The sequence below is a fragment of the Amyelois transitella genome, chromosome 14, assembly GCF_032362555.1.
Source record: "Amyelois transitella isolate CPQ chromosome 14, ilAmyTran1.1, whole genome shotgun sequence".
Lineage (NCBI taxonomy): Eukaryota > Metazoa > Arthropoda > Insecta > Lepidoptera > Pyralidae > Amyelois > Amyelois transitella.
In genome coordinates, this window is record NC_083517.1 from 2,996,501 (window position 1) to 3,068,589 (window position 72,089).

Sequence of the window (72,089 nt, forward strand, 5' to 3'; positions counted from 1 at the left end):
TTGGAACTTGAAATTTTGTATTTTATGTATGTGTATATATCATAACTTAGATCATAGCTTACGGGATAACGAATGAATTCCTGTGTTCTGGTTTAATCCAGAGGTTCTCAAAAAGGGGCCTGAAAATATGGCGAAATGTTTCCAGTAAAGGATGGTACAACAGTGTTTCTTTAGCGCCGTGCCCCCAGATTTATTTGTTATACTTATTATAGCTTCCAAAATTTTCAGTTTATGTCCTGGTTTCTTGAAAAAGAGTTCTATCTCTATACATGCGCTTTTCCTGACACTATAACTAGGGTTCTTCTGTTAGGTCATGGGCTAGAAGTCTGTCACTATATAAATCTCAATTTTATAATCAAGTAGGTATACATGTCTAATTATAAATGAAAAAATAAAACCACAGTAACTACTTTTTGTGATGCTCGTTTATTTGAATAAAACAAAAATTTTGAAATAATAATAATAATACATCAAGGCCAAACGAAATTTGTTTATCATATATCGGTGTCCAATGTCCATATTCGTTGCGAAGTTTCGATTGAGAGACGGGTTTTCTGTAACTGGCTGCATCTAAAATTGCAAAAAAAGAAACAGAAAAATACATATTAAATACAATACAACCAATTTTAGGATAACAACCTTATTATAAGAATATAAAACTTAAAATTCAAAAACAAAATGTCTCCTGGTGTCTCTCTCATAATAGTAATACAATGGCGGACAGTTTAGTTCGTGATTTTAAATGCCGAGCTCTGATAGGCTGAAGCGCTCTAGATTTTCGCGCCATACTTATAACAATTCGACTTCTGCGCAGGAATAACGATGTAACTTATAAAAATGCTAATACTAGACTGAGAATTCAAAAAATCTATTTAAAAACTCCATGAGGCCGTCTGGCTGAAAAAACCTTTGGCTTGAGCTTGATAAAAATATTCTTTTGTCCACATTTTATTTCTAAATTCTTAGTAAGATTATTTCGAAGACGTCATTGAAGATGCTGCAGTGCAGTTTTTACCGCTTTGGCAACTGCACTGACGCTTTGGAAGCAGCACTTAACTTAGTTTTAAGTTATTAATTCGACGTTAACCAATATTGTGAAACCAAAATATAATATATTTTGGTTTATATTCGAAATGTCTACTGAAAATTTATAGGAAGGCAAATATGTAGGTATTAAACAAAGTTGTTTGTTTACTTACTTCTCACTTTTCTATCCGGCTGAAATAAAATTTAGAGTTATAAATTTAATTTAATTTGCAACGTACCACTTTTAATAAGACACTAGAGTCAAAAAGAAAAGCATAGGTAGTACGACAAATGACAAGTTTTCTTATTGGACAAACTGAAACATGAGAAACTATTTTTTTTTTTTGTGAAATTACCATTTTTGAATTAGGTACGAGTATATTTTATTTATTTCAAACTATACTGATCTACAAGTTTTACGAAGTAGATTCTAGACCATTCAAACCTTATAAACAAAGAAATTAGATTCATACCTTTACTAGTTTATTCATGAAAATATGAGTTGAAAAGACTTTCAGGAATAGTCTTTGAAATTATATTCTTGGGTGATTTCCCATTCTCAAAAATGTACCTATATTAAATCTTGAGCTACCTAATCCTGGATACTGATCAAAAGGCTCATCCCGGGCTCCTCTCCAGACAGGTTAGGATGTAACCGAGATACAAACATACATACATATGGTCACGTCTATATCCCTTGCAGGGTATGCAAATGCCGTGTGGTTCCCGGCACCAATACAAAGAAGAATACGACCACTCCATCTCTTTCCCATGGATGTCGTAAAAGGCAACTAAGGGATAGGCTTACAAACTTGGGATTCTTTTTTAGGCGATGGGTTAGCAACCTGTCAATATTTGAATCTCTGTTCTATCATTAAGCCAAATAGCTGAGCGTGGCCATTCAGTCTTTTCAGGACTGTTGGCATTGTCTACCCCGCAAGGGATATAGACGTGACCATATGTATATATGTATGTAGACAGAGCCAACAGTCTTGAAAAGACTGAATGGCCACGTTAACGTTGTAACCGAGATTAATACTAAAAAGAAGATCCATGGATCATTACCTTGTGCTGCGGCTGCTGCGTTGGCAGCCGCGGAAGCTTTTCCTCCGCTAGCTATAATAAGAATGAAAAATAAATTCAAAATTAAGATTAGATCCACTTCGACCTAAACATACCTGCTAAATGTTCCCGGCACCATTACAAAAAAGAATAGGACCCCTCCATCTCTTTCCCACGGATTTCGTAAAAGGCGACTAAGGGATAGGCTTATAAACTTGGGATTCCTCTTTTAGGCGATGGGCTAGCAACCTGTCACAATTTGAATCTCAATTCTATCACTAAGCCAAACAGCTGAGCTTGGCCTATCAGTCTTTACAAGACTGGTGGCTCTGTCTACCCCGCTAGGGATATAGACGTGATCATATGTATGTATGTACGTATGTTACTTGCAAGTTGAGATATTAATTTGTAAATTATTTTAAACTTTCACGTTTCAAGTTTCATATACTATATATGTATATGTTAATAATACAGATATTAAACGCTCACGAAATGTACCTTAAATTAAGCTCGGATATCAAAAATAAAGGTACGATATGTTATATTTTGTCAGACTACAGGCTCTTTGGTGCGTAGCGGGTCAAGTCGTTAAGGTGTCGGATTAAAATCGTGATGCACATATAGGCACGGGTTGAAATCCAACCACAGTACTGTACCAACGATTCCTTTCAGAGATATGTGAGTGTTGTTGATGTTCTTACGGTGAGGGAAAATAACATGAGGAAACTGGCACATTCAAGCAGCTGGATATGCACTGATAGGGTTAGGTTCCCCTGCTAGAAATCGTTTCGTATTAAAACCTAATCCAGGAAATTGATTGTAAGTTAATGAAACATCAACAGCTCTTGATAAATAGATTGATCATTGAGCTGAACGTGGCCTTTTAGTCTTTTCTCAAGACTGTTGGCTCTGTTTACCTCGTAAAAGATATAGACGTGACTATAATATGTATGTATGTCTGTATGGCTCTTATCTTTTAATTGGTCTATCGTTATTAGTTTCCGATTAAATAATTGTCTAATTTTGATCTCTGCCTACTTTTTGATGTTGTTATACATACATACATAAAATCACGCCTCTTTCCCGGAAAGGCAGGCAGAGACTACCTCTTTCCACTTGCCACGATCTCTGCATATTTCCTTCGCTTCATCCACATTCATAATGATGTTGTTAACTGTACTTTATTAGTCTATAAATGATGGGCTTAAAATTAGTTGGTATGAGTATTTTACCTGCGGCATTAGCGGCGGCAGCGGCATTTGCTGATGAGTTTGGACCATTTGCTGTAAATTTAATAATATTGTGAAGGGTTTCATACGAGTTCATAAAAAATAGTACAAGTGAATTGTATGATGTAAGACATTAACTAGTTTAAAAAAATTGAAAGCTAATTTATATATAACACAGTAATTTTAAAACCTTTTATTGAATCTTGATACCCCAATGTATTATTATATTTTATTGTTGTTCATTAATGAGCTTATATACTCCTTGATGACGTCCTTGGTTCTATCTATACATACATACATATGGGCACGTCTATATCCCTCGCGGGGTAGACAGAGCCAACAGTCTTGAAAAGACTGAATGGCCACGTTCAGCTATTTAGCTTAATGATATAATTGAGACTCAAATAGTGAAGGTTGCTACACCATCGCTTAAAAAGAATCCCAAGTTTGTAAGCCTATCCCTTAGTCGCCTTTTACGACATCCATGGGAAAGAGATGGAGTGATCCTATTCTTTTTTGTATTGGTGCCGGGAATCATCCGAAATAGCCTTAACATTAGAAGTAGGTATGTGTATCTTACCTGCGGCATTAGCGGCGGCAGTGGCATTTGCTGCTGCGTTTGGACCAGTCGCTGCAATGTATTATATAATACATATATTTATACTTGCATATAAACACGTCTTCTTATCTTACGAAGTAGACAGTGTACACAAACTTAAAAAGATTGGAAGGCCACGCTTAGCTTAAAGAGCATTTTAAATTGAAATAGACTGTAGTGTAAATACAGCATAGAGAATTATCTATCCTCGAATAGATTTCAAGTAATTATTTTGTTCATACTTACAAATATATAATCACGTCTGTATCCCTTGCAGGGTAGACAGAATCAACAGTCTCGAAAAGATTGAAAGGCCACGTTCAGCTGGCTATGGCTTAATGACGCGGAATTGGGATACAAATACTGACACGATTCTAGCGCAGGTACAAAAAGAATCTCAAGTTTATTAGACTTTCTCTTAGTCGCCGTTTACGATATCCGTGGCATTTTTTTTACATTCATCCAGCCAACTAATTAGGTAATGTTTTTATTACCAACGGCGTTGGCGGCAGCGGCGGCATTGGCTGATGTACTGGGAGCACTAGCTGTAAATATAATACACATGATTACATCTTTATCCCTTACGGGGTAAACAGAGCCGACAATCTTGAAAAGACTGAAAGGCCACGTTCAGCTTTATGGGTTAATGATGGAATTGAGATTCAAATAGTGATACGTTGCTTTTGTAGTTATAGCGGGAACGTAACTACAAAATTTGCGGAAAATTCAGCTTTGTAGTTATCATAGCTTATAAAAAATGGTAGGTAACAGACAGACGGACAAACAAATTACATATGTATTTCCGTGTCCGATCTAACAACAAATGCTTCAATTAAAAAATATATATTATATACAGTAAAATTACAGTTATTAATGGTAGACTTGGCCGGTATTTCATATTATTGTGCTCAAATCCTGAATGCAATACTCTGTAGTATTAAACTGTTGTTAAAGATTATGCAAAGGCCAAAAAACAAAATTGAAAAACAAAAAATATCTTACTAGACGTAGGTACTTATCAGAGCTGGTTAAAACCATAATAATAACCATTTTATGACTAAGTATACAAATTTAAGGAAACATAAAAGTAAGTGTAAAAAAAAAATAAGTAAACAGAATCTCACCAGATGATGACTCAGAGCTGGATGATGTGGTCGAAGCACTGGTGTTGCTTCCTGCAAGCGTTACGTAAATGTCAACACCTTCTTGTGACTACAAACGTTTTAGAAAACGCGAGAGCAGAACATTATAAACATAGGTAAACATGACTCTGCATGGTTTGTCACAACACTCCATGCACTTGTCGAGAGCACTCGAGCTTTTGATATCTTAACAAAATAACTAATGCAATACACATACGTTGACTAAAATGAAAACCTTGGAATCTAAAAGTTTAAGAAAAAAAGTAACCAGAATCTCACCAGTTGATGACTCAGAGCTGGATGATGTCGGCGGAGGACTGGTGATTGCTGCAATCATGACGTTGCTGTCAACATCTTGTTGTTACCATAATAAACTTTTCTGAAGCCTTATAGCATTTGAAATGATTAACGCTTGCCTACAAGGCCTTTATAACAATCTAACCGCTTGCTAACGGGGCCAACACAGCCAAGTGCTTGCTTCTGGAGCATTAATGGGCATGTCAATTTTTGCCTTTGGGGCAGCATCAAAGTTGTCCTTTCCTTTGTTAGCAATGTAATGTGTTAAAAAGCATTAAAAATTGTAAAAGAATAATCAAAGAATCTTAAAGAAGATTAATCGGAGACAAAAACCAATCTTACAAGATGTCGCAGGAGGAGTAGGTGGAGCACTGTTGCTGCTTCCTGCAAGCATAACGTAAATGTTTAAAACTTTCTTGTAACTTTCTTAACAAATATTTAAAAAAAACATGGAAATAAATTAGAACGCTAGACGAAACAGAGAGACAAAATTACTGTATTTTTATATGTATTTTGACTAAAATTAGAAACTCGGAATCTAAAATGAAAGTGTAAAAAAATATGATATGTAAGAAATATAAGAAAAGAAGTGTAAGTAACCAGAATCTCACCAGTTGATGACTCAGGGCTGGAAGATGTCGGCGAGGCATTGGTGCTTGCTGCAATCATTACGTAAATTTCAAAACCATTACAAAAAAGAATAGGACCCCTCCATCTCTTTCCCACGGATGTCGTAAAAGGCGACTAAGGGATAGGCTTATAAACTTGGGATTCCTCTTTTAGGCGATGGGCTAGCAACCTGTCACTATTTGAATCTCAATTCTATCACTAAGCCAAACAGCTGAGCTTGGCCTATCAGTCTTTTCAAGACTGGTGGCTCTGTCTACCCCGCTAGCGATATAGACGTGATCATATGTATGTATGTATGTATGTTACTTGCAAGTTGAGATATTAATTTGTAAATTATTTTAAACTTTCACGTTTCAAGTTTCATATACTATATATGTATATGTTAATGATACAGATATTAAACGCTCACGAAACGTACCTTAAATTAAGCTCGGATATCAAAAATAAAGGTACGTTATGTTATATTTTGTCAGACTACAGGCTCTTTGGTGCGTAGCGGGTCAAGTCGTTAAGGTGTCGGATTAAAATCGTGATGCACGTATAGGCACGGGTTGAAATCCAACCACAGTACTGTACCAACGATTCCTTTCAGAGATATGTGAGTGTTGTTGATGTTCTTACGGTGAGGGAAAATAACATGAGGAAACTGGCACATTCAAGCAGCTGGATATGCACTGATAGGGTTAGGTTCCCCTGCTAGAAATCGTTTCGTATTAAAACCTAATCCAGGAAATTGATTGTAAGTTAATGAAACATCAACAGCTCTTGATAAATAGATTGATCATTGAGCTGAACGTGGCCTTTTAGTCTTTTCTCAAGACTGTTGGCTCTGTTTACCTCGTAAAAGATATAGACGTGACTATAATATGTATGTATGTCTGTATGGCTCTTATCTTTTAATTGGTCTATCGTTATTAGTTTCCGATTAAATAATTGTCTAATTTTGATCTCTGCCTACTTTTTGATGTTGTTATACATACATACATAAAATCACGCCTCTTTCCCGGAAAGGCAGGCAGAGACTACCTCTTTCCACTTGCCACGATCTCTGCATATTTCCTTCGCTTCATCCACATTCATAATGATGTTGTTAACTGTACTTTATTAGACTATAAATGATGGGCTTAAAATTAGTTGGTATGAGTATTTTACCTGCGGCATTAGCGGCGGCAGCGGCATTTGCTGATGAGTTTGGACCATTTGCTGTAAATTTAATAATATTGTGAAGGGTTTCATACGAGTTCATAAAAAATAGTACAAGTGAATTGTATGATGTAAGACATTAACTAGTTTAAAAAAATTGAAAGCTAATTTATATATAACACAGTAATTTTAAAACCTTTTATTGAATCTTGATACCCCAATGTATTATTATATTTTATTGTTGTTCATTAATGAGCTTATATACTCCTTGATGACGTCCTTGGTTCTATCTATACATACATACATATGGGCACGTCTATATCCCTCGCGGGGTAGACAGAGCCAACAGTCTTGAAAAGACTGAATGGCCACGTTCAGCTATTTAGCTTAATGATATAATTGAGACTCAAATAGTGAAGGTTGCTAAACCATCGCTTAAAAAGAATCCCAAGTTTTTAAGCCTATCCCTTAGTCGCCTTTTACGACATCCATGGGAAAGAGATGGAGTGGTCCTATTCTTTTTTGTATTGGTGCCGGGAATCATCCGAAATAGCCTTAACATTAGAAGTAGGTATGTGTATCTTACCTGCGGCATTAGCGGCGGCAGCGGCATTTGCTGCTGCGTTTGGACCAGTCGCTGCAATGTATTATATAATACATATATTTATACATGCATATAAACACGTCTTCTTATCTTACGAAGTAGACAGTGTACACAAACTTAAAAAGATTGGAAGCCCACGCTCAGCTTAAAAAGCAGTTTAAACAGAAATGGACTGTAGTATAAACACTATAGAGAATTATCCATCCTCAAATAGATTTCAAGTGATTATTATGTACATACTTACAAATATATAATCACGTCTTTATCAACAGTCTCGAAAAGATTGAAAGGCCACGTTCAGCTGTATGGCTTAATGATGCGGAATTGGGATACAAATACTGACACGATACTAGCTTAGGTAGGTACAATAAGAATCCCAAGTTTATTAGACTTTCTCTTAGTCAATGTTTACGACATCCGTGGCATTTTTTTTACATTCATCCAGCCAACTAATTAGGTAATGTTTTTATTACCAACGGCGTTGGCGGCAGCGGCGGCATTGGCTGATGTACTGGGAGCACTAGCTGTAAATATAATACACATGATTACATCTTTATCCCTTACGGGGTAAACAGAGCCGACAATCTTGAAAAGACTGAAAGGCCACGTTCAGCTTTATGGGTTAATGATGGAATTGAGATTCATATAGTGATACGTTGCTTTTGTAGTTATAGCGGGAACGTAACTTTGCGGATAAAAATTTGCGGATAATTCAGCTTTGTAGTTATCACAGCTTATAAAAAATGGTAGGTAACAGACAGACAGACAAACAAATTATGTATTTCCGTGTCCGATCTAACAACAAATGCTTCAATTAAAAAATATACTATATATTATATACAGTAAAATTACAGTTATTAATGGTAGACTTGGCCGGTATTTCATATTATTGTGCTCAAATCCTAAATGCAATACTCTGTAGTATTAAACTGTTGTTAAAGACAATGCAAAGGCCAAAAAACAAAATTGACAAAACAAAAAATATCTTACTAGACGTAGGTACTTATCAGAGCTGGTTAAAACCATAATAATAACCATTTTATGACTAAGTATACAAATTTAAGGAAACATAAAAGTAAGTGTAAAAAAAAATAAGTAAACAGAATCTCACCAGATGATGACTCAGAGCTGGATGATGTGGTCGAAGCACTGGTGTTGCTTCCTGCAAGCGTTACGTAAATGTCAACACCTTCTTGTGACTACAAACGTTTTAGAAAACGCGAGAGCAGAACATTATAAACATAGGTAAACATGACTCTGCATGGTTTGTCACAACACTCCATCCACTTGTCGAGAGCACTCGAGCTTTTGATATCTTAACAAAATAACTAATGCAATACACATACGTTGACTAAAATGAAAACCTTGGAATCTAACAGTTTAAGAAAAAAAGTAACCAGAATCTCACCAGTTGATGACTCAGAGCTGGATGATGTCGGCGGAGGACTGGTGATTGCTGCAATCATGACGTTGCTGTCAACATCTTGTTGTTACCATAATAAACTTTTCTGAAGCCTTATAGCATTTGAAATGATTAACGCTTGCCTACAAGGCCTTTATAACAATCTAACCGCTTGCTAACGGGGCCAACACAGCCAAGTGCTTGCTTCTGGAGCATTAATGGGCATGTCAATTTTTGCCTTTGGGGCAGCATCAAAGTTGTCCTTGTCTTTGTTAGCAATGTAATGTGTTAAAAAGCATTAAATATTGTAAAAGAGTAATCAAAGAATCTTAAAGAAGATTAATCGGAGACAAAAAACAATCTTACAAGATGTCGCAGGAGGAGTAGGTGGAGCACTGTTGCTGCTTCCTGCAAGCATAACGTAAATGTTTAAAACTTTCTTGTAACTTTCTTAACAAATATTTAAAAAAACATGGAAATAAATTAGAACGCTAGACGAAACAGAGAGACAAAATTACTGTATTTTTATATGTATTTTGACTAAAATTAGAATCTCGGAATCTAAAATGAAAGTGTAAAAAAATATGATATGTAAGAAATATAAGAAAAGAAGTGTAAGTAACCAGAATCTCACCAGTTGATGACTCAGGGCTGGAAGATGTCGGCGAGGCATTGGTGCTTGCTGCAATCATTACGTAAATTTCAACACCATTACAAAAAAGAATAGGACCCCTCCATCTCTTTCCCACGGATGTCGTAAAAGGCGACTAAGGGATAGGCTTATAAACTTGGGATTCCTCTTTTAGGCGATGGGCTAGCAACCTGTCACTATTTGAATCTCAATTCTATCACTAAGCCAAACAGCTGAGCTTGGCCTATCAGTCTTTTCAAGACTGGTGGCTCTGTCTACCCCGCTAGCGATATAGACGTGATCATATGTATGTATGTATGTATGTTACTTGCAAGTTGAGATATTAATTTGTAAATTATTTTAAACTTTCACGTTTCAAGTTTCATATACTATATATGTATATGTTAATGATACAGATATTAAACGCTCACGAAACGTACCTTAAATTAAGCTCGGATATCAAAAATAAAGGTACGTTATGTTATATTTTGTCAGACTACAGGCTCTTTGGTGCGTAGCGGGTCAAGTCGTTAAGGTGTCGGATTAAAATCGTGATGCACGTATAGGCACGGGTTGAAATCCAACCACAGTACTGTACCAACGATTCCTTTCAGAGATATGTGAGTGTTGTTGATGTTCTTACGGTGAGGGAAAATAACATGAGGAAACTGGCACATTCAAGCAGCTGGATATGCACTGATAGGGTTAGGTTCCCCTGCTAGAAATCGTTTCGTATTAAAACCTAATCCAGGAAATTGATTGTAAGTTAATGAAACCTCAACAGCTCTTGATAAATAGATTGATCATTGAGCTGAACGTGGCCTTTTAGTCTTTTCTCAAGACTGTTGGCTCTGTTTACCTCGTAAAAGATATAGACGTGACTATAATATGTATGTATGTCTGTATGGCTCTTATCTTTTAATTGGTCTATCGTTATTAGTTTCCGATTAAATAATTGTCTAATTTTGATCTCTGCCTACTTTTTGATGTTGTTATACATACATACATAAAATCACGCCTCTTTCCCGGAAAGGCAGGCAGAGACTACCTCTTTCCACTTGCCACGATCTCTGCATATTTCCTTCGCTTCATCCACATTCATAATGATGTTGTTAACTGTACTTTATTAGACTATAAATGATGGGCTTAAAATTAGTTGGTATGAGTATTTTACCTGCGGCATTAGCGGCGGCAGCGGCATTTGCTGATGAGTTTGGACCATTTGCTGTAAATTTAATAATATTGTGAAGGGTTTCATACGAGTTCATAAAAAATAGTACAAGTGAATTGTATGATGTAAGACATTAACTAGTTTAAAAAAATTGAAAGCTAATTTATATATAACACAGTAATTTTAAAACCTTTTATTGAATCTTGATACCCCAATGTATTATTATATTTTATTGTTGTTCATTAATGAGCTTATATACTCCTTGATGACGTCCTTGGTTCTATCTATACATACATACATATGGGCACGTCTATATCCCTCGCGGGGTAGACAGAGCCAACAGTCTTGAAAAGACTGAATGGCCACGTTCAGCTATTTAGCTTAATGATATAATTGAGACTCAAATAGTGAAGGTTGCTAAACCATCGCTTAAAAAGAATCCCAAGTTTTTAAGCCTATCCCTTAGTCGCCTTTTACGACATCCATGGGAAAGAGATGGAGTGGTCCTATTCTTTTTTGTATTGGTGCCGGGAATCATCCGAAATAGCCTTAACATTAGAAGTAGGTATGTGTATCTTACCTGCGGCATTAGCGGCGGCAGCGGCATTTGCTGCTGCGTTTGGACCAGTCGCTGCAATGTATTATATAATACATATATTTATACATGCATATAAACACGTCTTCTTATCTTACGAAGTAGACAGTGTACACAAACTTAAAAAGATTGGAAGCCCACGCTCAGCTTAAAAAGCAGTTTAAACAGAAATGGACTGTAGTATAAACACTATAGAGAATTATCCATCCTCAAATAGATTTCAAGTGATTATTATGTACATACTTACAAATATATAATCACGTCTTTATCAACAGTCTCGAAAAGATTGAAAGGCCACGTTCAGCTGTATGGCTTAATGATGCGGAATTGGGATACAAATACTGACACGATACTAGCTTAGGTAGGTACAATAAGAATCCCAAGTTTATTAGACTTTCTCTTAGTCAATGTTTACGACATCCGTGGCATTTTTTTTACATTCATCCAGCCAACTAATTAGGTAATGTTTTTATTACCAACGGCGTTGGCGGCAGCGGCGGCATTGGCTGATGTACTGGGAGCACTAGCTGTAAATATAATACACATGATTACATCTTTATCCCTTACGGGGTAAACAGAGCCGACAATCTTGAAAAGACTGAAAGGCCACGTTCAGCTTTATGGGTTAATGATGGAATTGAGATTCATATAGTGATACGTTGCTTTTGTAGTTATAGCGGGAACGTAACTTTGCGGATAAAAATTTGCGGATAATTCAGCTTTGTAGTTATCACAGCTTATAAAAAATGGTAGGTAACAGACAGACAGACAAACAAATTATGTATTTCCGTGTCCGATATAACAACAAATGCTTCAATTAAAAAATATACTATATATTATATACAGTAAAATTACAGTTATTAATGGTAGACTTGGCCGGTATTTCATATTATTGTGCTCAAATCCTGAATGCAATACTCTGTAGTATTAAACTGTTGTTAAAGACAATGCAAAGGCCAAAAAACAAAATTGACAAAACAAAAAATATCTTACTAGACGTAGGTACTTATCAGAGCTGGTTAAAACCATAATAATAACCATTTTATGACTAAGTATACAAATTTAAGGAAACATAAAAGTAAGTGTAAAAAAAAATAAGTAAACAGAATCTCACCAGATGATGACTCAGAGCTGGATGATGTGGTCGAAGCACTGGTGTTGCTTCCTGCAAGCGTTACGTAAATGTCAACACCTTCTTGTGACTACAAACGTTTTAGAAAACGCGAGAGCAGAACATTATAAACATAGGTAAACATGACTCTGCATGGTTTGTCACAACACTCCATCCACTTGTCGAGAGCACTCGAGCTTTTGATATCTTAACAAAATAACTAATGCAATACACATACGTTGACTAAAATGAAAACCTTGGAATCTAACAGTTTAAGAAAAAAAGTAACCAGAATCTCACCAGTTGATGACTCAGAGCTGGATGATGTCGGCGGAGGACTGGTGATTGCTGCAATCATGACGTTGCTGTCAACATCTTGTTGTTACCATAATAAACTTTTCTGAAGCCTTATAGCATTTGAAATGATTAACGCTTGCCTACAAGGCCTTTATAACAATCTAACCGCTTGCTAACGGGGCCAACACAGCCAAGTGCTTGCTTCTGGAGCATTAATGGGCATGTCAATTTTTGCCTTTGGGGCAGCATCAAAGTTGTCCTTGTCTTTGTTAGCAATGTAATGTGTTAAAAAGCATTAAATATTGTAAAAGAGTAATCAAAGAATCTTAAAGAAGATTAATCGGAGACAAAAAACAATCTTACAAGATGTCGCAGGAGGAGTAGGTGGAGCACTGTTGCTGCTTCCTGCAAGCATAACGTAAATGTTTAAAACTTTCTTGTAACTTTCTTAACAAATATTTAAAAAAACATGGAAATAAATTAGAACGCTAGACGAAACAGAGAGACAAAATTACTGTATTTTTATATGTATTTTGACTAAAATTAGAATCTCGGAATCTAAAATGAAAGTGTAAAAAAATATGATATGTAAGAAATATAAGAAAAGAAGTGTAAGTAACCAGAATCTCACCAGTTGATGACTCAGGGCTGGAAGATGTCGGCGAGGCATTGGTGCTTGCTGCAATCATTACGTAAATTTCAACACCATTACAAAAAAGAATAGGACCCCTCCATCTCTTTCCCACGGATGTCGTAAAAGGCGACTAAGGGATAGGCTTATAAACTTGGGATTCCTCTTTTAGGCGATGGGCTAGCAACCTGTCACTATTTGAATCTCAATTCTATCACTAAGCCAAACAGCTGAGCTTGGCCTATCAGTCTTTTCAAGACTGGTGGCTCTGTCTACCCCGCTAGCGATATAGACGTGATCATATGTATGTATGTATGTATGTTACTTGCAAGTTGAGATATTAATTTGTAAATTATTTTAAACTTTCACGTTTCAAGTTTCATATACTATATATGTATATGTTAATGATACAGATATTAAACGCTCACGAAACGTACCTTAAATTAAGCTCGGATATCAAAAATAAAGGTACGTTATGTTATATTTTGTCAGACTACAGGCTCTTTGGTGCGTAGCGGGTCAAGTCGTTAAGGTGTCGGATTAAAATCGTGATGCACGTATAGGCACGGGTTGAAATCCAACCACAGTACTGTACCAACGATTCCTTTCAGAGATATGTGAGTGTTGTTGATGTTCTTACGGTGAGGGAAAATAACATGAGGAAACTGGCACATTCAAGCAGCTGGATATGCACTGATAGGGTTAGGTTCCCCTGCTAGAAATCGTTTCGTATTAAAACCTAATCCAGGAAATTGATTGTAAGTTAATGAAACATCAACAGCTCTTGATAAATAGATTGATCATTGAGCTGAACGTGGCCTTTTAGTCTTTTCTCAAGACTGTTGGCTCTGTTTACCTCGTAAAAGATATAGACGTGACTATAATATGTATGTATGTCTGTATGGCTCTTATCTTTTAATTGGTCTATCGTTATTAGTTTCCGATTAAATAATTGTCTAATTTTGATCTCTGCCTACTTTTTGATGTTGTTATACATACATACATAAAATCACGCCTCTTTCCCGGAAAGGCAGGCAGAGACTACCTCTTTCCACTTGCCACGATCTCTGCATATTTCCTTCGCTTCATCCACATTCATAATGATGTTGTTAACTGTACTTTATTAGACTATAAATGATGGGCTTAAAATTAGTTGGTATGAGTATTTTACCTGCGGCATTAGCGGCGGCAGCGGCATTTGCTGATGAGTTTGGACCATTTGCTGTAAATTTAATAATATTGTGAAGGGTTTCATACGAGTTCATAAAAAATAGTACAAGTGAATTGTATGATGTAAGACATTAACTAGTTTAAAAAAATTGAAAGCTAATTTATATATAACACAGTAATTTTAAAACCTTTTATTGAATCTTGATACCCCAATGTATTATTATATTTTATTGTTGTTCATTAATGAGCTTATATACTCCTTGATGACGTCCTTGGTTCTATCTATACATACATACATATGGGCACGTCTATATCCCTCGCGGGGTAGACAGAGCCAACAGTCTTGAAAAGACTGAATGGCCACGTTCAGCTATTTAGCTTAATGATATAATTGAGACTCAAATAGTGAAGGTTGCTAAACCATCGCTTAAAAAGAATCCCAAGTTTTTAAGCCTATCCCTTAGTCGCCTTTTACGACATCCATGGGAAAGAGATGGAGTGGTCCTATTCTTTTTTGTATTGGTGCCGGGAATCATCCGAAATAGCCTTAACATTAGAAGTAGGTATGTGTATCTTACCTGCGGCATTAGCGGCGGCAGCGGCATTTGCTGCTGCGTTTGGACCAGTCGCTGCAATGTATTATATAATACATATATTTATACATGCATATAAACACGTCTTCTTATCTTACGAAGTAGACAGTGTACACAAACTTAAAAAGATTGGAAGCCCACGCTCAGCTTAAAAAGCAGTTTAAACAGAAATGGACTGTAGTATAAACACTATAGAGAATTATCCATCCTCAAATAGATTTCAAGTGATTATTATGTACATACTTACAAATATATAATCACGTCTTTATCAACAGTCTCGAAAAGATTGAAAGGCCACGTTCAGCTGTATGGCTTAATGATGCGGAATTGGGATACAAATACTGACACGATACTAGCTTAGGTAGGTACAATAAGAATCCCAAGTTTATTAGACTTTCTCTTAGTCAATGTTTACGACATCCGTGGCATTTTTTTTACATTCATCCAGCCAACTAATTAGGTAATGTTTTTATTACCAACGGCGTTGGCGGCAGCGGCGGCATTGGCTGATGTACTGGGAGCACTAGCTGTAAATATAATACACATGATTACATCTTTATCCCTTACGGGGTAAACAGAGCCGACAATCTTGAAAAGACTGAAAGGCCACGTTCAGCTTTATGGGTTAATGATGGAATTGAGATTCATATAGTGATACGTTGCTTTTGTAGTTATAGCGGGAACGTAACTTTGCGGATAAAAATTTGCGGATAATTCAGCTTTGTAGTTATCACAGCTTATAAAAAATGGTAGGTAACAGACAGACAGACAAACAAATTATGTATTTCCGTGTCCGATCTAACAACAAATGCTTCAATTAAAAAATATACTATATATTATATACAGTAAAATTACAGTTATTAATGGTAGACTTGGCCGGTATTTCATATTATTGTGCTCAAATCCTGAATGCAATACTCTGTAGTATTAAACTGTTGTTAAAGACAATGCAAAGGCCAAAAAACAAAATTGACAAAACAAAAAATATCTTACTAGACGTAGGTACTTATCAGAGCTGGTTAAAACCATAATAATAACCATTTTATGACTAAGTATACAAATTTAAGGAAACATAAAAGTAAGTGTAAAAAAAAATAAGTAAACAGAATCTCACCAGATGATGACTCAGAGCTGGATGATGTGGTCGAAGCACTGGTGTTGCTTCCTGCAAGCGTTACGTAAATGTCAACACCTTCTTGTGACTACAAACGTTTTAGAAAACGCGAGAGCAGAACATTATAAACATAGGTAAACATGACTCTGCATGGTTTGTCACAACACTCCATCCACTTGTCGAGAGCACTCGAGCTTTTGATATCTTAACAAAATAACTAATGCAATACACATACGTTGACTAAAATGAAAACCTTGGAATCTAACAGTTTAAGAAAAAAAGTAACCAGAATCTCACCAGTTGATGACTCAGAGCTGGATGATGTCGGCGGAGGACTGGTGATTGCTGCAATCATGACGTTGCTGTCAACATCTTGTTGTTACCATAATAAACTTTTCTGAAGCCTTATAGCATTTGAAATGATTAACGCTTGCCTACAAGGCCTTTATAACAATCTAACCGCTTGCTAACGGGGCCAACACAGCCAAGTGCTTGCTTCTGGAGCATTAATGGGCATGTCAATTTTTGCCTTTGGGGCAGCATCAAAGTTGTCCTTTCCTTTGTTAGCAATGTAATGTGTTAAAAAGCATTAAAAATTGTAAAAGAATAATCAAAGAATCTTAAAGAAGATTAATCGGAGACAAAAAACAATCTTACAAGATGTCGCAGGAGGAGTAGGTGGAGCACTGTTGCTGCTTCCTGCAAGCATAACGTAAATGTTTAAAACTTTCTTGTAACTTTCTTAACAAATATTTAAAAAAAACATGGAAATAAATTAGAACGCTAGACGAAACAGAGAGACAAAATTACTGTATTTTTATATGTATTTTGACTAAAATTAGAATCTCGGAATCTAAAATGAAAGTGTAAAAAAATATGATATGTAAGAAATATAAGAAAAGAAGTGTAAGTAACCAGAATCTCACCAGTTGATGACTCAGGGCTGGAAGATGTCGGCGAGGCATTGGTGCTTGCTGCAATCATTACGTAAATTTCAAAACCATTACAAAAAAGAATAGGACCCCTCCATCTCTTTCCCACGGATGTCGTAAAAGGCGACTAAGGGATAGGCTTATAAACTTGGGATTCCTCTTTTAGGCGATGGGCTAGCAACCTGTCACTATTTGAATCTCAATTCTATCACTAAGCCACACAGCTGAGCTTGGCCTATCAGTCTTTTCAAGACTGGTGGCTCTGTCTACCCCGTTAGCGATATAGACGTGATCATATGTATGTATGTATGTATGTTACTTGCAAGTTGAGATATTAATTTGTAAATTATTTTAAACTTTCACGTTTCAAGTTTCATATATACTATATATATATATGTTAACTAGCTGTTGCCCGCGACTTCGTCCGCGTAACCCACACTAAAAATGACGAAGTTTCATACAAACTTGCAACCCCTATTTCACCCCCTTAGGAATAGAATTTGCAAAAATCCTTTCTTAGTGGATCCCTCCTAATTAAAATCTACCTTCCTGCCAAATTTCATCATTATTGGCTCAGTAGATTTCGAAATTTCGTGATTCCTAAGTGAGTGTTTTTCGCTTTTATATATATAGATAATACAGATATTAAACGCTCACGAAACGTACCTTAAATTAAGCTCGGATATCAAAAATAAAGGTACGTTATGTTATATTTTGTCAGACTACAGGCTCTTTGGTGCGTAGCGGGTCAAGTCGTTAAGGTGTCGGATTAAAATCGTGATGCATATAGGCACGGGTTGAAATCCTACCACAGTCCTGTACCAACGATTCCTTTCAGAGATATGTGAGTGTTGTTGATGTTCTTACGGTGAGGTGAGTAAAATAACATGAGGAAACTGGCACATTCAAGCAACTTTATATGTACTGATAGGGTTAGGTTCCCCTGCTAGAAATCGTTTCGTATTAAAACCTAATCCAGGAAATTGATTGTAAGTTAATGAAACATCAACAGCTCTTGATAAATAGATTGTTCATTGAGCTGAACGTCGCCTTTAGTCTTTTCAAGACTGTTGGCTCTGTTTACCTCGTAAAAGATATAGACGTTACTATATGTATGTATGTCTTTATAGCTCTTATCCGTTAATTGTTCTATCGTTATTAGTTTCGGATTAAATAATTGTCTAATTTTGATCTCTGCCTACTTTTTGATGTTGTTATACATACATACATACATAAAATCACGCTTCTTTCCCGGAGAGGTAGGCAGAGACTACCTCTTTCCACTTGCCACGATCTCTGCATATTTCCTTCGCTTCATCCACATTCATAACTCTCTTCATGCAGGCTCGGCGGTTTCGGGTTGATGTTGTTAACTGTACTTTATTAGACTATAAATGATGGGCTTAAAATTAGTTGGTATGAGTATTTTACCTGCGGCATTAGCGGCGGCAGCAGCATTTGCTGATGAGTTTGGACCATTTGCTGTAAATTTAATAATATTGTGAAGGGTTTCATACGAGTTCATAAAAAATAGTACAAGTGAATTGTATGATGTAAGACATTAACTAGTTTAAAAAAATTGAAAGCTAATTTATATATAACACAGTAATTTTAAAACCTTTTATTGAATCTTGATACCCCAATGTACGTTTCTTTACGACGATACTTTTTATTGTTGTTCATTAATGAGCTTATATACTCCTTGATGGCGTCCTTGGTTCTATCTATACATACATACATTTTGTCACGTCTATATCCCTTGCTGGGTAGACAGAGCCAACAGTCTTGAAAAGACTGAATGGCGACGTTCAGCTATTTAGCTTAATGATATAATTGAATTGTAATTTTAAAACCTTTCACTTGAGATCCAATATTCTCGATACCGGAATAAGCGTTATTTTACGATTTTATTTCTAATTATTGTTGATGAAAAGAGTTCAAAAGATTGAATTGATTTTTAAGCTCAAGCCCATATGACGAATAGCAAAAAGTCCGTGCGGCCGACTCGCCAGTTACGTACACGGTTTGCACGCCTACGAGATTATAGCGGCAAAACTCTGCTACGCGCTACGAACTACGCAGTACGAGCTATGGCTGTAGTATTACCCGTAACTTGAGTGTAAAATTAGGGCTTATCGATTTAGGGCTGGGCATGTAGGGTTAGAAATTAGGCTCTACACGAGATCTAATTACTTTTTGACAGTGCGAGCTATATGGTCTCGTATTGGCAACTTTTAACATGAAATGTTTGTGGGATTACATTTCTTTTTGTAGGTTGCTTACACTTTTATCCCGTAATGCAAGGGTTTAAGAGATGTTTAAAAAAAACTGAATAATATTTTCATTTGATGAAAAGTCTGTGTTCTCTGTACTTGTGTATTATTTTCATGTCTCAAACAGAAAATTAAGTTTCCCTATTTCAGATTCTCCTTTTTTTAGCCCCCTCAACTTAACATGATCCCGTAATAAACAGAATTCTTCAACGTGCTGTTATTTCTGAGGTACAGGGGTGAGGAAGGGAAAGTTGGGAGGGGAGGGGGGTTTTTCGTACACACTGCAGCACTTTTTATACGACTCTATCAAAAGATTTACCTCTCCGAGACCGCATTCAGACCTCCAGCGCCAAAACTTGCGGAAGTCTCAAACAAACTTTCACCCCCTAGTTTAAGGGTTGGGGGGTAAAAGTTCCAAGTTTTATGATTTTTTTGTTGTTTGGGTACTAATACTAGCTTACATACCAAATTTCAGTTTTCTAGGACTTCAGGAAGTACCTTAAGAATTTTGATGATCATCAGTGAGTGAGTGACGAAATCGGGGTATTTTATAATATCAATAAAATCTAAAGTATAAGAGCTATGCAATTGAAACTTTAGAGGTTTATTAAGTCTATCATTGACATCATATCTCGAAAATTTTGTTTATCTGGTATAACCCAAACTCAAGTTATGAAGGTTCAAAAATACGACGAACCACTTCGAGAAAAGGTAGGTAGTGCCCTTGCGCTTCGCTTGGCTCGTATTGGCGGGGGCACTACCATGCCCCCAGATAATAATATTAGAAGTAGGTATGTGTATTTCACCTGCGGCATTAGCGGCGGCAGCGGCATTTGCTGCTGCGTTGGGACCAGTTGCTGCAATGTAGATAATATGTAAATAATATAGTAAATACATTTATACATACATACCTATAAACACGTCCTCATTTCTTACGTAGTAGACAGAGCTCAAAATCTTAAAAAGATTGGAAGCCCACGCTCAGCTTAAAAAACAGTTTAAACAGAAATGGACTGTAGTGTAAACACTATAGAGAATTATCCATCCTCAAATAGATTTCAAGTGATTATTATGTACATACTTACAAATATATAATCACGTCTTTATCAACAGTCTCGAAAAGATTGAAAGGCCACGTTCAGCTGTATGGCTTAATGATGCGGAATTGGGATACAAATACTGACACGATACTAGCTTAGGTAGGTACAATAAGAATCCCAAGTTTATTAGACTTTCTCTTAGTCGCCGTTTACGACATCCGTGACATTTTTTTACATTCATCCAGCCAACTAATTAGGTAATGTTTTTATTACCAACGGCGTTGGCGGCAGCGGCGGCATTGGCTGATGTACTGGGAGCACTAGCTGTAAATATAATACACATGATTACATCTTTATCCCTTACGGGGTAAACAGAGCCGACAATCTTGAAAAGACTGAAAGGCCACGTTCAGCTTTATGGGTTAATGATGGAATTGAGATTCATATAGTGATACGTTGCTTTTGTAGTTATAGCGGGAACGTAACTTTGCGGATAAAAATTTGCGGATAATTCAGCTTTGTAGTTATCACAGCTTATAAAAAATGGTAGGTAACAGACAGACAGACAAACAAATTATGTATTTCCGTGTCCGATCTAACAACAAATGCTTCAATTAAAAAATATACTATATATTATATACAGTAAAATTACAGTTATTAATGGTAGACTTGGCCGGTATTTCATATTATTGTGCTCAAATCCTGAATGCAATACTCTGTAGTATTAAACTGTTGTTAAAGACTATGCAAAGGCCAAAAAACAAAATTGACAAAACAAAAAATATCTTACTAGACGTAGGTACTTATCAGAGCTGGTTAAAACCATAATAATAACCATTTTATGACTAAGTATACAAATTTAAGGAAACATAAAAGTAAGTGTAAAAAAAAATAAGTAAACAGAATCTCACCAGATGATGACTCAGAGCTGGATGATGTGGTCGAAGCACTGGTGTTGCTTCCTGCAAGCGTTACGTAAATGTCAACACCTTCTTGTGACTACAAACGTTTTAGAAAACGCGAGAGCAGAACATTATAAACATAGGTAAACATGACTCTGCATGGTTTGTCACAACACTCCATGCACTTGTCGAGAGCACTCGAGCTTTTGATATCTTAACAAAATAACTAATGCAATACACATACGTTGACTAAAATGAAAACCTTGGAATCTAACAGTTTAAGAAAAAAAGTAACCAGAATCTCACCAGTTGATGACTCAGAGCTGGATGATGTCGGCGGAGGACTGGTGATTGCTGCAATCATGACGTTGCTGTCAACATCTTGTTGTTACCATAATAAACTTTTCTGAAGCCTTATAGCATTTGAAATGATTAACGCTTGCCTACAAGGCCTTTATAACAATCTAACCGCTTGCTAACGGGGCCAACACAGCCAAGTGCTTGCTTCTGGAGCATTAATGGGCATGTCAATTTTTGCCTTTGGGGCAGCATCAAAGTTGTCCTTGTCTTTGTTAGCAATGTAATGTGTTAAAAAGCATTAAATATTGTAAAAGAGTAATCAAAGAATCTTAAAGAAGATTAATCGGAGACAAAAAACAATCTTACAAGATGTCGCAGGAGGAGTAGGTGGAGCACTGTTGCTGCTTCCTGCAAGCATAACGTAAATGTTTAAAACTTTCTTGTAACTTTCTTAACAAATATTTAAAAAAACATGGAAATAAATTAGAACGCTAGACGAAACAGAGAGACAAAATTACTGTATTTTTATATGTATTTTGACTAAAATTAGAATCTCGGAATCTAAAATGAAAGTGTAAAAAAATATGATATGTAAGAAATATAAGAAAAGAAGTGTAAGTAACCAGAATCTCACCAGTTGATGACTCAGGGCTGGAAGATGTCGGCGAGGCATTGGTGCTTGCTGCAATCATTACGTAAATTTCAACACCATTACAAAAAAGAATAGGACCCCTCCATCTCTTTCCCACGGATGTCGTAAAAGGCGACTAAGGGATAGGCTTATAAACTTGGGATTCCTCTTTTAGGCGATGGGCTAGCAACCTGTCACTATTTGAATCTCAATTCTATCACTAAGCCAAACAGCTGAGCTTGGCCTATCAGTCTTTTCAAGACTGGTGGCTCTGTCTACCCCGCTAGCGATATAGACGTGATCATATGTATGTATGTATGTATGTTACTTGCAAGTTGAGATATTAATTTGTAAATTATTTTAAACTTTCACGTTTCAAGTTTCATATACTATATATGTATATGTTAATGATACAGATATTAAACGCTCACGAAACGTACCTTAAATTAAGCTCGGATATCAAAAATAAAGGTACGTTATGTTATATTTTGTCAGACTACAGGCTCTTTGGTGCGTAGCGGGTCAAGTCGTTAAGGTGTCGGATTAAAATCGTGATGCACGTATAGGCACGGGTTGAAATCCAACCACAGTACTGTACCAACGATTCCTTTCAGAGATATGTGAGTGTTGTTGATGTTCTTACGGTGAGGGAAAATAACATGAGGAAACTGGCACATTCAAGCAGCTGGATATGCACTGATAGGGTTAGGTTCCCCTGCTAGAAATCGTTTCGTATTAAAACCTAATCCAGGAAATTGATTGTAAGTTAATGAAACATCAACAGCTCTTGATAAATAGATTGATCATTGAGCTGAACGTGGCCTTTTAGTCTTTTCTCAAGACTGTTGGCTCTGTTTACCTCGTAAAAGATATAGACGTGACTATAATATGTATGTATGTCTGTATGGCTCTTATCTTTTAATTGGTCTATCGTTATTAGTTTCCGATTAAATAATTGTCTAATTTTGATCTCTGCCTACTTTTTGATGTTGTTATACATACATACATAAAATCACGCCTCTTTCCCGGAAAGGCAGGCAGAGACTACCTCTTTCCACTTGCCACGATCTCTGCATATTTCCTTCGCTTCATCCACATTCATAATGATGTTGTTAACTGTACTTTATTAGACTATAAATGATGGGCTTAAAATTAGTTGGTATGAGTATTTTACCTGCGGCATTAGCGGCGGCAGCGGCATTTGCTGATGAGTTTGGACCATTTGCTGTAAATTTAATAATATTGTGAAGGGTTTCATACGAGTTCATAAAAAATAGTACAAGTGAATTGTATGATGTAAGACATTAACTAGTTTAAAAAAATTGAAAGCTAATTTATATATAACACAGTAATTTTAAAACCTTTTATTGAATCTTGATACCCCAATGTATTATTATATTTTATTGTTGTTCATTAATGAGCTTATATACTCCTTGATGACGTCCTTGGTTCTATCTATACATACATACATATGGGCACGTCTATATCCCTCGCGGGGTAGACAGAGCCAACAGTCTTGAAAAGACTGAATGGCCACGTTCAGCTATTTAGCTTAATGATATAATTGAGACTCAAATAGTGAAGGTTGCTAAACCATCGCTTAAAAAGAATCCCAAGTTTTTAAGCCTATCCCTTAGTCGCCTTTTACGACATCCATGGGAAAGAGATGGAGTGGTCCTATTCTTTTTTGTATTGGTGCCGGGAATCATCCGAAATAGCCTTAACATTAGAAGTAGGTATGTGTATCTTACCTGCGGCATTAGCGGCGGCAGCGGCATTTGCTGCTGCGTTTGGACCAGTCGCTGCAATGTATTATATAATACATATATTTATACATGCATATAAACACGTCTTCTTATCTTACGAAGTAGACAGTGTACACAAACTTAAAAAGATTGGAAGCCCACGCTCAGCTTAAAAAGCAGTTTAAACAGAAATGGACTGTAGTATAAACACTATAGAGAATTATCCATCCTCAAATAGATTTCAAGTGATTATTATGTACATACTTACAAATATATAATCACGTCTTTATCAACAGTCTCGAAAAGATTGAAAGGCCACGTTCAGCTGTATGGCTTAATGATGCGGAATTGGGATACAAATACTGACACGATACTAGCTTAGGTAGGTACAATAAGAATCCCAAGTTTATTAGACTTTCTCTTAGTCAATGTTTACGACATCCGTGGCATTTTTTTTACATTCATCCAGCCAACTAATTAGGTAATGTTTTTATTACCAACGGCGTTGGCGGCAGCGGCGGCATTGGCTGATGTACTGGGAGCACTAGCTGTAAATATAATACACATGATTACATCTTTATCCCTTACGGGGTAAACAGAGCCGACAATCTTGAAAAGACTGAAAGGCCACGTTCAGCTTTATGGGTTAATGATGGAATTGAGATTCATATAGTAATACGTTGCTTTTGTAGTTATAGCGGGAACGTAACTTTGCGGATAAAAATTTGCGGATAATTCAGCTTTGTAGTTATCACAGCTTATAAAAAATGGTAGGTAACAGACAGACAGACAAACAAATTATGTATTTCCGTGTCCGATCTAACAACAAATGCTTCAATTAAAAAATATACTATATATTATATACAGTAAAATTACAGTTATTAATGGTAGACTTGGCCGGTATTTCATATTATTGTGCTCAAATCCTGAATGCAATACTCTGTAGTATTAAACTGTTGTTAAAGACAATGCAAAGGCCAAAAAACAAAATTGACAAAACAAAAAATATCTTACTAGACGTAGGTACTTATCAGAGCTGGTTAAAACCATAATAATAACCATTTTATGACTAAGTATACAAATTTAAGGAAACATAAAAGTAAGTGTAAAAAAAAATAAGTAAACAGAATCTCACCAGATGATGACTCAGAGCTGGATGATGTGGTCGAAGCACTGGTGTTGCTTCCTGCAAGCGTTACGTAAATGTCAACACCTTCTTGTGACTACAAACGTTTTAGAAAACGCGAGAGCAGAACATTATAAACATAGGTAAACATGACTCTGCATGGTTTGTCACAACACTCCATCCACTTGTCGAGAGCACTCGAGCTTTTGATATCTTAACAAAATAACTAATGCAATACACATACGTTGACTAAAATGAAAACCTTGGAATCTAACAGTTTAAGAAAAAAAGTAACCAGAATCTCACCAGTTGATGACTCAGAGCTGGATGATGTCGGCGGAGGACTGGTGATTGCTGCAATCATGACGTTGCTGTCAACATCTTGTTGTTACCATAATAAACTTTTCTGAAGCCTTATAGCATTTGAAATGATTAACGCTTGCCTACAAGGCCTTTATAACAATCTAACCGCTTGCTAACGGGGCCAACACAGCCAAGTGCTTGCTTCTGGAGCATTAATGGGCATGTCAATTTTTGCCTTTGGGGCAGCATCAAAGTTGTCCTTGTCTTTGTTAGCAATGTAATGTGTTAAAAAGCATTAAATATTGTAAAAGAGTAATCAAAGAATCTTAAAGAAGATTAATCGAAGACAAAAAACAATCTTACAAGATGTCGCAGGAGGAGTAGGTGGAGCACTGTTGCTGCTTCCTGCAAGCATAACGTAAATGTTTAAAACTTTCTTGTAACTTTCTTAACAAATATTTAAAAAAACATGGAAATAAATTAGAACGCTAGACGAAACAGAGAGACAAAATTACTGTATTTTTATATGTATTTTGACTAAAATTAGAATCTCGGAATCTAAAATGAAAGTGTAAAAAAATATGATATGTAAGAAATATAAGAAAAGAAGTGTAAGTAACCAGAATCTCACCAGTTGATGACTCAGGGCTGGAAGATGTCGGCGAGGCATTGGTGCTTGCTGCAATCATTACGTAAATTTCAACACCATTACAAAAAAGAATAGGACCCTTCCATCTCTTTCCCACGGACGTCGTAAAAGGCGACTAAGGGATAGGCTTATTAACTTGGGATTCCTCTTTTAGGCGATGGGCTAGCAACCTGTCACTATTTGAATCTCAATTCTATCACTAAGCCAAACAGCTGAGCTTGGCCTATCAGTCTTTTCAAGACTGGTGGCTCTGTCTACCCCGCTAGCGATATAGACGTGATCATATGTATGTATGTATGTATGTTACTTGCAAGTTGAGATATTAATTTGTAAATTATTTTAAACTTTCACGTTTCAAGTTTCATATACTATATATGTATATGTTAATAATACAGATATTAAACGCTCACGAAACGTACCTTAAATTAAGCTCGGATATCAAAAATAAAGGTACGTTATGTTATATTTTGTCAGACTACAGGCTCTTTGGTGCGTAGCGGGTCAAGTCGTTAAGGTGTCGGATTAAAATCGTGATGCACGTATAGGCACGGGTTGAAATCCAACCACAGTACTGTACCAACGATTCCTTTCAGAGATATGTGAGTGTTGTTGATGTTCTTACGGTGAGGGAAAATAACATGAGGAAACTGGCACATTCAAGCAGCTGGATATGCACTGATAGGGTTAGGTTCCCCTGCTAGAAATCGTTTCGTATTAAAACCTAATCCAGGAAATTGATTGTAAGTTAATGAAACATCAACAGCTCTTGATAAATAGATTGATCATTGAGCTGAACGTGGCCTTTTAGTCTTTTCTCAAGACTGTTGGCTCTGTTTACCTCGTAAAAGATATAGACGTGACTATAATATGTATGTATGTCTGTATGGCTCTTATCTTTTAATTGGTCTATCGTTATTAGTTTCCGATTAAATAATTGTCTAATTTTGATCTCTGCCTACTTTTTGATGTTGTTATACATACATACATAAAATCACGCCTCTTTCCCGGAAAGGCAGGCAGAGACTACCTCTTTCCACTTGCCACGATCTCTGCATATTTCCTTCGCTTCATCCACATTCATAATGATGTTGTTAACTGTACTTTATTAGACTATAAATGATGGGCTTAAAATTAGTTGGTATGAGTATTTTACCTGCGGCATTAGCGGCGGCAGCGGCATTTGCTGATGAGTTTGGACCATTTGCTGTAAATTTAATAATATTGTGAAGGGTTTCATACGAGTTCATAAAAAATAGTACAAGTGAATTGTATGATGTAAGACATTAACTAGTTTAAAAAAATTGAAAGCTAATTTATATATAACACAGTAATTTTAAAACCTTTTATTGAATCTTGATACCCCAATGTACGTTTCTTTACGACGACGATACTTTTTATTGTTGTTCATTAATGAGCTTATATACTCCTTGATGACGTCCTTGGTTCTATCTATACATACATATGGGCACGTCTATATCCCTCGCGGGGTAGACAGAGCCAACAGTCTTGAAAAGACTGAATGGCCACGTTCAGCTATTTAGCTTAATGATATAATTGAGACTCAAATAGTGAAGGTTGCTAAACCATCGCTTAAAAAGAATCCCAAGTTTGTAAGCCTATCCCTTAGTCGCCTGTTACGACATCCATGGGAAAGAGATGGAGTGGTCCTATTCTTTTTTGTATTGGTGCCGGGAATCATCCGAAATAGCCTTAACATTAGAAGTAGGTATGTGTATCTTACCTGCGGCATTAGCGGCGGCAGCGGCATTTGCTGCTGCGTTTGGACCAGTCGCTGCAATGTATTATATAATACATATATTTATACATGCATATAAACACGTCTTCTTATCTTACGAAGTAGACAGTGTACACAAACTTAAAAAGATTGGAAGGCCACGCTTAGCTTAAAGAGCATTTTAAATTGAAATAGACTGTAGTGTAAATACAGCATAGAGAATTATCTATCCTCGAATAGATTTCAAGTAATTATTTTGTTCATACTTACAAATATATAATCACGTCTGTATCCCTTGCAGGGTAGACAGAATCAACAGTCTCGAAAAGATTGAAAGGCCACGTTCAGCTGGCTATGGCTTAATGACGCGGAATTGGGATACAAATACTGACACGATTCTAGCGCAGGTACAAAAAGAATCTCAAGTTTATTAGACTTTCTCTTAGTCGCCGTTTACGACATCCGTGGCATTTTTTTTACATTCATCCAGCCAACTAATTAGGTAATGTTTTTATTACCAACGGCGTTGGCGGCAGCGGCGGCATTGGCTGATGTACTGGGAGCACTAGCTGTAAATATAATACACATGATTACATCTTTATCCCTTACGGGGTAAACAGAGCCGACAATCTTGAAAAGACTGAAAGGCCACGTTCAGCTTTATGGGTTAATGATGGAATTGAGATTCAAATAGTGATACGTTGCTTTTGTAGTTATAGCGGGAACGTAACTACAAAATTTGCGGAAAATTCAGCTTTGTAGTTATCATAGCTTATAAAAAATGGTAGGTAACAGACAGACGGACAAACAAATTACATATGTATTTCCGTGTCCGATCTAACAACAAATGCTTCAATTAAAAAATATATATTATATACAGTAAAATTACAGTTATTAATGGTAGACTTGGCCGGTATTTCATATTATTGTGCTCAAATCCTGAATGCAATACTCTGTAGTATTAAACTGTTGTTAAAGATTATGCAAAGGCCAAAAAACAAAATTGACAAAACAAAAAATATCTTACTAGACGTAGGTACTTATCAGAGCTGGTTAAAACCATAATAATAAAAATTTTATGACTAAGTATACAAATTTAAGGAAACATAAAAGTAAGTGTAAAAAAAAATAAGTAAACAGAATCTCACCAGATGATGACTCAGAGCTGGATGATGTGGTCGAAGCACTGGTGTTGCTTCCTGCAAGCGTTACGTAAATGTCAACACCTTCTTGTGACTACAAACGTTTTAGAAAACGCGAGAGCAGAACATTATAAACATAGGTAAACATGACTCTGCATGGTTTGTCACAACACTCCATCCACTTGTCGAGAGCACTCGAGCTTTTGATATCTTAACAAAATAACTAATGCAATACACATACGTTGACTAAAATGAAAACCTTGGAATCTAAAAGTTTAAGAAAAAAAGTAACCAGAATCTCACCAGCTGATGACTCAGAGCTGGATGATGTCGGCGGAGGACTGGTGATTGCTGCAATCATGACGTTGCTGTCAACATCTTGTTGTTACCATAATAAACTTTTCTGAAGCCTTATAGCATTTGAAATGATTAACGCTTGCCTACAAGGCCTTTATAACAATCTAACCGCTTGCTAACGGGGCCAACACAGCCAAGTGCTTGCTTCTGGAGCATTAATGGGCTTGTCAATTTTTGCCTTTGGGGCAGCATCAAAGTTGTCCTAGTCTTTGTTAGCAATGTAATGTGTTAAAAAGCATTAAATATTGTAAAAGAGTAATCAAAGAATCTTAAAGAAGATTAATCGAAGACAAAAAACAATCTTACAAGATGTCGCAGGAGAAGTAGGTGGAGCACTGTTGCTGCTTCCTGCAAGCATAACGTAAATGTTTAAAACTTTCTTGTAACTTTCTTAACAAATATTTAAAAAAACATGGAAATAAATTAGAACGCTAGACGAAACAGAGAGACAAAATTACTGTATTTTTATATGTATTTTGACTAAAATTAGAATCTCGGAATATAAAATGAAAGTGTAAAAAAATATGATATGTAAGAAATATAAGAAAAGAAGTGTAAGTAACCAGAATCTCACCAGTTGATGACTCAGGGCTGGAAGATGTCGGCGAGGCATTGGTGCTTGCTGCAATCATTACGTAAATTTCAAAACCATTACAAAAAAGAATAGGACCCCTCCATCTCTTTCCCACGGATGTCGTAAAAGGCGACTAAGGGATAGGCTTATAAACTTGGGATTCCTCTTTTAGGCGATGGGCTAGCAACCTGTCACTATTTGAATCTCAATTCTATCACTAAGCCAAACAGCTGAGCTTGGCCTATCAGTCTTTTCAAGACTGGTGGCTCTGTCTACCCCGCTAGCGATATAGACGTGATCATATGTATGTATGTATGTATGTTACTTGCAAGTTGAGATATTAATTTGTAAATTATTTTAAACTTTCACGTTTCAAGTTTCATATACTATATATGTATATGTTAATAATACAGATATTAAACGCTCACGAAACGTACCTTAAATTAAGCTCGGATATCAAAAATAAAGGTACGTTATGTTATATTTTGTCAGACTACAGGCTCTTTGGTGCGTAGCGGGTCAAGTCGTTAAGGTGTCGGATTAAAATCGTGATGCAAGTATAGGCACGGGTTGAAATCCAACCACAGTACTGTACCAACGATTCCTTTCAGAGATATGTGAGTGTTGTTGATGTTCTTACGGTGAGGGAAAATAACATGAGGAAACTGGCACATTCAAGCAGCTGGATATGCACTGATAGGGTTAGGTTCCCCTGCTAGAAATCGTTTCGTATTAAAACCTAATCCAGGAAATTGATTGTAAGTTAATGAAACATCAACAGCTCTTGATAAATAGATTGATCATTGAGCTGAACGTGGCCTTTTAGTCTTTTCTCAAGACTGTTGGCTCTGTTTACCTCGTAAAAGATATGGACGTGACTATAATATGTATGTATGTCTGTATGGCTCTTTTCTTTTAATTGGTCTATCGTTATTAGTTTCCGATTAAATAATTGTCTAATTTTGATCTCTGCCTACTTTTTGATGTTGTTATACATACATACATAAAATCACGCCTCTTTCCCGGAAAGGCAGGCAGAGACTACCTCTTTCCACTTGCCACGATCTCTGCATATTTCCTTCGCTTCATCCACATTCATAATGATGTTGTTAACTGTACTTTATTAGACTATAAATGATGGGCTTTAAATTAGTTGGTATGAGTATTTTACCTGCGGCATTAGCGGCGGCAGCGGCATTTGCTGATGAGTTTGGACCATTTGCTGTAAATTTAATAATATTGTGAAGGGTTTCATACGAGTTCATAAAAAATAGTACAAGTGAATTGTATGATGTAAGACATTAACTAGTTTAAAAAAATTGAAAGCTAATTTATATATAACACAGTAATTTTAAAACCTTTTATTGAATCTTGATACCCCAATGTACGTTTCTTTACGACGATACTTTTTATTGTTGTTCATTAATGAGCTTATATACTCCTTGATGACGTCCTTGGTTCTATCTATACATACATACATATGGGCACGTCTATATCCCTCGCGGGGTAGACAGAGCCAACAGTCTTGAAAAGACTGAATGGCCACGTTCAGCTATTTAGCTTAATGATATAATTGAGACTCAAATAGTGAAGGTTGCTAAACCATCGCTTAAAAAGAATCCCAAGTTTTTAAGCCTATCCCTTAGTCGCCTTTTACGACATCCATGGGAAAGAGATGGAGTGGTCCTATTCTTTTTTGTATTGGTGCCGGGAATCATCCGAAATAGCCTTAACATTAGAAGTAGGTATGTGTATCTTACCTGCGGCATTAGCGGCGGCAGCGGCATTTGCTGCTGCGTTTGGACCAGTCGCTGCAATGTATTATATAATACATATATTTATACATGCATATAAACACGTCTTCTTATCTTACGAAGTAGACAGTGTACACAAACTTAAAAAGATTGGAAGCCCACGCTCAGCTTAAAAAGCAGTTTAAACAGAAATGGACTGTAGTATAAACACTATAGAGAATTATCCATCCTCAAATAAATTTCAAGTGATTATTATGTACATACTTACAAATATATAATCACGTCTGTATCCCTTGCAGGGTAGACAGAATCAACAGTCTCGAAAAGATTGAAAGGCCACGTTCAGCTGGCTATGGCTTAATGACGCGGAATTGGGATACAAATACTGACACGATTCTAGCGTAGGTACAAAAAGAATCTCAAGTTCATTAGACTTTCTCTTAGTCGCCGTTTACGACATCCGTGGCATTTTTTTTACATTCATCCAGCCAACTAATTAGGTAATGTTTTTATTACCAACGGCGTTGGCGGCAGCGGCGGCATTGGCTGATGTACTGGGAGCACTAGCTGTAAATATAATACACATGAATGAATTGGTATTTGCATCATGCTCAAATTTCTGAATAAATTCAGTTCTGTGGCAATAAATTTGTTTTTAAAGAATAATCAAAGACCAAGCAATGACAAAAATAAAATCTCACTGGATGATTTAGGAGGAGTAGGTGGAGCACTGGTACTGCTTCTTGTAAGCATAACATAATGTTAACACCTTCTTGTGTCTACACACATTTTAATAAAGCATTTAAGTATATTACATATATGTATAAAACTTGAGAAGAAAAAGAGAATTATAAAAATAGGTATACACAACTTTGCTTGGCTTGACACAGCACTGGTTCTACTTGTCTAAAGAATTCAGCTTCGGTTTCGATCTAAGAATTGGGCTATTTAAAATAACCTTATGAAATAACTAATATAATACACATACTTGGAATAAAATAAATAACTCTGCATTTAAAATGAAAATGAAAGAAATACATAAGTAAACAAAGTCTCACTAGTTGATGACTCAGGGCTGGACGATGTCGGCGGAGCACTGGTGTTTGCTGCAATCATGACGTTAATGTCAACATCTTGTTGTTATCAAAACATCTTAGTTGTTATCATAACAAGTTTAAGTATTGGCATTCCCGATGCATAAGTTTGACAGCAGAGGAACAATTAAATCATTATATATTTTGATTGCCGAAGGGGCTTCAGAAAATATCTACTCTACTATTTCACGCTTGCCTACGGGGCCTTCACGGGGAAGTGCTTGATTTCGGAGCCTTGCAGCATTAATGAGCATGATTAACATTTACTGCTGGGGCCTGGCAGCATCAAATCTGTCCTTGTCTTTGTTAGAAATGTTATGTGTTTAAATGCATTAAAATGTTGTAGAAGATTGATCAAAGAGCAATAAAGTATAAAAACAATCTTACAAGATGTCTCAGGAGGGGTAGGTGGAGTACTGGTGCTGCTTCCTGCAAGCGTAACGTCAATGTGAACACCTTCTTGTGACTACACACATTTTAGAAAACATGATACTTTCAATTAAAACATGAAAGAAAGATGGCATTATAAACATGACACGACGAGAATTAATTTAGGTTTCTCACCTAGACTAACTTGACTTTTTGATATTTAAACAAACTAACTTATGTAATACATGACCTACTTTACTTAAATTTGGGATCAAAAATTGAGGTGTAAGTAAAGAAAATAAGTAAACAGAATCTCACCAGTTGATGACTTAGGGCTGGATGATGTGGGCGGAGCCGTGGTGCTTGCTGGAATCATATGACAGTAATGTCAATACCTTTTTGTTACAATAATTAAAAAATAAATTTAAAAAAAGTGAAATTAGTATTGTAAATAATAGTTCGTAATTTCTTATGAGTTTTTTGTAATAGTTGTGAAAGATAAAAATATCTAACGAGATGTTTCTTCGGTGGATGAGCACAGCACTAGCGACAGTGCTCCCAGAAGGATTTTTCACAACGCATTTTGCGATTTGAAAAAAGTTGTCTGCTTTAACTTAATTATTAAAATATAATATGAGTTATCGTATGCTAAGTAAATGAGAAATGGGAAGCTTACATGATGACTCAGAGCTAGAAGATGGCGTAGTAGGCGTTGTACTACTGCCCGCTGCAAGCATAAAGTTATCAATATTGTTTGAGTACTTACGCATTTATAATTGAAAAAATAATACGAGTCATCATTGTAAAAAGTTGAATGAATTGTTAAAACTTACCACCTGCTACAGCTGTTAAAAAAAACGAAAAAATATAATATTGAAATGTCACTTATAATAGTTTGAAGTAGGGGTAGGACTTATGGTCCCGAAAATTTGTGGCGGATGGTGCAACTGAGAACTCGGCTAAATGATAGAGTGAAAATTCGTTTTCACGAGGTTTAGTAATATCATACATTGTATTTTTTAACTAGGGATTCCCTTTTAAAGATTGAATTCTTTCATCGGTTACTGAATAGAAATATAGGTCAATGACCGTAGTAATGATAGCGGTCACTGTTAGAGCAATGCGGGCTTCGTTTCAATTTTTCAACAAAGGTAAAGGTTCAGATGTGATTTCTCACTACGATCGGGTCGGTGTTAACGATCTTGTCCAATAATTCTTGTTCTTGGTTAGTTGGGATCTATTATTTTTTAGGATTATACCTTTTTAATATTTAACAATACATACCAATAGCGGCTGCGTTCCCGTTGCTTCCTGTAATGTTTTTAATGAAAAATAATAATAATTAAAAATAACGCATACCTACAATTATTCGATCCAACATTTAGACCTGTCAATTTAATTACTAGAATTTTTACTTTTATTTATTATTATACCTTTAATTTTATCAGCTGCTCCCAATCAAAATATATATGTAATATTCTCTTTTTTCTGAAAAATTGCATGAATTTTTTGCGTGTTGCTAATTTAAACTTATAAACAGGCAGAAATTCTACAATTCACATTTTTGTCGTATACATGTACATTTTTGGCTTCTGTTGGTCATATATACACACATATATATATCGATTATTTTTTGTAAATATGTCATTTCAAGTCCAGACATCGGTCAATTATAATAAATGTATGGATAATCAGTATAAAGTAATAAATGAGTACCATTTGCGCTCGATAACGCCGCTGCATTCGCATTTCCTCCAGATGCTAGAAAATAAAACAAAAATAAAGTATTTTTTACAACAGCTCATAAAATTAACTGATTTCATTATTTATTTAGCCAAATAACGGGGAAACATAAACCTAAGCAAAGAAAAATCTTTTTTTATAATAGTTAAAATTTTATTTAGACAGTCATTTATTTTACATCATTCGAAATAACATTGACACTTTGATCAAATCGCTGAAGTTCTGGCGAGAGATCAAGTCAAAGTGGCCAAAACCGACGAGCTTGTATGTAGGGGGTTATGAAGACGTAGTGTCTGAATACGGGATTCCAGGAAAAAAGGCATTATTTATATGTAGGTACGTGTAATTATGTTTTTGCTAAAGAACACGTCTGAATAAAAAAAAAAACAACCATCGACATATTTGCATTCTATACAAGTTGAGCAAACACAAATTAAAAATTTAAAATAAAATAAAATAAATCTTTTTTGGTTACCATTAGCAACCGACAATGCCGCAGCATTCGCTTTTCCTCCCGATGCTGAAAAAAAAAGTAAAATGAATTCGAAACCTGAATTTTTTTGAAAATTGAATTAAAAAAAAATCGTATTAGAATGACGTCCAGTTTGCTGGGTCAAGACACTGAACTGTTTGGTATGTAGGTCCCTTATGCGGTATAGGGGTGCACTAACAGAGGATTCCTGAAAGTCCTGGCACGATATTTAACGGGATTTTTCGTTTCATCCTATTCTTAATATAAAACTGATTTACTGACATTATTACAGCCGTAATCCAAACCGATGGGTCTAGAGATTTGAAATTTGACATGTAGGTTGGTTATGTGGTCTTTTTATAGTTGTTTTCCATTTTTTCCATGGGACGGAGTCGGCCTTTGTGGCGCAACGGTAATACGCTTGTCTGTGACACCGGAGGACCCAGGTTCGAATCTCGGTCAGGGCATGATGAGAAACTTTCTCTGATTGGTCTGGGTCTTGGAAAAAAAAATTTGTTATTTAAGTCACCCAGTTTTCTCAATAAATAAATAAATAATCACTTACCGTTCGCTTGAGATAAAGCTGAGGCAGAACTGTTTCCTGATGCTGATATGGAAAAAAAATTAAACATTCTTAAAATAAAAAACTACAATTCATATTCATATGTAAGAATCAAATACTTATAGGTAGAGAAATCAATTCATATTCAAAAGTAACTTATTTCTATATTTAAATTTTATTAATAACTAGAGGCCGCCCGCGACTTCGTCCGCATGGAAACCCTATCAATCCCGCGGGAACTCTGGGATAAAAAGTAGCCTATGTGTTATTCTGGGTCTTCAGCTACCTACATACCAAATTTCATGGTAATCGGTTCAGTAGTTTTTGCGTGAAAGAGTAACAAACATCCATACATCCATACAAACTTTCGCCTTTATAATAGTAGTAGGATTAAAATACTAACATAAAATAAAATTTTAACGAAACTGATAATACTCATAACTTATACTTATTTACAAATATGCCTGTCTAAACAAGATTGTAAAAATTCTAAATTCCATCATAAGGCCATACAGCCGTGGCCTTTCAGTCATTTCAAGATTGCTGGCTCTGTATACCCCGCAAAGGATAAAGTCTAAATGCAGATTGTAAGAGACTGATATCTTAACTAAGTCGGGGGTATTTTGTAAAATTAAAAGTATATTATTACACTAGACTCCAATGAACTTAAAGGAAAAATTGAAAGTAAATAACATACCTTGGGCTGTTTTTGTTTATGGAAAGACAAAAATAATAAAATTTATTAATGCACTTACTTACGCTTGACACACTGATTTTGGTATATTCAGAAATTGTAGTTACAAAATTGATTCATTGTTTTTGGGCATTATTAGCCTAAACACCTCATAATGCAATTGGATATTTACGTAGTAAAATTTTCTATACTCTGCATCTCACCCTTGAATGGCGTAAAAGACGACTAAAGGATAAGGGATATACTTGAGATTCTTTTTGTAGGCGATGGACTAGCAACCTATTACTATTTTAATCTCGATTCCATTGTTAAGCCATACAGTTCCATGTGGCCTTTTAGTCTTTCAAGCCTGTCGGCTCTGTCTACCCCGTAAGGGATAAAGACGTGACTATATGAACATTCATATAGTCAAGCTCATTCCATTTACATAGCTATGTAAATGATATGCGCTAGCAACCTGCACTTACACTTAAACGATTCTAACGACTACCGGCTCTGTCTCCACCGCAAAATATAATGATGTGATATTTATATTATACAATTAATACGTAAAATTAGTACATACCGACAGATTGAGCTATGCTGGTTGCTGGAAAATAAAACGAAAATCATCTGTTTAAAACAAAATGAAAAGTCTTTTTTGTAAATCTCGTAAGAAAAGATAATTAAAGTAAGGAGTTTGTCTCTTTGTCATCATTGTCATTAATCTTCATAGACATAAGTTTGCAAATGTATGTAACTAAATCTGGAAAAGGGCTAGACCGATTTTAGTTTCGAAATGTTTTCCGTTGTCCAAGGGAGGTAGATATGAAATATGATGAGTTATCTCTTTGGTTAATGATGTAGGTACGTATGTAATGTGCCGTGTGGTTCCCGGCACCAATAAAAAAAAGAATAGGACCACTCCATTTCGTTCCCATGGATGCCGTAAAAGGCGACTAAGGGATAGGCTTATAAACTTCGGATTCTTCTTTGAGGCGATGGGCTAGCAACCTGTCACTACTTGAATCTCAATTCCATCAATAAGCCAAACAGCTGAACGTGGCCTATCAGTCTTTTCGGGGCTGATGGCTCTGTCTACCCCGCGGGAAATATAGATGTGATTATATGTATGTATGTAATATTACCTGAGTTTGAACCTCCGAAGAAAGGGAAGTTGAATGCTGAAAATTGAAAAACACAAACATTTTTATATTGCACGTAAAACATCTTCATACAATGTTGACGCTTTAATTTGCAAATGATACAATACCATGAAACGACATTTTCGATTTTTTTTTCAAACCATACTTTTATCTGTTTAGTTTCTTGTTTGATTATTTTTTGTACAACTCATTGATCATGTTATTTAGTGTTTGCAACACTGAGTTAACCTGGTTACACCCACGATGACTCCACTACTTCAAAACGATGATCTTTGCTATTGCTGTGGCTGTTGAGATGAGAACATGCTGTTGAACGGCCTCTGTGGCGCAGCGGTAGTACGCTTGTCTGTGACACCGGAGGTCTCGGGTTCGAATCCCGGCCAGGGCATGATAAGAAAAGAACTATTTCTGATTCGCCTGAGTCTTGGATATTTATCTATATAAGTATTTATTATAAAATATAGTATCGTTGAGTTAGTATCTCGTAACACAAGTCTCGAACTTACTTCGAGGCTAACTCAATCTGTGTAATTTGTCCCGTATATATATATATATATATCTATAACTTCCATCGGTCGAGGAATACATGTAATTGTTGTATAATGTAGCTTCTCTTATTAACTGACTAATAACTGTAAAATAATATTAGTGCCGTGCGGTTCCCGGCACCAATACAAAAAAGAATAGGACCACTCCATCTCTTTCCCATGGCTGTCGTAAAAGGCGACTAAGGGATAGGCTTACATACTTGGGATTCTTTTTTAGGAGATGGTTTAGATACCTGTCCCTATTTGAATCTCAATTCTATCATTAAGCCAAATAGCTGAACGTGGCCATTCAGTATTTTCAAGACTGTTGGCTATATCTGCCCCGCAAGGGACAACGTGATCATATGTATGTATATGTAATATTAATATTCTAATATCTTGCTAGAGGTCTGATACTTGACATACATGGCTAAAGAACAAAGCATGGTGGGAAGACTGTAGATGGAGATACAACATAATTTATCCACAATTTATGTGAGCTGAGATATATACATAAAAATAACCAAACTGTACGAGAAAAGGTAAGTCGCTTAGCTCGTCTTGGTGTAGCACATTTTGTTTGCTAAACCAATCTTCAACTTGTAAACCTTTGCTAACATTAGTAGGTACTTCGAGTATTTTCACCAACCTGGTCTATTGATGTTAGGTGTTAAGGTCTGGTATCGAGGTAGCTCGATGCTTCCCGACGGCCTCCGAATCCGCAGTCGTAAGTATCGACAACGTGCGTTTGGATTTGTGAAAACACTCAAGCTTTTCAAGTACATAATCTCACATGGATTGTTCTTCAAATAGTCAGGAAGAAGGAAGAAGGCTGAGGAAATTTTTGATAATGACTCATGTGAGGGTTCTTAGATTTTTTAAACTCAGAACTATTTAGTGTTCTTGGAAAGTGACACGAGAAATACGTATTTAACAAAAACCCAACGATAAATTAATCAATACTTAGAACACAACTGGCCCGTTTAAAAGGTGCTTTAACAGAAGAATATTTTTCAGATCATGCCTCGCCAGGTATGGTTTATTTAAGGCGCAATTGATCGATCGATGAACAATTACAAAACGAAGAACCTAAACAAAGGAACAGCTGTGCAATAATAACATATTGCTAATAAGACACCCAATGAACTTTTCGTCCAATAAGCGATCAATGAAAGACAATTTAAACGTAATGATGAAGACAAAGAATTTCTTTGGAAGGTAGAAGGGGAAACCATGGGTCCCGGTAGCCACCTGGCGGACGTCAATACCATGTCAGAGGCAAATGATAACTCTCATTACAGGTGTCTTTGATTGTGGTGAGAATCAACATGCAAGCATCAGGTCTCATAGGTCATGGTTGTCATGCTCATAATATTATTTAATACAATAGAATTGAATTCAATATTTTGCCTAAAGGCGCTACAAAAGCTTAGCCTGGCTAATTTGGGGTTCTAAATATACTTAATCTTACGGAAGATATAGTGAATGAAATTCATGTAACCAATGATTTGCCTATCGAAACCATAACATTTTGAAAAAGTTTTAAAAATTTGTTTTAATAAAACACTGATTGTATTTAAAGTGAAGTACTGGCCATAAAAGGATCAGCTTCGAGTGTAAAACAAATTCTCATAGAAGAAAAAACTTTAGAGAAAAGAACTATCAATGCAAGTAGATCTAAATAAAAATTCATGGAAGAAAGATGTATCTCAAGGAGATTAAGAAGAATACGACTTGAATCAGAAATATTTCGAGTCAAACAAAAAATTGTATTTATATTTTTTTAAGTTGATAAAATATTGTGACATTATTAAAAGATTTTTGTCTACAAATTCTAACAAAGTATATGACTGAAGAACAAAATTGACATATGATTAAAGACTATGCGCTAATAAACATTTTTCGGTCTAATAAACAAAAAAAATCTGCTCAAGAACCATTTGATATAAAAAAGAATAAAAGTTTCTCAGTCGAAATTTTAAATAAACGATATACCTATATGTAATGATAAATATTTTTTTCTCTTAGAAAAGATGCAAATGAATAAGATAACTTACGGAATTGAGCATTTGACCCGCCAGGTTGGGCTACTAACAACCATATTATGGGCACCAGAAATTTTAATAGAGCCATGTTTGTGCTGAGAGCCCAAGACTGCTGTGCCACAGAAACACCAAGCAATTTATATATAAACAAAAAAGGTAATAAAATTTTAAATATCCATTTCGAACTATTTTGTCAGTTTTTCGTGGTCATGATTTCTACTTACCGTAAATAATTGCCATAATTAATTGTCCAAAAAATATAATACTTCTTGCTTTGCTTTAAGGATAAATTATTTTTTTATATCAATATCTATTTTATTTATATGTTTAGTTATTATTTCTCATCAGTTGGTTTATTAAAACATTTACATTTTATTTATACTGTTATATTAATAATAATACAGTATTAATTTAATATAGTATAATAATTTGTTATTCAAACATACCAATTCTCACTTCATTACTTACAAAGAAATTGATGTAACAACCAAATTGTCCCCTGCAATAAGGTTCGGAATGATTATATTGACTACACCGCTACCGCTATATGCTTTCAATACCTTCCTTTTTACTCACAGTCTCTAAGAAAAAAATATAAGACGCCATGAGCATTTATATAAGCTACGAATTTATACATACGGATAAATGTATAATGTTATCTGTAATGGAATAGACTTGACTGTCAAAGCAATATTGCATAAATTAATTTAATCATAATTCCATTTAAAGTTGCTCTTAATCTGTATGATTTGTCTCGTTCGTGAAGGTTCATTATCATTGAATTATTCTTACTTCTGTTTTCTGTACTTCCATTCAACTTAATGCAGGCTTTTTATCCCTTGTGGGGTAGACAGAGCGAATAGTCCTTATAATTTAAATACTGTTCGCCACACTTATCTGTCTACCTTACAAGGGATATTTTTTTTTAATTCTTATAAGGTTTAAATGAATTAAAGTCCACTTTCAGCTGTATGGCTTAATAAAAGTCAAATTATTGGATCTATTTCACCAAAGAAAGGATATGTGTCGCTGATTTTTTATTAAACTCGTTGTAAATTACAATTATACAAAAATTATACGATTCAAACAGAAATAATAATTTTATTTTTTCAGCTCAAATAATTCCACAAAAATTCACTATGCTATCAGTTTTTCCTTATTTATTTCATCTGAAATATGACAATAAAATTATAATTCTGCAAAAAATAAGAATTAATTCAATTCAATTCAATTTATTTTATTTATTGCATCCATAAAATTAATATGATTAAATTAAATTTCCGAAAACAACACATTATTAAAATCTATCATAAATTAAAATAAATCAAATTAGAAGAATAATAACGTTCTTCAATTTAAATTGTATGCCCGAAAAACCCCAGAAATCAGTTTTTACTTTTTCATTACATCTGAACTCCCAATATGAATGTAGACATCTTGGTTTTATGGCTCCAAGTGGAGTGAACGATTTCAATATTCGTGCCTATTGTCATTCGCATTTCCATTTCGCGATCGCAGCACGCCATAATTCCGCCATTTTCCATCTACAGATAAAAGAGGTATATTTTCTAGTGGTTTGAATATCTGTAGCACTCATGCTTTATTTTTTTTTTCATTATTTCCATATATTATTGCAATATATAAATGACTTAACTTAACTTATATAATAGATTAATTATTTAATATTAAAACAAAATAACAAACATTTCCGTTTGTTAGTAGATGAGTTTACATATCCAGTTAACAATAATTATGATGTTTATTCGTGATCAAGTAACAAGTTTGACGTGATTAAAGTACAAAGTATTCACTACAGAATAGAAAAATGTATGTGAAAAATCCAAATTTTAAGTATTTCTGCAAACATATATTTCTAATTCTTCTTGGCGTGTCGACATCCTCCCAGCGTTAATGAAATTTTTTTTATGGGATTAACGTCGTAAGGATGATGTTGTTTTTATTTATTTCATTAATACTGTGCAATTAATTATATTTTCTCCTACCTTTTTTGTTGCATTGGTTATCATTTCATCAATATATAAAACTCTTCCGTTACAGAATGACAAAAAGTAGGTCGTAGGAAGCTGAAATTAGGCATGTGGGTTTTCTTAGGAGTGTAGATCAGCGCTAAGAGAAGATTTCCCGAAATAACTTAAGTGTCATCTACTAAGTATACATACATTCATAAATGATGCCTTTTTCCCGGAGGGATAGGCAGAGACTACATCTTCCCAGTTGCCACGATCTCTGCACACTTCTATCGTTTCATCCACATTTCGGCGGTTTCGGGTACTCTGGACCTGACCGTTTGCCAGGATGTCCTTAATTTGAACAAGGAACATTTGTCTGGTCTTCCCACTCCTTCCTATTTATCCACCCTTACCTTATTTATTAGCTTACTAATTATGTTCTTCATAATTGTGTTTTTTAACATACCTACTTAAATATCACATAAGACAAATCTGCTACGTGTACAAAAGTAAAGCTAAGGTTACAAGAATAGTATTTTTACTTATTTTTCTCATACACTTGTCGTATGAGGTTAAACAGTTGAAAGGAATGACTGCAAATCTGAAAATAAATAGTTTTAATAAAAATATGACATGAGAAATATACACGCGTCTAGCTCTTATAGGGAAGACAAGTCAGTTTTCAGAAGACTTACCGCACTGAATGTATCCAAATTCATGCTCAAAAACCCTTTGGCTGTGTATTGAAAAGGTTTCTGCGTTCGAACCATGAGTATAATCAAATTTATCTTAGTGTTTCTATCAGCATACGGCCAGTCAGCAAAATAAATGGAACGTGCAAGATTTTCACTCTATAAAAATAGTAATAAGTACAAAAATATGTCAAAAGTTGGGTAAAGAAAGCTGTACGTACAAATACAAAGGCTTAGAGAGATGAGTTTGTTATAAAGTAGGTAGGTACTCATATAAAATAAATAGATATAAAAAAATATATAAGGGAGTAAGGGGGAACGGAACTAACAACTTATCCGACCCAATAGTCAACCTCACCTGCTCGCGTCTGGTGGTTCGTATGAATAACTGGGCGGCGGCCCTCATCCGAGTGTCGCGGTGCTCCCTGCTAGACAACAGACGAGGCTCTGGCGACCGAGTTAATGGCGGTATAACCATTCACCCAGTCGGCTAGCCGACTGGAAGAGGGCACAGCGACCTAGACGTAATAAATAACGTCTAAAATGCCTGGTGCAGAAGGCAACGGGAAACCACTGCACTATTTTCCCAAGAAAGTCGTTATGAAGGGTAAAATAATGAAAGTAACGTGGCCTGACGACCCGCTTGGCAACCGGCGCCGTACTGCGTCCGGGGCAGACGGTGAGAAATTGGCTACCGGCCGTGCTGATGTGGTGAACCAGGCATCACATGGAAAATATGCGACTGGTAAACCCATAAAAATGGCGCATATCCAAAAGATTGGTACGTGGAATGTGCAAGGTTTGCTCCAACCCGGGAAACTAAAAATTGTAGAGGAAGAAATTAAAAGGTGTTCTCTTAACATCTGCGGCCTTAGCGAAACCCATTGGAAGGGTAACGGTCACTTTCTCACAGAGAGTCATGCAGTCTACTTCTCAGGAAATGAAACCAGCAGTAGAAATGGTGTAGCGTGTCTCATTCCAAAAAACCTAAGGAATACTGTGATAGGATACGAGGCTGTCAGCGATCGAGTTTTAAGTATTAAGCTCAGATCAACGCCAGTGAACCTAAATATCATCCAAACTTATGCCCCAACCAGTACCTCTAGCGACGCGGATATAGAAAGCTTAGGATAAAGAAACAGAGAGTTGCTGTTGATTCTTGGCGATTTTAACGCAAAAATTGGTGCGAATGCCCATCAGCTTAGTGATTGTGTCGGGAAATTTGGACTTGGACAGCGCAACGAGAGAGGAGAGCGCTTGATACAGTTTGCGGCGGAAAATAACATGGTAATATCGAACAGCTTCTTTCAGAACCATCGCCGAAGGCTATACACCTGGACCTCGCCTGATGGTAATTACCGAAACCAAATTGACTACATCATGGTGAAAGCGCGATGGAAAACGATGGTACGATCAACACATACCCTTCCCGGGGCCGACTGCGGTTCTGATCACCAACTGCTTATTGCTAAAATTCGGCTGAAACTAAGAGCGACCAGGAAATTGGAACGCAAAAGAAGACTGGAAACAACGGACCCTTCGAGGGTTTTGGCTGCATTGGAGCAAAACTGGATGCAATGGGCAAATGTAGACGCTGGCATAGAAACCCCGGATCAGCTATGGGAACGATCACGTGAGCTGATAGAAACATCTGTTTAAACATCCGAAACTGATGCTCAGACAACTCGCAAACGCCAACATTGGATGAGCGGTAATACATTGGCACTTGTGGAGGAGAGACGAAAACTAAAATCCTTGGGAGTGGACGTAAGGACACTAAACGTAAAATCGGCCCAAATTCAAGCAGCCTGCCGCCGAGATATGAATCGTCACCTCAAAAGTGTTTGCGAGGAAGTGGAAGCTCATGCAGACAAGCATGAAGCTAGAGATCTGTATCAGAAAATTTAAGCGATCACGAAATCATTTACCTCTAAAACCTGGGCAATCGAGAATTCTCGTGGAGGGGTTGATACGGAAATTGATGCGATAACCGAAACTTGGAAGGAGTACTGTCAATCCTTATATCTAGATCCGCAGTCGCACTGTTTTGTGAATACAGAACCTATGGAAACTGAACTAGAACCAAGTATTCTAAAAGACGAAGTCAGGTCTGCAATCAAACACCTCAAGAATAGAAAGGCGACGGGAAGAGACCTTCTACCAATCGAAATAATTAAAGCTACTGGTGAATATGGCGTTCAGATCTTCCATGTACTGTGCAACAAAGTATGGCAAACGGGAATGTGGCCTAAGGAATGGTGTCACACTGTTTTTATTCCGCTTCACAAGAAGGGGTCTACAAAGAGATGTAGTAATTACCGACTCATTGCACTCATTTCGCATGCAAGTAAAATCCTGTTGCATATATTGAATGAGCGTCTCAAGGCGTACCTATCTAATGAAATTGCCCCCGAACAGGCTGGTTTTGTCAAAGGTAAGGGCACTCGGGAACAGATCTTGATAGTACGCCAAATCGTAGAAAAGGCCCGAGAATTCAATAAACCGGTTTACGTATGTTTTGTTGACTTTTCAAAGGCGTTTGATTCTGTGAAATGGCCGAAACTTTGGGAGACTCTTTTAAAGATGGGCACCTCAAAGCATCTTGTACATCTCTTGAGGCGCCTTTATGAAGATGGGACAGCCTCCGTTAGAACCGATGAAGTGATGTCTAGCAGCTTCCATCCTGCTGCGGGAGTGCGACAAGGGTGTATTATCTCTCCGCTTCTGTTCAACATCTACACGGAATTAATAATGAGAATCACCCTGGAAGACTGGAAGGACGGTGTTTCGATTGGAGGCCGGCAAATATCGAATTTGCGGTATGCGGACGACACCACCTTGTTTGCTACTAGTGCCGGACATATCGAAACATTCCTGCATAAAATGGAGTCGGTTAGTAAGGAGTTTGGGCTAAAGATCAACCGGTCGAAGACTAAGGTGATGATTGTGGACGGTGTCAATAACAACCAGCCAGAAGTCACTAGTATTGCGGGTTGTGAGGTTGTTCATTCATACATATATCTGGGAGCGTTGATCACCAACAATGGAGGATGCGACGAGGAGATAAAGAGACGCATGGCCATGTCAAGATCTGCCACGGATAGGATGAGGAAGATCTGGAAGAGCCGGAAAATCACAAAAGCGACCAAAGTACGGCTTGTACGTGCATTGATCTTCCCAATTTTCCTTTACGCAGCGGAAACGTGGACCCTACGAGACACTGAGAGAAAACGCATAGATGCCCTGGAGATGTGGTGCTGGAGAAGAATGCTTGGAGTAGTATGGACAGACTTTCGCACCAACCAGTCCATTCTCCAGGAACTCAGAATCAAGCATCGCTTATCTTCCTTAGTGCAGGCTCGAATTCTCACTTTCTTCGGGCACGTGTCGCGTCGTAACGAGGCATCCATTGAACGACTGGTGGTGCAGGGGCGAGTTGAGGGTACTCGACCACGAGGCAGGTCCCCCATGAGGTGGACAGATCAAATAAAATCAGCACTAGGTGACCCTCTCTGTGAATGCTCCAGAAAGGCAGCGATGCGCGACGAGTGGCGAAGGATTGTAAAGCGAGCCACTAACCCTTCTGTACGACCACGACCACTCTGACAAGAGTGTAACGCATAAGAAGAAGATAAGGGACATATTACACAGAACGAGTTAGCCTTGAAGTAAGTTCGAGACTTGTGTTACGAGATACTAATTCAGCGATACTATATTTTATAATAAATACTTATATAGATAAACATCCAAGACCCAGGCCAATCAAAAAAAGTATTTTTCTCATTATGCCCTGGCCGGGATTCGAACCCAGGACCTCCGCTGTCACAGACAAGCGTACTACTGCTGCGCCACAGAGGCCGTCAAATATAATATATGACTTTCGATCAGACTTTTTTGAAAAAGTTTTTTGTAAATCCGTAAGGTCAACTTTGCAACTTAGGGGGCTGACTAAATTATTGACTAAAAATAAAATTATGTTGAGAAGATGGAAGGAATATATGTGAACTTTCAAAAAAGAAATTCCTTTCTGAAGAAAATAAGAATGAAAATGAAGGCAAAATTAAAACGGATGAGATTGTAACAGCACTTAGAAATGTGAATTCGAATAAGGCTGCCGGGTATGAAAAGGTGTGTCGATAGTGATGCTGAAAAAGGTTACACTGCCTTTTTCATTTATGTTGAAGAAGCGACCGAGTGCTAAAAGACTACTTACATGATCTCTTATAACTTGACCGATCATGCATTGATAGAAACAGTCGATGACAAGTGAGCAACACATGAAGAAATATCTAACAGATCTGTACATGTTATCTTCCACCTGTTAAAAATATAAGAAAAAAATAGTTAATATTTTCTTTTTCCAATGTTATATAAAGTGCCGTGTGTTTAAAAAGGATAACTCCATCTTTTTCCAATGGATGTCGTATAAGACGACTAAGGGATAAGCTAATAAACTTGGGATTCTTCTTTTAGGCGATGGACTAGCAACCTGTTACTATTTGAATCTCAATTCTATCATTTAGCCTAACATAAAGCTGAATGTGGCCTATCAGTCTCTGCTGGCTCCGTCTACGTCGCAAGGGATATAGACGTGATTATATGAATGAATGAATGATGTTTCATTACGAAATAAAGCCGGTTACGATACGAATACGTTGCTATAATCAAAGTGACTAATTTAATTAATATTTTTAATGAAGTACTGTTTCAAGTATTTTATTTAAAAGCACACCTCTAAGATGTATTACTTACTGTTGCAGTGAATAACGTCAGACCTATGAAAATAGACCCAAAAAAATAAGTAAGAAGCATACTGTCACCCAGAACAGTACTAAAACGGCATGACATCCTGAAAAAATTGGTTTAAGTTACATTTATATTAAAATAGTTAGTACTAATAAATTACTTTTTTAAAGAGATATCACATAAAATTGACCCCCTGTAAAAACGTAAAGATGTTGTAACTTATTCTATAAAAATGTTTTTAAGGGCTTTTGTACTTATATGTGCATTATAATTAGTTATTGTGTGGAGTCACGCATGTCACCCTTTTTATTATATCTCCTATCTCGGGTCTGCTGGAAGAGGATTTCTTTTGAAATAAGCAGAACCTATGTAGTACTTTTGTTTCTTGTGTTTATCATACTCGCTGTTTTCTGTGTACATAAATTAGCAAATAAATAAATATAATTACCCAGCAAGCAATTGATGTCGTTTTATAATTTTTCTAAGCAATTTATTTATTCCTGCATGAGTTTTTATAACATCATTTCTTCTAACAATATTAGTGACATTTTCGCTTGAAACAAGATTCTCTATGTTGTACCCCATAACTTTTAGCTCCAAACATACAAAAGACGTATAAGCGACATGAATAGAGTTAGTGACACCAGCAATGACAATAATAAGAATGGTCATGCAAGTTTCCCACAGATAAATCAAGTAATACCACTTAATTTTATCAAAAGGGTACCACCCGTCGAAAGGTAATAAGTACTGTAGCTCTTTCTTCGCAATATGTACTTCGTAAAACATGACTAATCTAGGAAAAGAGTTAACAACAACAATCAAAGGTATGCAATAATAAAACAGAAATCTTGTTACACATTTCGTGATTCGCGTGTATTGTGAAATTATTTTCAGAGAACTCTCTGTTACTCCTGTCCAAAATTCGTTTTCATAGTGTTCAAATATTTCTTTATACTGTGTTCTGCTTAAATGTATTTTGAAGAATTTGACAAAAGTCACCAAAACTACGCCCAGATTCGGAGCTATGTTTATCAATTCAAACCTATTGCTTGTAGTTAACGCCGTTACGTATAGTGTTGTACACAATTGTAATGCTGTCACAAAAGTAAGGAAGCAAATAATTCGAAAACATATCAAAGAAATCCTGGAACGATCTATAAATGGATAAATGAATATCTTCTGGCCAATACGACTTATGTAATCTAACTCTAGAAGAAAATCGCGTTTAACTTTGTCGTATGTTTTGTCCGACATGCTTGATGCGACTAATCGCATTGTAAATCAAAGGGATAAGTTTAACTGATCGATAAGTAAAGGGAATTTTATAAGATACGACTGTTTTTTATTTTTTATTTATTTCTTTATACTTTATGCACGCAAAATGTACAGGTGGTCTTTATGCCACAAGGCATTCTCTGCCAGTCGAACTTTTTTTCAAATATTATATTTAGAAACGTTTAAATTAGTCATTGACTAGTGGGTTTACAGACAAGCAGAGGAAAAGGCTTGATATAGTTTCTGAGTTGCCCCCAAAAGTTACTATTGGTAAACATTTAACACAAAAGTCTAACTTTTCCTTAAAGGGTCAAGTTTAGGGATTGTATTTATTAAATTTGGAGAAGTGACATAAAATAACAAAATTAATTGAAAAGTGTAAAATTGAAAAGACAGTAAGTAAACTAGGCAATCATTGTAAACATATTGCTTTGATTTCAAAGCCTATACTTATTAAGTGATTACATTACATTATGAACTTTGTAATTGTACGTTTTTCTTTAGTTAAACATACAAGGACAACTTTGACTTGTAATTAAATACCGAATGAAGCTGTTTTTTACAAGTAAAGTCAATCGCATATCAAGTCACCCTGCATGGAGCACTGTGACGATGTTATAAAGGGGAATTCGCAGCGAATTTGGGTAGCTTGATATACTTTTGACTGTACCTTTTATAGTGGAAGTTCCCTTAAACTTAGTTAACTATTAATATTTGTCTCTACTGTGTCTGAAATATTATTTAACTAATAAAATAATAATGATAAATAAATATTTTTCACGCCTTTATCTCTTACGGGGTAGTTAGAGTCAATTGTTACAAACCTTAACGCCAACTTTCAACTGGAAGGCTTAATTCAGAGATACTCGTAAGGACTTGTTACTAGCCCATTCATTTAAAGAAAAATTAATAATTCGTTATCTTTTGCCGTTCTGAAACCAAAAAGGTATTTCAAAATGAATCTTTTACACGCGCATCTAACCATTCTAAGTACATTTCGAATCTGACAACGCAATTTCATTCCCAATTTCCGCACAAACTGGCTACTTGTCGTTTATTTCAAGATAATAAAGCGCATTTTCCTTTAGCATGGTTTCGAAATAGGTCAAGATTATTCAGAAGTAGCAAATGCTAATAATTTCTCGGTATCGCGAGTTTAAATCACAAGGGCACTCGACAATGCTATTTAGGCCCTTTGATGCATAGTTAACAAGTATGGGAATTAATCCTACGTATGGTATCCACTTCATGCAAATTTTGGAAGATGGCTTTTCGGCTTAACGTACCCTTGCGTGTTCCGGTTCAAATATTGAATTAATTTTGCTGATTGTGTATTAAGGTTTATTTGATGGGTTCTAGTATACTTAATTGTACTAACAAAAGGGCAATTGTTGAAGGAACAAGATCTCTGGTTACAATATATACTCATATAAAATCACGCCTCTTAGCCTGAGGAGCAGACAGACTATGTACATACATACATATAATCACGTATATTCCTTGCGGGGTATATAGAGCCAACAGTCTTGAAAATACTTATAGGCCACGTTCAGCTGTTTGGCTGAATGATAGAGTTAAGATCCAAATAGTGACAGGTTGCTAGGCCATCGTCTAAAAGAAGAATCTCAAGTTCATAAGCCTATCCTTTAGTCGCATTTTACGACATCCATGGGAAAGAGATGGAATAATCCTATACTTTTTTATATTGGTACCGGGAACTACTACGTCTTTCAAATAAAACTACTAAAACTTTTTAAATAATTGAATAAAAGGGACCCTGGATTGATTGAGTCAAGTTTTTACACGAAGCGACTCCCATCTGACCTCTGCAACCTTCGCTGGGAACCTAATCCGTATTGGATCGATCATGGTTACACATTTAGTTGCCTGAATGTGCAGGTTTCCTCAAACTGTTTTCTCTCACCGTAAGAGCATCGGTTAGTATTAAAACTATTGTACATAACTTCGAAAAGAGTCATTGGTACATGGCCGAGGTGGGATTGAACCTGTGCCCTTTGTGCACATTACGTATTTAAACCGGGCACCTTACCGATTTAACCATCGATGCTCTTACCAAAGATGCCATTTGTTTATTTGGAGAAGTACTATTTGCTCCCCAAATTTGTTACAACAACGGAATTATTGAATTTAAAGTTCGTATTAAGACAACAAAACTAGTCTATCTTAAATCGGCAATCATTACATTGATATGCGCGGAAAACGAAATCTACTTGTAAATGTTCCCTATTCGAAACCCTATCCCGAGATATGTAAAATATGACGTCATTACAGGGAACCCGTCGATCCAATGTTCATTCAAATTGCAAATACAGAAACGCATCTATCTTTAAATTGTATTCATTTGTGGAATACCTTTTCAATCTTTATAAATGTGAATCCGCATTTGCGATTGTCCTTACAAGAAACCAGTTTATATAGATCTGTATAATAGCAATAACTTGATGAGAATTCTCTATCTTGGGGAGTAAAGGAGGTCTTTGTATTCTGGTTTGTGATATAGAGTCGCGTGTGCGTTCTTTATGAGTATTATTCAATAGCAATGAGGTATGATTTGCAAAGAATATTTTTATAGTGAAAATAATACCGCATAATATCGATGCGAAAACTAAAATACTCGTATACAATGATGGAACATAAATAATAAAAATACTCTGCCGTGTGGTTCCCGGCACCAATAAAAATGAATAGAACCATTCCGTCTCATTTCCCATGAATGTCGTAACAGACGACTAAGGGATAGGCTTATACGCTTGGAATTCTTATTTTAGGCGATGGGCTAGCAACCTGTCTCTATTTGAATCTCAATTCTATCAAAAAGCCAAACAGCTGAACGTGGTCTACCAGTCTCTTCAAAACTGTTAGCTTTGTCTACCCCGCAAGGGATATAGACGTGACTATATGAATGAATGAAAATACTCTTAGATTTTTACATAACAAGAGAGCGCCCGCGGTTTTGTCAGCGTCAAAATCTCGTTATTTTTGTTCCCGTAAAAATATTAGAAAATTCTCACTTAGCACTTACATGCCAAATTTCAAATCTCTAATCCCACTGCCCACTGTTTTGGGCTCTGCGCTGTGTGTCAGTCACTGAATAACAAGAGTTTTATCATCTCTATAAATTTATCAAAGTTTCACCCATCAGAAGAAAACATCACAGTATTCACACTACGTTTGTTATAGAATTGAGAATGTGCGTCGCCTCTGCCACGACAATAGACTTATTTGATCCGAACTGGGTTCACACGTCAAATTTCACATTCTGAATAGAGGCGGCCCTCGTCGCGGAATCCTTACAAATAGTTTTGTAAGAAGATCGCGCTTAATTTGATGTAAATCTGAATGCATTCCGGGAAGTCAGCGGGTTGAACGGTGATTTAATTGAGCTCTGATGCGATTGTGAGTGGATTATAGGCACAAAGAACTTTTGTCATACATCCATACATATAATAATAATAATAATAAAATACGTTTATTTTCCTCTTTACAAAGGTGAGCCTTGAGATTATTTTATAACTAGGTTTTATACATTTTATTTAATTGCTTGGTATCAACAGAGTTCACCTCTGGCTGGAGGCTAGTTCCTGTTATAGGTTCCTGAAGGAACCTGTGCTACAGGTAGCTAGGCCCCACCCTTGGAATTACATAGCATTTATGTTGGGCTGTCTATGTGTTGAATGAAGTGGAATTAAATATACAGGTAGGTAAGTTATACTTAGTACTTATGTCTAGGTATGGGAAGCACCGCGGGGAATTTGGTTGTGTATTGTAGATTTGTGGATGGGGGTTTCAAGTTGATGTTTTGGGTTATGTGTGAGTGTTTGTGTGAGTGTTTGTGTGAGTGTTTTATGAGACTGGGTTTATAGGGGTGACGACACTTAGGTTAAATGTTAGGGCACAGAAGGTTTTCTATACTTGTATAGTCGAGAGGTTTAAGGTATTCGGTGACAATTTTTTTGCAAGAGTACTTGAGCAGGGGGTAAATATTTAGTATTATATTAAATTTATTGTATAGGTATGGTCCGAGAAAGCAGAAAAAGTGTCTGGCTGTTGCTGTATTTAGTGAGCGTTGGGGGCATATTGGTTTTCTTCTACGACCGTGTGTTACCAGGTTGGGGTTGAATATTAGTTGTGAGTGTTGCAATAGAATCGTGTGTATTATGAAAGATTGTCTTACAGTAGGCACGTCCCAGATCTCGTATAATTTTTCAGTCGGGTATCGGAAGGGCAAACCCGCGGCTACTTTGAGGATGGTACGTTGGGCTCTTTCCAGTTCGATTAGATTCGTTTTTGCTATGCCACCCCAGGATGTTATGCAATAGTTGACTAAGGATTGGCATAGCGCATTGTACACCATCTTGGTTACTTCTCGGTTGGCGGAGTGTTTTAGAGTTTTGAACACGTATATGAGCTTTCTGAGCCTGGAAGCCAATGACTCCTCGTGGGGGGAAAAGGTAAGTGTTTGGTCAATGGTGATTCCTAGGTACTTTAAGCTTTCTGTTCTTTGAAGAGGTGGGCAGGAGCAGTCGGGGAGTATTTGAGGGCAGTTGTGAGCCACTATATTTAGGCCAAGCGGTGGAAGTAAATTGGCTTTTAGAGCAAAGGGAATATACTTGGTCTTGACGACGTTCAGGGTGAGTAAGTTATTTGTCAGCCATTCTTTTACTTTGTTGAAGCCTACTTGTGCATTTTTGAAAACGTCTTCCCAAGAGTCCCCGGAAAAAAATTAGGCGGTATCGTCAGCAAAAGTCAGAATTTTCCCGCCCTCTAGCTGGAGACAACATAGGCTGTCAATGTATATGAGGAAAAGGGTGGGAGAGATTATGCTACCTTGGGGAACACCATAGGTAAGGGGAGTCTCATCACTGATCCATTCGCCTATCTTGGTACGTTGAGATCTATTTCTTAAGAAGTCTGCGAAAAGTTGAAACGGTACGCCTCTGACTCCTATGTTTTTTAGCTTGGTCAGAAGGTGTGGTATGGATACAGTGTCGAAGGCCTTAGTTAGGTCTAAAAAGAGAGTGAGACACTTCCTTTTTTTATCAAGGGTGGTGATAATGGAGTCCACCAGTTCATGGACCGCGTCGTTGGTCGATTTGCCGATTCTGAAGCCGAACTGGGAGGTAGAGAGGAGACTATTCTTTTCTAGATATTGTGTTAACCTGTTGTTCATTATCCTTTCTAGGATTTTGGATAACGCCGGTAGGATAGAGATGGGTCTGTAATTGTCGACTCGATCCTTATCACCGTTTTTGTGGATCGGTTTTATAAGGGCTGTTTTAAAAGCTTCAGGGAACACGCCTTGTGAAATGGCCAGATTGCAGATATGTGTAATTGGATTTATGAGAACCTGAACATATCTTTTTATTATTTTTGTGGATATGTTGTCCAAGCCTACTGCACATCTCTCTTTTAGGCCCGTGATGATGCACGCTACTTCTTCTTCTAGCACTGGGGCAATTTGAAAACTGCGGAGAGGAGAACCATTTGATTGGGCGTGATTCTTTTGAGGTTTTTTGTGGGGTTCTATCAAGGAGGCTAAGTTTCTACCAACATCTGCAAAGTATCTATTTACTGAATTGGTGGATTCCCTGGGATGGTCGTTTTGTATTAAGGACAGGGAGTGGTCAGGGTTTTTTTTCGAACCATTTATGGTTTTTATGGCGTCCCACAGTCTCTTCTGATTATTTCGCGCGTTAAATAATTGCTGCCTTTCATATCTTATAGGTACATAAAATTATCGTGTCAGTAAAGTTTGTTTCCGTATCTACTCCCCCGAAACGGCTTGACCGATTCTCATGAAATTTTGTGAGCATATTGAGCAGGTCCGAGAATCGGCCAATAACATTTAAATAATTAAAATAACATATAAATAAATAAAGAAACATATTACACAGATTGAGTGAGCCTCGAAGTAAGTTTGAAACTTGTGTTACAAGATACTAACTCAACGATACTATATTTTATAATAAATATTTATGTATGTACATATGTAAACATCCAAGACCCAGACCAGTCAGAGTAAGTTCGTTTCTCATCATGCCCCGGGATCTCGAACCCGCGACCTCCGGTGTCGCAGACAAGCATACCGCTGCGTCTACAGAGGCACACACAATACACTTACGCATCACGTCTTTATCTTTTACAAAGGACGGTGTTACTAGGAGAAAATCCCATAGACTTCAAATAACAAACTTAACTCTTGATTTCTCCTTCAATCTGCGATCAACGATAAACAAAATATTATTGTAATGTATTAAGGTGAGGGTAACTTAATAATAAACAGTCTCGTTCCATCCGCCGTTGTTTTACTACTTATATCACAATTATACGTTCTTACACAATAATAATGAAAAACATTCCGAATAATTTTTAAAAACAAAAACTACTCGTTCTAGCTAAAAATGTAACAAAACAAGACATTACAAATAGCACAGAATAGTGAAATGTAAACAAGAGAAGCACTAGAAGATGGTTGTAGAAAACGAGCACTTAAGCATTTCTGAGAACGATAAGTACCACATTGTATTAATTAAAGACTGTAAGCATCTGTACTTTGAGAGCTTGGTCATAGTAAATAGTACTCAGAAGGTTACTTTCACTTTTAAATTTTTTTATTATTTAAATTTCAATTGAATCGATACATCAAAACAAAGTACCTATTCTCTCGTCGACATTTTTATTCTTATTCTATGTTTGGATTATTGAAGAAAATATTACCGCATTTGCTGCACGAATGCTTTGGAATCTTAGTTTTAAGCAATTAACACAAATTTATTTGACGTCAATCAATATTTTGAAACTAAAAGATATGGCAATTATTATGTAATGTATGAAATGTGCAATTGCTCTTTATATACAGATCGTTAAAGTCAGTCAATTAAGGCTTATAAACTTGTGATTCTTTCTTATCCTTGGAGCTTACAATCTGTGACTTCATATTAAACGTGGTTTTGTATGAAGTCACTATAATGTTCTGTCTACACTGTTAGAAAGATATGATTAGAGTATTATATCACTACTTTAAAGTGAAGTATAAAATATTAGGTATTTTTCAAAACTTAAGAAATAACGGCATAATCAGGAAATTTACACAATGCACCAATATATCAACCTACTCGAAAGATAACAGACAATCGTTATAATAATTGATAATATATTTAGTTATTTATAATGTTTTATTTGATACTCAAAAAGTAAGTCGAAAATAGCCTGAATTGCTTCGAGAAAAGGATAGTTAGTACGTGCCGCTTTTTTTGCTCGACTTGGTGGGGGCACTGCCGTGCCCTCAGATAACTTATTTAATTATTTATAATTGAACATTTTATTTGATACTCAAAAACTAAATATAAAATTACCTTACTGTTTTATTATATCTGTTGTGGCAAAAATAAGTACTTTGTGAGCGTTATGCAGAAAGCAGACGGTAAATAAGGTTGAAAATTAGTTTGTTTCACGTATTTATTGAAGAGTTTTTTGCAGGATGATTTTTCATTTTTTAAACTCTATGTAATTGAAATAAAAATTTATTTTCAAAGAACTACGTTTATGTTTGTGCACTTCAGTTAGTTTTTTTAATTAATTTTTTTAAATATTATTTACATTATTCTTGAAAGTAAACAAGACTCGCAATGTGTATTTTTTATATATAGATAGATATATAAAACTCTTTATTTCACCATATGAGTAAGACATACAAAAGAGGAGAAAACAGATAGAGATGGTGCAAAGGCGGACTTATCGCTAAAGCAATCTCTTCCAGTCAACCTTTGGGTGGAAGGAAACCAAACAGGAGATTGGCGTTGGCGAGTTGTTTAAACATAATAAAATGCACACAGAATATATATCTAATACATATAAATACATACAAATAGGTACATACAAATACATACTTGATAGCAATAAGACAAAAACGGTTTCGTTTTATTTATAAGCAACAAAAAGATGCCAATACATATTATTTCGAGCACATTCAAATCTATATAACACCGAAATATATTTGCCTGCCGTCTTTCTTTGATTTATTCAACATACTTAGTAGGTACCTTTAGTTGTCCATAAAAAAATAAACAGTATTAAATTGTAACAGATAATAATATACAGGAAGATGCTCACCGTTTCATCTATTTTAATAGCCAATAAAGTGAGCCCAATTTATAGCAACTATTACGTGTGGGGAATCAAGCCAAGTCTGCGAGGACTCATGAATTATGGGAGAGACCTTTAAAATTTAATAAGTCCTCCCTTAATGCTACACAAGTATGAAGAATGCTTGCAGCGTTTTGAAATTTGTCTACGGAGTGTGTGAGTTCAAAAATCCATATTAATATTTAAAAAAATAAAGTGGATGTTCGCCTTTTTGGAAATTTTGCATTCTTTCAAAATGTGAGTATGGAGAACGATATAGGGTTTCTTTTTACACGGGTGGAGCCGTGTGCGAAGGCTAGTAAGATTAATCATCATCAGCGTTTTTGTAAAAATCAATTCTCAATTTTTCCGTTCCCATGGGAATTTACGGGATAGGTTGCATATGTTTGACCTCGCTTAATAAACAATATCAAAAAATATCATAGCTTATTAATGGGTAGTCCGTGAAAGCATAACATACACTTTTACATTAAGCAGTATTAATAAGGAATGTATGGATGAATAAAGAACTTTTTGAAGGCTTTCATTTTTCTTAAACAAATTAAATGGATGACAAAGCAACAATAATTTCATCTAACATGATCCAAACGCATTATGATCAGTACTTCTGCTCTTCATGAAATGCTGATTTTGACAAAGCCACGATAATAAAGAGCCCTGAGTTATAACAAAGGTTTAAGGACATATTGCCAACATTACAATAACGAATGGCTTGTCTACAAGGGTGAATGCACCCTTACAATATTGCAGTTAGCGTATAGACGAGTTTGATCTTCGATCTATTAATATTGGAATCACTGTTAAGTTGGAGACGCACATATGTATGTGTGTATGCAGATTGTAGGTGTTTCATTCAACGTCTTAATTTTTCTTTTGCTATGGATACATGCGTGAGATGCCGATAGGCACAGGTTCGAATCCCACTTCGACAATGTACCAATGACTATTTGCGAAATAATGTACATTAATTTGAATATTAACCGATCAAAGCCAGGGCTCTACTTAGGATCACGATTCAGAAATGAGTAAATCAGGAACGAAGTGAGTCGGGAACAAGCTAGCAAATTTTTACCTAGTGAAAAACCATAATCAAAGATGGGTTAGGATGCCTTATTCAGACGAAAATTGCTGACTGATGTCATGGCTAAAGAACGGAATGCAACAGACAAACTGAAGTAGGGTAAAAAACATCGCTTTTTTTCTTATCTCTAAGGTCAAAAGAAGTACAAAGACAGTTTTATTTTATGTTAAATTTTTATAAGAAAATAAAAATAAAATATACGACTTTTCTCCTTGAGATTTAATAAGACAGTGAGAATTATTCTTGACGATTATACATAACTAAAAAGTTTCAATAGGTAGAGAGCAAAAAGGCAAGATTCCTCAGGCCCAAGTCAGAAAATTAAAAAAGCGACCAGTCGAATTGATACAAAAAATAAAAATAACTCATAAATCTAAAACCACAAAACTATCCCCACACCTCTATTACTTACTCCAATAAGGGAACTATTCTCAGAATGCGCTCAAAAAGCTATACAATAATTAATTGTCTGTCCCTTGCGGCCGCAGAATTTATTGCGGAATTATTATTGAAAAGGTCTCTCGGTGCCGGACAAATTGTGGCGGGAAGGTTTTTACTTAACCGACACGGGGATTTTGATGGTGTCGTGGTATAGAATTATTAATAGTGTATGTAACAGTTTATGTCTTAGTGTGCAATTTAGAGTAAAATTTGGCCATCGGAGCGTATCAACAGGTCTTTTTTTGGATACTGTGTGATCAGTGCGCATTGGCAGGATTTCTATGGATTTTTTTTTTGGTAATAAGTAAAAAAAAAAAAAGTATAATTGTATTGATTATTATTGCATCGAATGCTTAATCACAATGTAGACTCTTATAATTAATAATATTGTTAATATGAAACATTATTATTGCATAAAATGCATAAACATAATTGTAGACTCTTATAATTGATAATATTGTAAATACAAATGTAACTGTCAAATACGTTTCCACGTCTACCGTTGAATCTATTTTCATGAGATTTCGTGCAGACTTGCACAAAGAAAAAAATCAAAATGTTAATTAAAATCTAATCAAACCATTGAAAGTTTCGAATTACATATTTACTATTCACGCTCATAAATAAATCAACATAGAATACCTACCTGTAACCACGCCACCCCAATCCGGAGCGAACAATCAGCGAGTGGTCATCCTTAGACGAAATTCAATAACACACAGCCCCTGTCCATCATCTGGAAACTTTGAATCGCCAACAGAGGGCCTTTTGTCCGGGAAATTACCTTATTTTGTGGTACTCCCACAATAAGGGCCTCCAACTATCAATTTGAATAGTAATTGAGTCTTTGTACTCTTTGATGTATAAAGTATTGACATGTTTCATATCGCTTTCGCTTAGTTTGGCTTTGTATACAAAAAGTTCAATTTATTTTGCATATGGCTTTTGTATTATGTTAAAGTGATGTATTTGTTGTTTTTTTTTTAATTTCGTACATAAACATCACGTCTTTATCCTAAACGCGTAAGAAGAAGTCTTGAAAAGTCTGAAAGGCCACGTTTATCTGACAGACTTACTGATGAAATTGAGATACAAATAGTGGCAGGTTGCTATCCTATCGACTAAAAGTAGAATCCCAAATTATTTAGCATTTCCACATGATAAGAAGCAGCTTTTATATTTTTATATTACAACATACATACATATAATCACGTCTATATCCCTTGCGGGGTAGACAGAGCTAACAGTCTTGTAAAGACTGATAGGCCACGTTCAGCTACGAGTTTTTGGCTTTAAGATAGAATTGAGATTCAAATAGTGACGGGTTGCTAGCCCAACGCCTAAAAGAAGAATCCCAAGTTTATAAGCCTACCCTTAGTACGTTTTACGACATCATTGGGAGAGTGATGGAGTGGACCTATTATTTTTTCTATTGGTGCCGGGAACCACACGCATTATTTTACAAATAAAATGTAATGCAGTGCTAACATTACATTAGTTCGATTTTCAATTTTATGTCCACTTAACTAAAGGAAGAACGGACTTGAAACCCTACAGGTGCACAGCCCATGTCATCCAATAGATTGACGAGTTGATATTAATGTTATGTAAATCCAAAGCATTGGAATATTTATTGGGTAGATCGAATTTGTAATTAGATATCTCCTTGTATCCCCAGGGAAATCGACTCGTGACTCGGCATAAATTAGAAATGACAAGGTACATTGGTACGGAAATGTGTATATTTCATCCATCGGCTCATATGCCATGAGATATTATAGGTTACTATATATAATCAAGTTAAAATGAATTAATAGGCAGGTTTATTATAATGGAAGACAATTTAAAGATATCTTGTTCATCTAAAAACGTATACTGAAAATTACATACTGAAAGTGGGTTTTTTTTAATTATTTTTTTTATGTCTAGATTTCTGAGAAAGTAAGATGCAGAAATGTTTCTGTTTATAGATATTCGATTATTGGCTTTTTCACATTATTTTGGTTTTGCTGTACTAACTTTACTAAGTAAAAGTATAATCAAAATCTATAAAATTCTTTCTTTTATTTAATTTTGCTCTGTTATTGAAAAATATTATCGTTCCACTCTTTTTTATTTAATCTTCGAGTAGCTTTTACTCGCTTCGCATCGTTACAGGATAAATGCCTTATGAGAAAATCAACTGGCACCACTTAATAAAGACGTTTAACTTAGGCTGAGTCCACAAATTTGACTTGATTTACTTAAGAAATATTGTGTGCATAAGAAAATTTATCTTTGATTCATTAATCAAGATAATATTTAAGAAATTCGCAGCAAATTTCTAATTTGATATAAATGTATTTATTTAGTTTGACCCCAATTAAGTTCTCTGCCAGATCCAACGGTTGACTGGTATATAATGCTCCTAACATTAAGTCCGCCAACTGAGCTATACATTTGTATTTTGTACAATAAACTTTAAATAAATAAATAATATTCTTTATTCTGTTGGTGCCGTGTGGTTCTCTGCACTAGACAATAGAAAAAAAAATAGGACCACTCCATCTCTCTCCCATGAATAACGTAAAAGGCGACAAACTTTTAGGAGATGAGCTAGCAACCTGTCACTATTTGAATCTCAATTCTATCTTAAAGCCAAATAGCTGAACGTAGGCCACGTTCAGCTATTTGGCTTTAAGATCAGTCTTTACAAGTCTGATGGCTCTGTCTACCCCGCAAGGGATATAGACGTGATTATATATATGTATGTAATAATAAAAGTGATTTGCTACGTGGTTCTAATTATTTTCTCCAGCCAAGCGTTACAAATTAACATATGGCACAAAAGAGCATATCCTTAATTTGGTGAAACTATTCAAAATTTTAATTGGGTCTAGTTATGAAGGGTATGTCCAGCTAATTGGGGTTCTATTGACTGCTCCTGAGGCGATCGCATTGTAACTGACCAGTCGGTCGCACACAGACATCAAAAATGACGAACATTATTTGTGGAAATGTATGTGAGTGTAATGTAACCGAATATTATGTGAGTGTGCAGCCGAAGCAGCAGAATTTTTTTTATATTGAGAGAGACTTTATTTTTTTAGAAAATGCCATGACGACTGTCATCCCGAGAAAAGCATATGAAATATCTATCCCAAGATATTGTAAAGTGTTCCTAAAAATTATTGTACTTGGAAGTAATTTTGAAAAACTTACAAAACTATGAATTAAACTTTTAAAATAAAAAGAATATCCAACTCCGAAAAATACATACCTTAAACAAATAATGAAATAAAATTACAGCTTCAATATAATCTAATACTATCCAAATAAACTACAAACAACTGAGCTCAATTTTTTCTTATATTCCAATGAACATTTTTCGTCGCTCTCCATTTTACCCATCCGTGTGTCACAAGAAGAAATTGCAAAATGAGCATCTGCGAGGTGGGGTAAGTGGACTCGGCATTGTTACGTCTGGGATTTGAATCCGATATAATCCGGACGAGGAGATCACGCCGGCCAAATCCATTGTTAATGAGAACCGTCACGGAGGGACGTGTGAATCGTTCTGGTTTGTTATTTTATACCTACAATATAATTTTAGCATTGTGTTAGAATTTCTCGAATACATATATGGATATATGACTAAGCAGATATACAAGGAGAGTGTGGAGGGAGAGGTCGGAGTGGGAAGACCTAGACGAACATATCTTGATCAAATTAAGGACGTCCTGGTAAAGGGTCAGGACAAATGTACCCGAAACCGCCGAGCCTGCATGAAGAGAGTTATGAATGTGGATGAAGCGAAGGAAATATGCAGAGATCATGGCAAGTGGAAAGAGGTAGTCTCTGCCTGCCCCTCCGGGAAAGAGGCGTGATTTTATGTATGTATATATGGATTGATTAATAAACGATAATAAGTGAACTAGAAGACGTCCGCGGCTTCCGTTCCTGCGGGAATTTTGGGAAATTCTCTCTTAGTGCACGCCTAGACCACATAAGGTACCAATATACCAAATTTCAAACTTACGAAACCAGAGGTTTCGGTAGAGCGTTGATATTTATTTGTTTATTATTTATATATCATTAAACCAGTAAGTACATTTATATATTTAGACTAGATTGATAGATAGCTATCATCTATTATTTATGAGAATAATGATTCTTTTTACACTTTTGTCACGGTTATATCCTCACCTCCCTGGAGAGGAACTTGAGTTGCACATTTTAACTATGATCTTGGATCCTTCCCCCGTAGTATGGCAAGCGCGACGCCTTTTTTATCGCACGAATAACTATCGCTGTTTCGCTTTTCATTATGATGTGAAACGCGACAGCGAAAGTATTTCGCGCGATAAATACGGCGTTGCGCAAGCCATGGTACAGAGGCTGGCCATGCCTCCCATTTTTTGTTCAGTTCATTTGGTTTAAATCCTAAACTAAATGTATGTCTGCTTTGAAACAAATATTCCTTGTCAGCCCAAGCAATCAATTCACAGACCCAAAAAGGACTAAAAAATCTTAAAGAACAAATAGTCCACATGAAAAATGGTTAGGTACAGACATAGAAATAGGAATAATATCAGAAAATAGAAATGCCATATTGTACTTGTAACTATAGACATGACAGGTCGTCATGCATCGCATGCAGTTCGTAAAACTGTCAAATAAATCTTAAAATTGAGATGCAATGTGTGTATAAAGTATAATGTAATAACCATCAGTTGCGACATCAAATTCACTAGTACTTACCACTTCTATAATATTGAAACGCAAAATCTCGTTATTCCTTCGGGAATTTCGGGAAATCTTTTATTATTGAACCTCTAGACCACATAAATAACCTGAGGCACATTGAGACTTTAGATGCGTTCAATTAGTCTTTATCTTGGACAGACTCATAAGTCGCAAATATATGTAAGGCCGCTTTTTAGTTGTATGAGATACATGCATATAGTCACGTCTATATCTTTTGCGGGGTAGACCGAGCCAACAGTCTTAAAAAGACTGATGGGCCACGTTCAGCTTTTTTACTTGATGATAGAATTGAGATTGTACTCGTATGAGATAATGGAATTTAGTAAGGTATTAAAAATACCAAAAGTTTATTATTAACTTTTAAATAGAGTACTTGCTTGCTAAAAACTATCGATGACAATTAATCGAGCTGTCAGTCATCAGTCAGTCAGTGTCCTGTTTTATATTTAGATTATTCCAAACTCTACGTGTGCTCAGTGTTCCTCGGTCAATCCTGCGTGTACCGCCACTTTATCAAACCCTGGTCGTTTGTTAGGATATTCGTAAATATTTCAACTGTTATTGCCGCCATCAACATAATGTTATGGGGCGAAATTTTACAAACGGAAACATAAGAAATAAAGCAACGACGTGCCGAATATCTTTATTTAATGTTGCGGAGCTGGATTGTTTACAATCTACTTGTTCTTGTCATAAATATTGGGTTATTGGATTTTTTGTTATGTATTTGTCAGTTTTTTGTAGACATATTTTTTTGGTAACATACACTATACACTATATTTCATTTGGCTGTGAGTTTTTATTTTTGTAAGTATTTCATGTTTTAATATAGTTGAATGGTACGTTATTTTTTATAAGTATACGCTATGGCAAGTAGATGTAGTCTCTGCCTACCTTTACGGGAAAGAGGCGTGATTTTATGTATGTATGTGTGTATACGCTATTTTATATGTATCATGGTTATTATCATTAGGTCTGCGTATGTAATAAAGTACCATTTTATTTTACCATTTACAAGATTGATTCCTAGTTTCACTAGGTTAAATGTGGCATCTACGTTCACCAAACTGAAATTTTGTCTACTGCAATCAAGCAAATTTTAAGCCTTAATTAAATAATATAGCGTTACTTTCTGTAGAAAAGTTTCAGCTTTGATTAAAAAATAAAGATTCTTCATCTCACGATAATGTTAATTTTATCGAAGTAATTAATATTCTACGAAGCGCTACAAAATAAAACAAATTTGCAATCTCCTTTGTGTTCTATCAATTATTAATTTTGAAACAGCTGCGTTCGTACATTTTACATGCAGTTTCAGAAGCAAACATCATTAATATTGAGTCTGTCACTCGACAAATATATCAAAAAAAGAATAAAATTCGCAATTTTCATCTAAAAACTTTGAAAGCATTAGCTATCTAAAGGCCATCACTAGTCTGGAAATTTTGACAAAACAAACGCGAAATCTTTTTTAAATTGCTCAAGTGAAGTGAAAAAGATAGTGCGCGCGGCGAAAAATGCATGTGAATTTAAAACAAATTGCTGTAGGTGCAAATGGCGCGTGCTGGCGTTATTGTTACAAAAATACAGATGATCAGAAGGCCAACATCACAGATATCGGTAAATTTTAATTCAGATTTCCACAGCTGAAATTATGCTATTGATTCGTTAAGGTTATTTTCGCAATTATGGCCCTTGGTGGAAACTTTATCTTGTGTTCCACATAAATAATCATAGTGAATATTTTTCTGAGTTTGAAATGGTGTGGCGTGTTAGTAAAACGTCGCAGGTAAGAGAGATGAGATAATTAAAAAAAAATATAGATTAAAAACCATCTTTATTTGGACTAGTTTTACAAGTAAAAGAAACAGTGGGATTAAACTACTTAAATTTTAGAACGCTGATAGTCCAAAGGTGAAGGAAGACAAGACGCTTTTATAGGGCTGTGAAGAGGGGCACCGAGGAGACCGAAGCGGCACGTCACAATGGTTTCAAAAAGTTAAATAGGTACCTACTCAATTTTTGAAACCTTTATAAATTTAATAATGTCTGTTTTTACAATAAAGAAATAAATAAAACAGAAGTGCTGCTCCGCCGGGAAAATACAAAATCAGTGAACAGTTTCATTTAGTTATATTCTGTCTCTTACTAAAAGCTATATATAAAGGTAAGATTTCTTTCTGATCTTAACTTTATGCTACATTGTTATGCCCCCCGCCTGGGACAAATGACACGAAATTGTTCTGATACAGCACCTGCTCTTTTCTATAGCTAAGCCCTAAATACAATGTTCTTGTTCGCGTCTATTTTTTCATTGTCGTGTCTTTTATCTTTGTCTTTGTGAAGTAGCGAATCCACGCATTGATTGGAAGCTTTTATTAAACGGATGCACCGTACAGGCAAATTTTGTTATAAAAGTAACTTTTAATTGATCAAATTGTTTTTCACACATGTTTTTTTTTTCAGATTCATAATATAAAATTTTTAAACACTGACTACGTTAAAAAAAATCTCATCAAACCAATTAAAACATTGACAATAAATGTAAATACTTCAGATTGATGAAGACTGGAGTCTATAAAAGACTGCCTGTATCAGAGACTTCCAGAAAAAAAAGTGCATTCCTGTCTGATTTATATACAAACTTCTAAAATTTTATAATTTTCTACTAAAATCTAAATTTTCTATGTCGTACCTTACCTACATAAATATCACAGATAGAAAAATGTAATTACTTTATATCGGTTTTTACCATAATTTATAACCGGAATTATCTTGGTAAACGGTAGCTAAATGAGGGTTAAATAACTTAAAAATAACTCGAGATATTACCATAATAGGAATAATCATAAACAAAAGTACCTAACCGCATAAAGTCCATCCCGACTGGGGTAGGAATTCGGTCTAACCCTGCTTTATTCCTGTTTGTGACTGACATTCTATCCTTCGGGTTTATTATCATAAGACCTTAAGTCCCCACTTTTGTAGTTCATCAGTACAATAATGTTTTAAATACAAATGGGTGTATGCATCGCGTGCCAAATCGTTTTTCATTCATACATCCATACAACACAAGCATATTTTGGTGGATTATTGATGTACTTAATTTGAGATTTCAAAATAGTGACAGATTGTAAGCCTATCGTTTTAAGGAATAATCTTTAATTCTTCCTTAAAACGATAGTAATCTTTAATTAAGAAGCGTGAGATCATACATATTATTTGCTTGACAAGAAATGTTTATTATATGCAAAGAAATATATTTTTGAATGTAACAGCCAGAAGGATGACGATTTTGTATTTTTCAATTTATAATTGCTAAATTTCTGGATCGAATCAAATGAGAACAGTAGGGCTACAACCAACTAAGCTCTAAATTACGCAATATTGACTGAGTTATTTGATGTGCGGACTTCCACGTGCATTTTTGGTTATTATTATTGGGGCTTACACGACTCCGGCCTAATCCAATGAACTCTCATTATTGTGCGTTTCGGACTAAGTTTATTTGCTTGCTACAAGCCTCTTGATATCCCTAATAGACAATGCGGTTCGTTCCCCGCAATATAATTATTAAAAATTGCTTCCAATAAAGCGGGAAATGTTTTCTCATTTAATTTCGTGATTTATGAACTCAATTTTGATATCGCGGGATCTTTTACAATGAAATCAGTTTAGCCTTATTATCTACATGTAATATAAAATTGTATAAATAGCTTTATACTAAGCTAAAACCACTTGAGAGAGAAATTCGTTTTAAAAATTAAAAGTCTAATTTGAACTGTTAATGGACAGGGAAGCGCAACATTTTTCAGAGCTCAGACCGGCTCTAAAGACTGAAATAAAATTGGACTTTGCTTTTTAGCCTCGTTTACACTGTGTTAGTAGAAGTAACAATTTAGGTACTCTTTCTTATATTAAGTGGACATCGAATCAAGGAATTCTGTACGCCGTAGTAGCATGAAGCATAATATTTATACTTAAAAATTAGCTTTATATGCCTATCGAATAATTTATACGGAATCATATTTGGTTACCCCATTATCTGTCACGATCAACGGACTTGGATTTTGAAATATTTGAGTGTTTTAACTTGCTGTTTATGCTTTTCTTATTTAGTCAATTTATTGAAATTAATACATGAAAAGTAACTATCAAATACAAGTACGACTACACAAAAAATATTTATTAAAACTAAGTCTTTGTAAACGCAGCATCGACTGGGGCAGAATTGAACTTCTGCCGTTAAAATAAGGTAGGTACCAGACGACGGTCTAACCACTGTGTTTATGACATCTATAGGGAAATACCGCGACAATGCCCGTAAATGGAAAAACTTTCACACATGTAGGCGATATTGCCGTTTTCATATTTCGCCCGCCCGATGAGTTTTTTATGTTTATGCGCTCGTAAAACAGGATCATTTGTTTATACAATGTAAGTGTTTATTGAATATTTTTCAATGTAATGGACGCTATTTATGGCTGGGACATGATGTCGATAAGAGCCTAGTTTTCACGGCCGATCGTAAAAAAGTATATAATACTAGAAAACGCGCGACTCTGCCTGCGTCAAACGGGAAATATCCGTTCCCGCAGGAATTTTTGGGAAAACATCAGTTAGTGTACCCTGCCACCTCGCAGGTTCTTTAGAACCTGCGTGCCAAATTTGAAGTTTCTAGACTCACAGTAGATTGGGCTGTGATTGTCTGTCTGCCAGTCACCCACTAACGGAATATATGGATTTCCAAGAGAAATCTAAAAAAAATAGTAAAACCAATCCATACTTAATTTCGTTTATTTGTCTTGATTTAAGGTCTCTTAAGTACTTATATAATCAATATTTTTTTTAAAGTCACTTAATGCGTTACAGGTATTATAAATGAAGAGACTTAGAAGAGTTTTAAGTTACCTGTAATGTTGCCATTATATAAATATCTCTTCGCTTCAGTCGAGGTAAAAGGACCATTTTATATCAAAGCACTTCGCGTACCATTGTACGTTCCACACACCTCTTTCTGCCGGTCTTAGTACCTTAGGTTTCTTGGGTGCACCATTAACCATGATCCTGAATTGGGTAACTTAGGTTTTCACCCCTCCACAAACTTTCCTTTCCAATATTGGATCATGACAACACCGACTTGTACGTACTTAAAGGTAAATCTAGTAAACAGTCCTAGTCCAATATTTAATTATGCGTCCGTTTTTACGGACAGACATCAAAAACCCTCTGGCAAACTACGTTGACACGGGAGCCGCCTCCTCAACACAAACATGATTTTAATCAATACATCAAACAAAACTTAGCCACTGCAATAATAATTAAAAGCGAATCATTATGAGGCATATTTGCTGAGGACCGAAGGGTCGCATCTGTGCCTCGGGCAAATGTGTTGTAGGGTTGTCAAAAATGTTAGTGGTACCAAAAATTATTGTCGATTCCAATAGTTTTGTAAGTCTACTTTTGACGGATGTTGAATTAGTTCTCTTTGTTGCATTTATTATTTAGTTCTACAAATTAGTGACGTCCTGGCAAAAGGTCAGGTCGAGAGTACCCGAAATCTAGTGATCGTGGCAAGTGGAAAATGTAGTCTCTGTCCCCCGGGAAAAAGGCATGAAGTTTTGTATGTATGTATTTTTCCCTGAAGAGTTTATCCTATCAAAAACATTCCGTCAGTCTTGGAACTCAGTTTTTCTACCGAAAAAGTTGTAACCTACAAAGTCTGTTAATTTATTGAGTTCCCACTTAAGGGAGCTTCTGTGTTAAGTAATTATACTAAAATCTTAAAATAAATAACCGTTCTAAAATGAATTTAAGAAAACTTTTTTTTACAAAAACCTGTTAAGTTTCATCATACAAACAGGCCGTGAAAAATTCTTCACTCGTAACTCGAACAAAATTAAATATTGACTCTGAATACAATAACAGAAATAAATTCATATAAAATAGGAATGTGCCAACCCTATCCCAAACGTATAAAGATAGTTCCTATAATCCTTTGCCCTCGTGTAATCCTAGTGCGCAAGATGTTGATTGCGTCCCATTTCAGTTTACAAAAGGTAATCCTTAGGAACAAACTATTCGGGAAATTCTGATAGGAAGTTTGTTTACGATGTAAATTTCTAAGTAATATCATAAACCGCTTTGATTAGATATAGAACATGTAAGGGTCAGTTTGAATAGTGTGCTTTGATGTATGCAGATAGATTATGCTAAATCGCACTACGAAACCATACAGAACTCTGCCGTATTTATCCTCATTAATATACAAAAGTGCCGTGTGGTTCCCGGCAATAATGAAAAAAGAATGGGGCCACTCCATCTTTTTATGCCATGAATGTTGTTAAAAGCAACTAAGATATAGTCTTATGAACTTGGGATTCTTATTATAAGCGATGGGCTAACAACTTGTCACTACTATCCTTAAGCCAAACAGCTGAACGTGGCCTGTCAGTCTTTTCAAAACTGTTGGCTCGGTCTACCCCGCAAAGGACATAGACGTGATTATATGTATGTATGTATGTAGATAGCAAGAGTCGGGTAAAGATTAATTGCAACCCTTTTAACATTTCCCTGGTAATATTGAAGCATTTTACATAAAAAATAAAAGTTGGCTAGCAACGAGGCTTATAAAAGACTGAGTCGATTGTCGAGTACTTCAGTGTATTATGTAAATTTCAGATCAGATTATAAGGGAGATGTGACTTGTGAAAAATCTAAGCGTTGTTTCGCAAAACTGTTATTCTGTACTGTGTATTTACTTAGGATTTTTCTTGTAGGCTATCAACCTGTCACTATTTGAATGTCAATTCCATCATTCAGCCATACAGGCGAAAGTGGACTTTGTTCTTTGACTCTGTCTACCCCGCAAGGGATAAAGACGCGACATCAGTTAGTTCAATGCGGATTTTTTGTGTCCACTTTCATGGAGCCAGAGACTACATTTTTCCACTTAACACGATCCCTGCATATTTTAATTTTGTCAAAATTCACAACTCATAAAAGGTTTTTTTCCAAACTTTTCGTATAAATAAAGAAATAAACTATTACTTAAATATGCAAAACGGCAAGAACCTTTTTAAATTCTTTAAAATTGTTCACAGTTTATTTTTTTTCAGACAGTTTATGATCTTTAATATGAATATGGTCTTAGAGACTTAGAGACTCTGTATACTCCGTAAGGAAAAAAGTCTTAATACAGGCATTTCTATGTATGTAAGTTGAAAAAAAATATTTAAAAAATAAAACATACATTTCCTTCATTCTATGATCTAGCGCCCACCCTCATCAGAAAGCGTTATATTATCAAAACAGGCATTGTCTAAAGGAGTATCTTGTTCTGTAGAACCTGCATGTTTTTGACGATATAGTAGGTACTGTCGTCAAAGAATATTTTAATAATAAATATTTTTTTTGAGGTAAAAACCTTAAGTCGTTTATTTTAAATATAAGCTCCTGATGCTTATATTTAAAATAAACGACTTAAGGGTGACATTTAAAATGGGAACATTGTATTTCTATGTGAAGGCTTTATCGTTTTTTTTTTTTATAAAGAGTTTTCGTCATTTTCGCCAGTCGTGACATAACTCCATTCGTCTAACAGACGATTGATATACTACAGATTGATATACTTCAAATGACGATTAGATTTGTTTGTTGTTGCCGGAAAAATCCTGATTTAAAAGTTCTCTTGACTTTTCAGTTAGATACTTTCTGCAGGTAAATAATAATAATTTCATGACGTGCAGAATTTGATTCTTTTTAATCTATTAACAAATTGATATTTTATTTAATAAAAAAATATCAATCACGATACATAAGAACGATAAATAATGATTAACTATATTTTTATCACGCACTTTCGGTGTTGACTGTACATCCTCTTCAAGTGTAAAAGAGCATTTCAACGCAGTACATTCACGTGGAGAAAGGGTAGTTCACAAAAGCGGTTTTTGTTATACTTTTGGCAGGCATAAGGCCCATGTAATGAACGCCCTTTCTTAATTTAAATGGTGTATGTATAAATTATAATACGAGAAATGTATGTGTGAAATTTAATGAAGTGGATTTCAAGTCGGAATTAAATTCGTATTGATAGAGAAGAACAATGAAGAGAGATATTGCAGGTTTATATGAAAACATGTTCTTGTTTTGTAAGGAAATTATTTTAAGATAGCATTACCAAAATCAGCTTACATTTTATAATCACATTTCTACGTATTTTAGTTAATAAATGAAAAACTCTTGGTAATATTTTTATGACATGAAAGGTAAGAGTTAAGTCCAATTGAATTTGCCTTCAAAGATGCAACAGTTTTGGCTTTACTAAAATATATTATTATTATTATACTGAATATACTTATTTTATTATTTGAAGCAGTCGCCTACGGACTTATTAATTATAACTTC

At 35.7% G+C, this 72,089-nt stretch overlaps 3 protein-coding genes and 1 long non-coding RNA gene across 4 annotated transcripts; all 4 read right to left on the reverse strand.

Annotated features, from left to right (window-relative positions):
* Positions 1-501: 501 nt before the first annotated feature.
* LOC106130836 (pneumococcal serine-rich repeat protein) lies at positions 502-32,662 on the reverse strand. The gene is made up of 55 exons (XM_060947735.1): positions 32,611-32,662; positions 32,426-32,476; positions 31,916-31,966; positions 31,327-31,377; positions 30,156-30,203; positions 29,888-29,929; positions 29,528-29,575; positions 29,231-29,281; positions 28,601-28,651; positions 28,089-28,139; positions 27,501-27,551; positions 26,330-26,377; positions 26,062-26,103; positions 25,702-25,749; positions 25,405-25,455; positions 24,767-24,817; positions 24,276-24,326; positions 23,699-23,749; positions 22,528-22,575; positions 22,260-22,301; positions 21,900-21,947; positions 21,603-21,653; positions 20,965-21,015; positions 20,458-20,508; positions 17,373-17,420; positions 17,104-17,145; positions 16,744-16,791; positions 16,447-16,497; positions 15,809-15,859; positions 15,318-15,368; positions 14,741-14,791; positions 13,570-13,617; positions 13,302-13,343; positions 12,942-12,989; positions 12,645-12,695; positions 12,007-12,057; positions 11,516-11,566; positions 10,939-10,989; positions 9,768-9,815; positions 9,500-9,541; positions 9,140-9,187; positions 8,843-8,893; positions 8,205-8,255; positions 7,714-7,764; positions 7,137-7,187; positions 5,966-6,013; positions 5,697-5,738; positions 5,337-5,384; positions 5,040-5,090; positions 4,410-4,460; positions 3,898-3,948; positions 3,321-3,371; positions 2,092-2,142; positions 1,200-1,218; positions 502-570 (listed from the first exon to the last, which is right to left on the reverse strand). Exons 1-54 carry the CDS (start codon positions 32,660-32,662, stop codon positions 1,211-1,213), a joined length of 2,607 nt encoding a protein of 868 aa, XP_060803718.1. The 3' UTR covers positions 502-570; positions 1,200-1,210.
* Positions 32,663-32,937: 275 nt separating this feature from the next.
* LOC132902527 (uncharacterized) lies at positions 32,938-33,724 on the reverse strand. Its single transcript, XR_009657157.1, has 3 exons — positions 33,691-33,724; positions 33,391-33,432; positions 32,938-33,015 (listed from the first exon to the last, which is right to left on the reverse strand). It is a non-coding gene; the product is annotated as an uncharacterized LOC132902527 (long non-coding RNA).
* A 918-nt stretch (positions 33,725-34,642) lies between these two features.
* LOC132902493 (uncharacterized) lies at positions 34,643-39,484 on the reverse strand. The gene is made up of 7 exons (XM_060947737.1): positions 39,165-39,484; positions 37,971-38,006; positions 37,409-37,432; positions 36,153-36,194; positions 35,591-35,635; positions 35,089-35,133; positions 34,643-34,683 (listed from the first exon to the last, which is right to left on the reverse strand). The coding sequence occupies exons 1-7, from the start codon at positions 39,298-39,300 to the stop codon at positions 34,643-34,645; spliced, it is 369 nt and encodes a 122-aa protein (XP_060803720.1). The 5' UTR covers positions 39,301-39,484.
* A 3,584-nt stretch (positions 39,485-43,068) lies between these two features.
* On the reverse strand, positions 43,069-49,225 carry LOC106130837 (putative odorant receptor 59c). The gene is made up of 5 exons (XM_013329768.1): positions 48,417-49,225; positions 47,975-48,071; positions 47,436-47,540; positions 43,226-43,381; positions 43,069-43,131 (listed from the first exon to the last, which is right to left on the reverse strand). Exons 1-5 carry the CDS (start codon positions 49,223-49,225, stop codon positions 43,069-43,071), a joined length of 1,230 nt encoding a protein of 409 aa, XP_013185222.1.
* Between the last annotated feature and the right edge of the window lie 22,864 nt (positions 49,226-72,089).

Excerpts from the sequence above, each read along its gene's own strand:
- LOC106130836 (XM_060947735.1), bottom strand. The coding sequence starts at position 32,662 with ATGCTTACAAGAAGCAGTACCAGTGCTCCACCTACTCCTCCTAAATCA. Across the intron at positions 31,967-32,425 it reads CGCTGCCGCCAACGCCGTTG|CGACTGGTCCAAACGCAGCA; the intron begins GTAATAAAAACA and ends AATACATTGCAG. Across the intron at positions 5,739-5,965 it reads CAGCCCTGAGTCATCAACTG|GAAGCAGCAACAGTGCTCCA; the intron begins GTGAGATTCTGG and ends TTATGCTTGCAG.
- LOC132902493 (XM_060947737.1), bottom strand. The coding sequence starts at position 39,300 with ATGTACTTGAAAAGCTTGAGTGTTTTCACAAATCCAAACGCACGTTGT. Across the intron at positions 36,195-37,408 it reads CAGCATAGCTCAATCTGTCG|CATCAGGAAACAGTTCTGCC; the intron begins GTATGTACTAAT and ends TTTCCATATCAG. Across the intron at positions 34,684-35,088 it reads GGCGTTATCGAGCGCAAATG|GAAGCAACGGGAACGCAGCC; the intron begins GTACTCATTTAT and ends AAAACATTACAG.
- LOC106130837 (XM_013329768.1), bottom strand. The coding sequence starts at position 49,225 with ATGTCGGACAAAACATACGACAAAGTTAAACGCGATTTTCTTCTAGAG. Across the intron at positions 47,541-47,974 it reads TGACGTTATTCACTGCAACA|GTGGAAGATAACATGTACAG; the intron begins GTAAGTAATACA and ends TATTTTTAACAG. Across the intron at positions 43,132-43,225 it reads ATTTGGATACATTCAGTGCG|ATTTGCAGTCATTCCTTTCA; the intron begins GTAAGTCTTCTG and ends ATTTATTTTCAG.